General features: G+C 39.5%; 6 protein-coding genes across 6 annotated transcripts in view; 4 read left to right on the top strand and 2 right to left on the bottom strand.

The window, feature by feature from the left end:
• LOC141784278 (immunoglobulin kappa light chain-like) overlaps positions 1 to 1,203 on the bottom strand; it is a 1,354-nt gene extending 151 nt beyond the window's left edge. The window contains exons 1-3 of the mRNA XM_074662060.1: positions 1,149 to 1,203; positions 306 to 1,007; positions 67 to 215 (exon numbers count right to left, since the gene is read on the bottom strand). Coding sequence (XP_074518161.1) covers positions 67 to 215; positions 306 to 1,007; positions 1,149 to 1,203 — 906 coding nt within the window. The remainder of the gene's footprint in view (positions 1 to 66; positions 216 to 305; positions 1,008 to 1,148) is intronic.
• A 2,629-nt stretch (positions 1,204 to 3,832) lies between these two features.
• Positions 3,833 to 8,736, top strand: LOC141784471 (uncharacterized). Its single transcript, XM_074662310.1, has 4 exons — positions 3,833 to 3,836; positions 3,971 to 4,672; positions 8,365 to 8,513; positions 8,617 to 8,736. The coding sequence occupies exons 1-4, from the start codon at positions 3,833 to 3,835 to the stop codon at positions 8,734 to 8,736; spliced, it is 975 nt and encodes a 324-aa protein (XP_074518411.1).
• A 4,896-nt stretch (positions 8,737 to 13,632) lies between these two features.
• LOC141784255 (uncharacterized) lies at positions 13,633 to 15,071 on the top strand. The gene is made up of 5 exons (XM_074662029.1): positions 13,633 to 13,690; positions 13,784 to 14,485; positions 14,576 to 14,701; positions 14,791 to 14,834; positions 14,952 to 15,071. The coding sequence occupies exons 1-5, from the start codon at positions 13,636 to 13,638 to the stop codon at positions 15,069 to 15,071; spliced, it is 1,047 nt and encodes a 348-aa protein (XP_074518130.1). The 5' UTR covers positions 13,633 to 13,635.
• Positions 15,072 to 19,170: 4,099 nt separating this feature from the next.
• On the top strand, positions 19,171 to 30,749 carry LOC141784470 (uncharacterized). Its single transcript, XM_074662309.1, has 6 exons — positions 19,171 to 19,225; positions 19,353 to 20,057; positions 21,009 to 21,134; positions 26,035 to 26,379; positions 28,195 to 28,536; positions 30,610 to 30,749. The coding sequence occupies exons 1-6, from the start codon at positions 19,171 to 19,173 to the stop codon at positions 30,747 to 30,749; spliced, it is 1,713 nt and encodes a 570-aa protein (XP_074518410.1).
• A 4,058-nt stretch (positions 30,750 to 34,807) lies between these two features.
• On the bottom strand, positions 34,808 to 39,256 carry LOC141784469 (immunoglobulin alpha-2 heavy chain-like). The gene is made up of 4 exons (XM_074662308.1): positions 39,226 to 39,256; positions 38,775 to 39,137; positions 36,130 to 36,459; positions 34,808 to 34,890 (listed from the first exon to the last, which is right to left on the bottom strand). Exons 1-4 carry the CDS (start codon positions 39,254 to 39,256, stop codon positions 34,808 to 34,810), a joined length of 807 nt encoding a protein of 268 aa, XP_074518409.1.
• A 19,315-nt stretch (positions 39,257 to 58,571) lies between these two features.
• LOC141784468 (uncharacterized) lies at positions 58,572 to 59,880 on the top strand. The gene is made up of 6 exons (XM_074662307.1): positions 58,572 to 58,611; positions 58,737 to 59,069; positions 59,266 to 59,307; positions 59,408 to 59,506; positions 59,602 to 59,633; positions 59,761 to 59,880. Exons 1-6 carry the CDS (start codon positions 58,572 to 58,574, stop codon positions 59,860 to 59,862), a joined length of 648 nt encoding a protein of 215 aa, XP_074518408.1. The 3' UTR covers positions 59,863 to 59,880.
• The last annotated feature ends 11,051 nt before the right edge of the window (positions 59,881 to 70,931 follow it).

Here is a 70,931-nt window from a genome sequence, read left to right as displayed (position 1 = left end):
CGCCAGTCAAAATGAATTAACTCAGGTTATGTTGGTACCAAAGTAGAAGAGTAAATCTGATCATACCTGTTGGTTTGTTGTTGAATTACTTTCATGTTTAAAGTTATTTCTCTTGATGATCACACAGAGCCCGACAGCCAGTAGAACAACCAAGAAGGCAGTAAACGTCAAAGCCCCACTCAGGACGTACAACATGACTGATAAGTCCCCCTCATCTGGAGAGAAGAAAACAAGAAGCAGAGTTTTTACAGGAAGTGTTTAACTTCAAATATTTAAAAACAGCTCCAGTTGAAACAGTTACCTACCTTTAAAGCTGATCCTGGTCCCGTTTCCAAACAGAATGTGTCCACATGAGACAACAGCACAGTAGTAGATCCCCACATGAGAGAGATTCAGGCTCTGCATCGGTAAGATGAACTCACAGCTTTGCTGATTAGGTTTCCTCAGACACTGATCGTTCTCATCTCCATGGATGTAAATGAGTCCTGGTTGAGACTCCTCAGAGTGTTTGAACCAGTAAACACTTTGTTCTCCGTCACAGCTCCCAGTGTGGACGGTACAGCTCAGAGTCACAGAGGCTCCTGGCTGGATGGTCTCAGATCCTGACTGATGGACCAAAATCTCAAAGTCTAAACCTGAACCTCTGACACTGAGAAAAATACCCTCCAAGAATTCTAACACACCTGAGTTCCAGTACCCACAGTAGTAAGTAGCTGTGTCTGAAACACGCAAATCTGTGATCTTCAAGTGGTTCCGACCTGTGTTAGTATCCAGAGTGAAGCGTGGATTGTTCTTGAATTCACCATGAAACAGTTTACTTTCTGCATACCTGAAGTAAGAGGAGACAAGCTTTGGTTTCTCTCCCAGAGTTTGCTTGTACCAGTAGAATTTTGTGGCAACATCGCCTTCATAGAAGCATCGTAAAGTTATCTTTCCTCCAACATCAGCTGATACAAATCCACTCTCTTGGTGCACAGCAGAGGATAATTGCTGCCATGCTGCCTGAGCTAAAATGAGATAAACAATAAATGATTATTATTATTAAATCACTAGAACCATTTGATTGATCAATACAGAGTTTCAAATCGAAGTACAAGCCATGAGTCTGACTTAAAGTTTTCAGGTCACAAACTTAAATCAAAACTCACCCATAGTCTTTAAGCACAGACATGTGAGACAGAGCCGAAGCATTAAAGGTGACATCGTGCTCTATCAACCCTGTTCAACTGAAAATATCTCTGTGGTCTCTTCAGTCTTCAAAGACAAGAAGAGATCTGATTGGCTAGTTACAGACATCAAACCACCTACGCTCACTGCCTACAGAGATCCAAAGAGGTAACACCTCTCTGTCCTGGCCTTGCAACCAGCACCTCCAATAAATAAAATTCATTTATATTTTATATTGAATAATTTAACATTTCTGCTTTTAACTGTTGGCTCTGAGATTTGTTGGTTGCATGCAAAAGAATGAAATAAACTCAGAACTGGACGATGTTACAGTTGTGGTGATGTGTGTTAGATTTAGCCAATCAAACTTAGAGCTTTGTATTGAGTCACTTCAGAACAATGTTACTGTCACTGCTCACATACTTCCAGACGTCCTTTATGTTGGCGTTGCAGTTAACCAACACATCCACTGGCGGGGGGGGGGTTAAAAAGTTTATGCCAACAAACTAAAAAAAAACAAAAAAAACATGGCGACTTAAACAGAGGCAGTGTAGCAGGCAGTGGTCGGTGAGGCAGTTAAACACATTGTGAAAGTTCCACCATTGTTATTTTTTCTTTGTGTTTCACCAAAGCTTTTTATCAAGTAGTAACAGCAACACTGCCTCCACAGTACTTCTCTGTTTGTCTGTATCCGTAAGCTTCATGGAAAAATGCAGGAATATAGAAGAAATGAGCACAGAGCACAGACAGAAGGCTCTGTACCTGACGTGGAGCATAAATGGGCCTTTAAGCTCAAGGTCGAAATCACTGAGCTAATTGACCCAAGACTAAGCCACACCCACTCCTACTCACTCATACACTTAAAACACCTTGCACTCACAAAAATATGTATATCTTAAGTTATTGTACTTTGTCTTTTTGATTGTTTTTGTCATGATGTGTGCTGCTGACCTCTTGGCCAGGTCACCCTTGTGAAAGAGATCTTGATCTCAATAGGTTTTCATCTGGTTAAATAAAGGTTAAATACAAACAATGAACATTCAGCGACAGATGTTACATTAGGAGGATCAGCATTGGTCATGATGTAAACATAACAGCTCATTTACCACCATTATCAATCATGTCTTTGTTAGTTTGGAGCTACAATATTTACAACAAATCATTCAGCAGAACATTTGCCAACCTTTGTCTCGGCTGTTACAGATAAGCTAATCAAGCTAAGCTCCAGAAGCTAACGTTAGCTTAACTAGAGCTCTTTGGACAACAGCTAACAATGATGTAGGATCATCAAAGAACAAAAACTGGAACAAAACAGGCCAATAAACAACACAGCTAGGAGCTAACTTCAGCTAACATCAGAGAAGTGCAGTGGTGGTTTTAGTCTTAAAACTAACTTTACATTTCTTTCCAGCAAAGTCACAACATGCTGCCTCAAATAGGATACAGCTTTATCTAAAAAAGACACTTTTCCCTGGTGAGACTCTTATCAAGATTAAAAATCACACCTCGTCACCCAACCACTCAGGATACTTTGTATTGGAGTTGCATGTACCCCACGAACAGCATTTGACCATTTTAGAACTTAAAGTATCATAATAACCACATAAAACTGAACAGAAACTGACTTTCTGCATTGCACGTCAATAGACGTATAGGCAGGGAATGTCCGAGTGTATGGGAATGGCTTGATGTACTGTGATTGGCTCATTGTGATTGAGGGTGGGACTTTGCCATAGGTCATTTGTGCTAATGGTATTAGTGCGCAAAAGTGTCCATTAAATGATGCAATTTAGAGATTGAAGACAAAAATCAAAGGCACTCTTTTTAGAACAGATGAAACAGCCTTTGCCAGGGGGTTAAACAGATGCAAGAAAGCAAAAGTCCCAAATACAGGCCGTTACAGGCTGTAGGTAGACCACCACCAACAGACCTCAACTCTTTGCCCAGGTGGAACTTTTCTTTTGGGTCGACCTATTTTTAAAAGATATATTGCTTCCTGACAAAGGCAGGATTGCCAGACAGCTGGAGCCAAAGGTACCCGCACTTCCCATCCCAATGATGAGACTTTTCTCATCCATGTTGTCTTCACTGGGCTGTAAAAACCTCAAACCTATCAACTCCAGGCCTGATACTCTCATTATATCCCTTTGCTTTTGTAGTAAAGGGAAATCCAACCCGTAATTAACACAAGCTGTTTCATTTTGAAAGTCAGTTGAATGTATTAATGTTATTTCAGTGGCTTAACCTGCCACATCGGAAGTGAAGAAAGTTAGCTCAAGGTTTCATTGGCTAAACAGCCTAAAATATGACATCACCCAGTTCAGAGTTTATTTCATTCTTTGACATGCAGCTGACAAATTTCCGAGCCAGAAGTTTAAAGCAGAAGTGTTAAATTATTCAAGATGAAATATAAATGACTTTCATTTATCGGGGGCACTGGTTGCAAGGCCAGGACAGAGAGGTGTTGTCTCTTTGGATCTGTCACTGTACACTGTAGGCAGTGAGAGTAGGTGGTATGATGTCTGTCATCTCTAGCCAATCAGATCTCTTCTTGTCTTTGAAGACTGAACAGACCACAGAGATATTTTCAGTTGAACAGGGTTGATAGAGCACAATGTCACCTTTAATGCTTCGGCTCTGTTTCACATGTCTGTGCTTGGAGACTATGGGTGAGTTATGTTTGAAATTTGTGACCTGCAGGCTTTAAGTCATTCTCATGGCTTGTACTTTGATTTGAAACTCTGTATTGATCCCCTTAATGATTCTTGTGATATAAAATCATGTTGTATTTTTCTCATTTTAGCTCAGACAGCGGGACAGAAATCATCCTCTGAAGTGCACCAAGAGACTGGATCTGTATCAGCTGATGTTGGAGGAGAGATAACTTTACGATGTTTCCACAATGGACCCACCTTGTATGAGCTTTATTGGTACAAGCAAACTCTGGGAGAGAAACCAGTGCTTGTCTCCACTTACTACAAGTATGTAGAAAAGGACCCTTTTCATGGTGAATTCAAGAACAATCCACGCTTCACTCTGGATACAAACACAGGTCAAAATCACTTGAAGATCACAGATTTGCGTGTTTCAGACACAGCTACTTACTACTGTGTGTACTGGAACTCAGGTGTGTTAGAATTCTTGGAGGGTTTTTCTCTCAGTGTCAGAGGTTCAGGTTTAGACTTTGAGGTTTTGGTCAATCAGTCAGGATCTGAGACCATCCAGTCAGGAGCCTCTGTGACTCTGAGCTGTACCGTCCACACTGGGAGCTGTGACGGAGAACAAAGTGTTTACTGGTTCAAACACTCTGAGGAGTCTCAACCAGGACTCATTTACATCCATGGAGATGAGAACGATCAGTGTCAGAGGAAACCTAATCAGCAAAGCTGTGAGTTCATCTTACCGATGCAGAGCCTGAATCTCTCTCATGTGGGGATCTACTACTGTGCTGTTGTCTCATGTGGACACATTCTGTTTGGAAACGGGACCAGGATCAGCTTTAAAGGTAGGTAACTGTTTCAACTGGAGCTGTTTTTAAATATTTAAAGTTAAACACTTCCATTAAAAACTCTGCTTCTTGTCTCCTTCTCTCCAGACAAGGGAAACTCATCAGTCATGTTGTACATCTTGAAAGGGGCTTTGACACTTACTATAATCTTGGTTGTTCTGCTGGCTGTCACGCTGTGTGTGATCATCAAGAGAAATAACTGCAAGCATGAAAGTAATTCGACAACAATTGAACAGGTACTTCATGATATGACTAACTTTTTTAAAGTTTGTATTAACATAACCTGAGATTATTCATTTTGACTGGCCGAGGTTTGATAATGCTTATTGTTTCTTTTAGGTTGATCTGAATGAGGAAAACATCCATTATGCATCTGTCAGAGAGCACAGGCTCAACAAAGCTAGAAGACAAAAGAACGACACAATATCTGAATGTGTGTACTCAGGTATAAAACAGTAGAACTGCATGTTTCAAGTTTCTGTGTAAAAAGCCTGATCAACAATAAATGTTCATAAATCAGTCTATAAGACTCAGGTCAGACTATAGGAACTTTATCTTGTGAATGATCTCAGAGACAGCCTGTGTTTCTCTTCTTCATGTCTTTTTCCTGCTTTTTGTGACTGAGTTTAATTTGTGCTCTGTTCTAATTTAGGCTAGACCACGTTGTTTGATTTTGAATCAAAATAATAAAAATGATTGTGATGTGTGTTTGCATGTTTTAAAAAAAATAGCATGATTAAAAAATATTTTCTGTTGTAAAAGTGTTCATGCAGATTGTTGAGAAGTGTTAGAGTGCCAATCAAAAACTGTGCGTATGTAAATTTCCATTACCCTTTAGATTTTCAAATGATTGATTTGTTTACTGTTTGTCTTTTATTCTTGAAATAAAAGCAGAAATCTGTGTTTTTGTATGTGTGGTGTATTAAAAATGCTAAATAGACAATGTTTGTCCAGCTCTGTCTCTAGTCTTAGTGACTTAAAGCTCTTTCACATCATGAGTCACATTTACCCATTCACACCACATTCACACACTGATGGAGAGGCTGCTACAGAAGAGGACCATTGGTTTTTACCAATCCTTATTACACAAGTTTGGTACAACACAGAGAGGGCAGATGGGTCAATGTGTCTCAACCATTTCTCCATAATGACAACAGGACCTGGGATTGAACCCCTAACCATCCATTTGAAAGACAACCTGCTCTACCACTGAGCCATAGTTTTTATTGATACCTAGTTGTTTTACAAAGAGTTGTACAATAATGCCTGTCAATTTCCACTCTGGGTCGACTCTCTTGGAGGTTTCACTCCTCCACTGTCAGAAGGAAGTGACGTCAGGATATGAAGCAATAATTTCAAAATGAAAGTTGTCTTCAAAGTTACGTTGGGTTTACCCATCCAATTTTCCATGTTTAGTTAACCTTGGTTGACATGATTCCTAGGTAGTGTTACATTAAGAAAACAAATTGCATAAACCATGCACTATAAAAAGGGAATCTTCTATCAGTTGAAATGATGTAATTTTTTCAATCAATCCAACTCCATAATTTCAAGTTAAGGTTTCCAATGTATTTTTGTGGATCATACCAACTTGAAATTCTATGTCGCTACAACTAATAAAAAGAAGCAGTTGGACCAACTTAAACCAATTGCTTCAATTGGTAACAGCTAAATAAATTAAGTTCTTGGAAATGAAATTAAAATGTTCATCTAACACAACTTAATAGGTCAAATAAACTAAATATTTTAATTCTTTTCAAATCAACATTTTGCGTCATGTCAACTTAAAGTTTTCAGTTGTTCCAACTCAATAATCTGCAAAACCCAAAAGGAAAAACTATGGATGAGGAGGGAACGCTGTGGATATGAGACCCTGCTGCACATTACGATACTACACGGGGACAGTGTGTCTGTGCTCCATGGCATGGACCAGCTGGTTGTCTGTGCTTCACTGTGCTAACTGGCTGCCTGTGCTCCACAGCAGTGGGGGTTCCAATTAAAATACTCTCTCAGTAATGGTAATCTGAATATAACTGAAGACAAAAAATTTTGTCATTTGTAATCATAATTTTAGCCCATAAACACATCTAATTTATTTAAAACATCAAACAGACTTAAAGGTACATGGTCCATACCACAGGGCAGAGACAGCAAGTCCATGCCATGTGGAGCACAGAAAGCCTGTGCTCTTGGCAGGTTAACAATTGCAATCCCTCCTCAGACAAAAAAAAAAAGACGGAAAAGTAGAAGATAAACAAGAGAGAGATAGAGCACGAGCTAAAGGCTAAGAGACCAGCTAAACTGTTTGTGCTAATGTTGACTCCAACCCACAGTCCGCATTTATTCTGCAGTGGTCTGTTCAAACATAAGAGTCTATCAATAAAATGAAGAGTGAGGTTACGTTGGCTCTGCTTGGTAGATGACTGGCAGGAAGTAACCAGGATTTACTAACATTACACATTACAGACATGTCAGCATCAGACTGCCAGCTGTTCTAAATATAAACAGCTACTAAACTACATACAAACTGACAGTGTTAACTTGTTGTCACATTTAAAACAGTGGTGCTACGCAACTGTTGTAAATATCTCACCTCTACGCATTGTATCTGGTAAAACATTGTGTTAAAAAGGAAGATCTGAACTCCATTCATTTCCGAACCAAACACACACCTCATGTCTTCATGATAGTAGGTTCACAACTCTGGGCCAAAAGTGTGGCTGTCATACAATTCAAATAGATCCTCCTCGATTCACGACTGCTCTATTCACCATCGTGAATAGAGCGAGTCTATTCACAACCGTTTTACAGGGTGCTTGTTGTGAGGCGGGGACAGAGAGATTTGAGATCATTTTATCTCTGTTTGATATTCATGACCACACTGACACTGTGGGCAGTGAGGATATGATGGTATGGTGTTGTCATGTCTATCTGCCAATCAGATCTCTTCTTGTCTTTAAAAACTGCAGAAACCACAGTGATATTTTCAGTTGAACAGGGTTGATAGAGCATGATGTCGCCTTTAATGCTTCGGCTCTGTTTCACATGTCTGTGCTTAGAGACTATGGGTGAGTTGTGATTGAAATCTGTGACATGAAGACTTAATGGTCAGTTTTGATGACTTGTATTTACATTAAAAATTGTGTGTTGATTCAAAAGTAGTTTTTGTAACATGAGATCCTGTTGTTTGTCTCATTTTAGCTCAGGCAGCGGGACAGAAATCATCCCTTGCTGTGCACCAAAAGAGTGGATCTGTATCAGCTGGTGTTGGAGGAGAGATAACTTTAGAATGCTTCTACAAAGGGCTAACGGTGAATATCTTCCTGTGGTACAAGCTAACTCAGGGAGAGAAGCCAAAGCCTGTCACTTCTTACTACAGTATTGCAGGAAGAAAAGACTTTCATGGTGAATTTGAGAACAATCCACGCTTCACTCTGCTGACCAACAAGGGTCAGAATCACTTGAGGATCACAGATTTGGGTGTTTCAGACACAGCTACTTATTACTGTGCATACATGAATTCAAGTTTGACAGAATTCACAGAGGGTATTTCTCTCAGTGTACTGTTTGGAAACGGGACCAGGATCAGCTTTAAAGGTAGGTAACTGTTTCAGCTGGAGCTTTTTTTTAGATATTTAAAGTTAAACACTTCCTGTAAAAATCTCTGGGGTTTGACTTCTTCTCTCCAGACAAGGGAAACTTATCAGTGTTGGTGTACGTCTTGAGCGGGGCTTTGACATTTACCATCGTCTTGGTTGTTCTGCTGGCTGCCTCGCTGTGTGTGATCATCAAGAGAAATAACTACAAACATGAAAGTAATTCAACAACAAATCAACAGGTACTTCATGATATGATTCAATTTTTTCATATTTCTATTAACATTACCTGAGTTGATTTATTTTGATTGTCTGAGGTTTGATAATGCTTCTTGTTTCTATCAGGTTGATCTGAATGAGGAAACCATCCATTATGCATCTGTCAGAGAGCACAGGATCAACCAAGCTAGAAGACAAAGGAACGACTCAAAGGCTGAATGTGTGTACTCAGGTATAAAACAGTAGAAATGTATGTTTCACATTTCTTTGTAAATAGATGAGTCCATGAGACTCAGGTCAGACTGTAGGAAGTTTATCTTGTAAATGATGTCAGAGGCAGCCTTTGTTTCTCTTCTTAATGTCTTTTTCCTGCTTTTTGTGACTGACTTCAAGTTGTGATCTGTTGTTATTCAGTCTGGATTCTGTTGTTGGATTTGTGATTAAAAGATGAGGTTAAGAAGAATGTCTGCATGTTTTGAAGATATTGCATGACGAAAAAATAATGAAGGTTGTAGAAAAGTATGTGTTAAAGTGTCAGTCTGCAGACTGTATGTGTATGTAAATTCCTATTACACTTTGCATTTTTAAACATCATTTTGTCACGTTTGTCTTTAGTCTTGAAATAAAAGCAGAAGTCTGTTTCCTTATTAAGTGTGGTGTATTACAGAAACACAGGGCTCAAGACTGCGATCAAAATGGTTGCATATGCGACTTTTTCTTCAGCATGTGCGAGTAAAAACTTCATCTGGTCGCATTTGTGCGAGTGCACATGTCTTAATGCTTTATTTATCACAGACACTGTGGTTTGAATTCTCCCTCTTTCACTGGTTCAGTCAGTCTTAGGTTAGATAGAGAAACCGGGGCTGACCACAGGATGAATCAACTTTTTAACCAGTGCAAGAGTTTAACACATGACATGTCGTGTCAACACCCAAAAAAATACAAAACCAAAAAAAAAGAAAACAGCTAAGGCTCTGATAAACTCTTCAGTACAGTGCAGAGCAGTTACCTGTCTCTGTCTCTGAGGTGTCCTGCAGCGTCTTTGGATCAAACCAACTAAGAGACAGAGGGGTGGATGGTTTTTGAGTTTTCAATAGAAGTACAGAACTTGATTTGACTTAGCAAAATATTAGAGCTCACAGGAGCATACTTAAAGGTTGGGGACAATCAGGAGAAATCACAAGCCAGGAGAACAGCAGGAGAAAGGGTTTAAAAAACAGGAGACTCCCTCCATATTCAGGAGTGATGGCAGCCTGCCTGCACTCACACAGATTAACAAAGACAAAAACTAAAGACATTTTCTCTTTCATTTTACATTATTTTAGTAAGTTTTGTTAACTCATGTTAACGCATGTAAACACATGCATGTCTGTTATTATTCTTTGCTTTTATTTAAGAAGCATTTTTGTTGTGTTCCTTTAAAGTTCCATAAAAGAAATAACCTGTTTTTTTCATCTAGTGCTTTTTTTCAAACTTCATATTTACAATAAAATATTTAGCAAAATCATAGCTAGAGTTACTGCATCCCCATCGCCTCCAAATAAATAAATATATAAATAAATAGTGCGACCAACTCAGAAAGTTGGTTGCACCAGTGCTACCAGTAAAAAAAAGTTTGTGGAGAGCCCTGAAATAGTTAATGGACTGTGTTTGCACAGCACTGTCTCTATTCTGAGGAACTTACAGAAGTTTCACATCACAAGTCACATTCACACATTCAGACATTCACACCATGTTCACACATTGCTGGCTGCTACAGGAGAGGACTGTCGGTTTCAACTTATCCTTATTAGGCATGTTTGATACAGCACAGAGGGCAGGATGGGTTAACATGTCTTACCCACTTGGTTAATGAAAAGCAAGACCTGGTATTGGACCTCTAACCCTCCATTTAAGAGACAACCTGCTTCACCAAAGTAGGTCAGCCATTCCTGCCAATCACCTCTCTCCAGATGACTCGTCATCAACCCAAGACGCAGTAAAGTCCCCAGTTGGGTTTCCATCCAAACGCTGCCTACTCTGACCTGCTTTTTGTGCATTATATTTAACAACAGTCAGAGCTCTCTTTGTGACCTGAAGTTTGACCCACGTTCACACCCACACTGACGCCCAACTTCCTGTTGCTAACCCCCCTCTGTATTTATATAGATGGTCCAGTCCTGCTTTTTAAACCTGAAGTTACTGCTTTCTGCTGCCAAACAGCTTGTGGATGAAGTTGTTTGTCAGATGATCAGAAAGATATACAAGAAAGAAAAAGTTCAGCCGTTCAGAGAAGTTTCTTGTGTAAAGTTAAAAGACTGATGTATTTGACGCCCCCCCGAGGACTCTGCTGTCCCAGCAACAGCCGTCGTGTTTGATTGTTATCTGTTGCTCTGATCTTTCTGTACGATCATGGGCTTCATCACTGTTCAAAGTGTGAACTGTAGACATCACTTTGTCCCACATTTGAACAGGGCACAAAGATCAGAAGACTGAATGCTGAGGCTTCATATTTTCTTTGCATAACTCACCTGCAAAGAGGAAAAAACTGAACCAGACCAGAAAGGTGTGAGCCAACAGGAAGGCACTGCGCTGCTTGTTTTTGTGTGACACAGGTGAAGTTGTACAAACCTTTGTCTCTTTAGTTTCATGTTCAGCTGCTGCAAAGTAAAATCACACTGGCACGCAGCAATTTGCCAGTGAAGTAGAGGAGAAGTAAAGGAGCCTTTTCTGTTTTACCACCATCCAAGGCAATGTTATTCAGTCACAGGAAGTAGAATGCTGATGGTAAATGCTGAGTTTTTGGAAGTTAGAAGAAATAGGCCACAAATTGTGCAAGTGGAAAGATAGTGAATGACCACATCCCTTCACCCACCTCAGCTCTCACTCAACAACAGGAAAGCAGTACATGCACATCCAACCAGCCTCTTCCCCATGCAGGTATTGCTTCAGTACAGCCTCTCTTTAGTCCAGTATACTGTAGATTCTCAGGGAAGCAAGAGTTTAGTTATTGGTGTTAGTTTAAAGTATAACACATGCAGGCTTGGGGAGTTATGGATCACATATAATGGCGTTATGTTATTGGGACACAAAAAAATCTGACTGAAATCCGTTACAGTTCAGGAAAAAAAAGTGATCAGATTACTTGTATATTTAATAAAAACGGGGAATATTTTAGCCATATTGCATTTAAAAATCAAACCAGATGTACCACAATGCAGCAGACACATGCACAGTGAGTATACATAGCAACACTGTACGATGCAACACCAAAACAAACCAACACCAACACATATACATATATTTATGTATATATATATATATATATATATATATATATATATATATATATATATATATATATATATATATATATCTATATATATATATATATATACATATATATATGTATATATATATATATATATATATATATATATATATATATATATATATATATATATATATATATATATATATATATACATATATATATATATATATACATATATATATATATATATATATATATATATATATATATATATATATATATATATATATGTATGTATGTGTGTGTGTATATGTGTATATATATATATATATATATATATTTATATATATAGACATATGTGTGTGTGTGTGTGTGTGTGTGTGTGTGTGTGTGTGTGTGTCTGTGTCTGTGTCTGTGTCTGTGTCTGTGTCTGTGTCTGTACACCACTTGTGTTGATTTGGAATAAATGCAGGCAATGCACTGAAAGTCCGGTTCTCCATGCCTGCATGCCTGACAGAATGACTTTTATTGTGAAGGGCAAGGCACTGTCGGGCTTAAAAGCCCGCCCACCAACAAAATGAAATATAAAGTGAAATTTTCATTTTTTGTGTGAAAACATAAAAAAAGGCTGTTTCTCGTTTTGTTTTTTTTGTTTTCATTGCGCAAAACAGAAATACAACAAAATGAGCCGTTTCCTTTTTTTGGTTTGTTTGTTTTTTTAGTTTTGCACAAAATGGAAAAACAGCTTGATTTCTTGTTTCTGTTTGTATCTTTTATACCCAGGAAACAGACTGATAAAACTTACTTCGGTCCCTTATAGTTTAATTTTCTTTTTTTGTCTTTTTTTTCTTTTAATTCAGACACCTGATTTGTTACAAATGTAAAAAGAGATTGTATCATTTTATGTTTCTTGAAAATACACACACACACTCAGAATATGATACATCTTTTATACCCTCTTGTCTTTATGTGCATGTTTGGCATTGTAGTAATCCAAAAATAACTAAAAGTAATCAGATACATTACTTATGTATTGTAAACTTTAACAGGTCACTTGTAATTGTACTGGATTAGCTTTTAAAGTAACCCCTCCAACCCTGGACACATGTCCCTGAGAGCTGTCCACTGTCTTTTTTTTGGCTGTCTTAACATATCACAGGCTGCGACACAAAGATGTTTTATAACTACAAATCTCACTGTGATGCATCTTTGACCCTTGTTTCTCTTTAACTTGTACCGATCAAAGTCTTCACCTGTTGCTGCCTCCTCCTGTGAAAAAAGCTTTGTGGTTTTCTTGTGCTTCTATTGATTTATGACACTGTGACATATGACACTAAAAGATGTTGCAACATTGATGCAACTGGAAATTCTTTTAAAACACCCTGGAGACAGTAAAAAAAAAAGGTTTCATAAATGAGGGGTATTCAGAAACATAAGATGAGTGAACAGAGGATAGTGAAGAACAGCCTTTAATTTTTCACCAAGGTAAATGTTACATTCCTCACTGGACCTTAGTGTAGGAAGGGTTCATTTATTTTGGTCAGAAGAAAATACAAAGATCATTAATTTTTGGAGATGCTGGTTTTGAAGCCAGGATGAGAAGCTGTTAAATTCTACAGATGTCTCACTCTGTTTGGTTTTGAATAACAAACTGACACTGTAGGCAGGCAGGAGTGAGGATGTGTTCATGTTTCCTATCTAGGGCTGTGCGTGTGTGTGTGTGTGTGTGTGTGTGTGTGTGTGTGTGTGTGTGTGTGTGTGTGTGTGTGTGTGTGTGTGTGTGTGTGTGTGTGTGTGTGTGACTTCTGTGTGGCCAATCAAGTCTCATCTTGTCACTCAAGACTGGAAACAGCACAAAGATGTGTTCATTTTAACAAGTTAGTTGGAGCACGATGAGTCTTCTGTTATTTGCTTTGTGTCTCGCGTGTCTGTGCTCGGAGCAAACAGGTGAGTCGAGTTTATGATCACTTGTCATGATGTTTGTGATTTTTTTCAGTTCAACTTTTTGTCCTCATTGTTTCCTTGTTTGTCTTCTTTCAGCTCAGACACCTGAGAAGAAATCAATAACTTCATTTCACCAAGAGAGTGGATTTGTATCAGCTGACGTAGGAGGAGAGATAACTCTTCGATGCTTCTATGAAGGGGACATTGCAACAAAGTTCTACTGGTACAAGCAAACTCTGGGAGGGAAACCAAAGCTTGTCTCCACTTATTACAAATATGAAACACGTGAAAATTTTCATGGTGAATTTGAGAAGAATCCACGCTTCACTCTGGACACTGAAATAGGACGAAATCACTTGAAGATCACAGATTTGCGTGTTTCAGACACAGCTACTTATTTCTGTGCGTGCAGCTACTCATTTGTGTTTGAATTCTCAGAGGGCACTTCTCTCAGTGTCAGAGGTTCAGGTTTAGACTTTAAGGTTTTGGTCAATCAGTCAGGACCTGGGACCATCCATCCAGGATCCTCTGTGACTCTGAGCTGTACCGTCCACACTGGGAGCTGTGACGGAGAACAAAGTGTTTACTGGTTCAAACACTCTGAGGAGTCTCAACCAGGACTCATTTACATCCATGGAGATGAGAACCATCAGTGTCAGAGGAAACCTGATCAGCAAAGCTGTGAGTTCATCTTACCGATGCAGAGCCTGAATCTCTCTCATGTGGGGATCTACTACTGTGCTGTTGTCTCATGTGGACACATTCTGTTTGGAAACGGGACCAGGATCAGCTTTAAAGGTAGGTAACTGTTTCAGCTGGAGCTGTTTTTAAATATTTAGAGTTAAATACTTCCTGTAAAATCTCTGCCTCTTGTTTTCTTCTCTCCAGATGAGGGGGACTTATCAGTCTTAGTGTACATCTTGAGCGGGGCTTTGACGTTTACCATCGTCTTGGTTGTTCTGCTGGCTGTCACGCTGTGTGTGATCATCAAGAGAAATAACTGCAAACATGAAGGTACTTTCACTGCTGTCCTCTCTTTAAGATAAAGTGCACAAAATTAAAGCTCCAATATTGTAAGAGCATTATTTTTTTTTACTTTTTAGAGTCTCATGTAAGATTTCCAGCTTCTTCAACAACAAACCAACAGGTACTCTATGATTTGAGTTTGATTGAGTTTTGTATCAGGTTTTTTTGTTCCGTTTTATTCATTCTTCCCTAAGGTGTTATATTTTGAGTGGTGATAATGCTTTTTATTTTTTCGCAGGCTGGCCACAATGAGGAAGACATCCATTATGCAGCTCTGAGGGAGCACAGAGTCAGCAGAACTAGACGACAAGAAAACAACAACAAGGCTGATTGTGTGTATTCAAGTGTGAAAAAGTAGAAGTGAGCCTGTTTCATTTGTCTGAAAAAATAAATGAATACATAAATAAACCTGATCAGGAATGTGCCGTGTTGCTCATGTTGTTCTCTTCCACCTCTTTCCGTGATGTCACAATGAATACGTCTTTTATGTTTGATTGTTTGTCTATTTCTTTTTTCTTTTTTTTCTTTTTTTTTCTTTTTTTTTCTTTTTTTTTTTTTTTCAAAGCATAGCTGTGTTGTCCCATTTTTATGGAAGAGGATTAAGGCCACTAAAAAAAAATCACTATTTTATATATTTTTTTTAATCTTTTTTTTTTTTTTTAATTACTACTTCTGAAAAAAAAAGTTGAAACTACCAACAAAAAATGTCCTATTATTATTATTATATTATTTATTTATTTATTTATTTATTTATTTATTTATTTATTTTATTTTTTTTTTTTTTTTGAGAAAAAGTCAAATCTCAAAATTCTGACTTTTTTTTCTCAGAAAATAAAGTAATAAAACTTTTTTTTTTTTTTTTTTTTTTTTTTTTAATTCAGTGGCCGTAATCCTTTTCGGTATATTTTACTGAATTTATGTGTTTGGAAACTTTAAGGTACTTAAAACCATTAAAAAACAACAACAACAAAACAGTCACATTATCTTTGTAAAAACATGCAGGCAGAACGTGATCATGTTGCCTATATTTGTATAACACTAGCGTAATTGACTTAAAAGCCTGTTAGAGCCCAGTAACAATGTCCTAAAATGTAATAACTGACCCAAATGTCACATTTTGGGTTCTATTACAATTTTTTACATTAAATTTTGGACTAAGCACTTTTGTTGCATTTTGACCAGTTGTTAAATTTCAGGCTTCATTACATTTTTTAAATTACATTTCGGATTATTGTTACAAATCAAACTCTGTCTTAAAATTAGCTTAGCATGCAACCACAGTTTGTGTTAAAGCCATTGACAAAATTCAAATAGCACATAACACAGACCACAAAGACACACACTAATGTTTTTACATGTTATTTATTCTATAGGTAAACTGTGAAAGTCTGTTTGTTTGTTTGTCACCTGTCCTGACCTGCCATGCATTGTTTCCACCTTCAAAACCAGGAACTGTCACACAGAGCTGCAGCCAGTCACTGGATTGTGAAGAGGTGAGCCGAGTGGAAGGTACCATATATGAATGAGGGGGAGGGGTGATTTCACAGATGAAGACGTGAATGTTCTTTCAAAGTTCAATTTGACACATACACGTCTTTGTAGTGATGCCATGTGAAATGATCCGTGTCTGAGCACAGTTCCTCAACTATCTGACACATCACAGAGTCAATTTAATTTTATAATTGATCATTTTGATTTGTTTTGCGCAAATAAAAATGAAAACATTTCACAAACTGTTCATTTTTTACAAAACCTGATGAGTGTTCAGTCTGAGTCAAGTTTACTGGACATACTTGTTCTTCATTCACCTGCTCACCACACCAAGGATCCTTCAGATGAACAAGAACAATTAAAGTATTATTTGAAAAATGAGGTGTGACACTGAGGCAGCTTAACAGCAGAGTAATTATTTTATGATAAACAATAAAACAGGTCAATTATATTTAAATGTAAGTTTAATTATGTATATATACCTCTCACTTAATGTGTTTGTACTTTTATAAAAGCATAAGGTAAAAACGGGGCAACTAGAGATCTCCCTGAGAGCCACTGATACATAATTCTGACAAGAGATTCCTAGTCCATACATTCAACGTTAGACATCTAGATGTAGGTTTTATATTGTTTTTGGTACATTAGGAGCTCTGATATAAAACCCTAGTGCTACGCTAATGTACAAAGGGAAACTGCATTGATATGCTAGCAGTGAGTGTACAACAATAAAACTTTAAAAACAATTCAACTTTATCACTGAACACACAAACAAGTGTAATGGTCTCACACAAAAGAGTCATTTTTAATCTATTCTCTCTTAATCTACCAAAACAATAGAGAGCACATGGTGCTAGCTTGATGCTAATGTACATTGGAAATTGCATTAACATGCTGGCGGTTAGCATACATCGATAAAACTTTTCCAGCAAAATTTTAACTTTCATCACTGAACAAATAGATGTTAATGTTCATGTTCTTCCTCACAGGAGATTCATTGTTAATCCATTCAGCATGTTATATCTCTCCTTCACCACACAGCAGTGGTTTGGAGGAGGCTATCATCTCGTTTTGGAAAGGACATTTATGTACAATCATGTGTAATCTCCTTCAGTGCGCGAAACAATCAGGCCACAATCAAAAACATTAACATAACTTTTACATTAACCACACAGAAACAATGAAAATGAAAATTTTTGAATGACTTGACAACAAACATTTGGCTGTGACTGAAAATTCATCGCAACAACAAGCTTGTCGGGACTTGTGCGTCACTTTCAAGTGTCCTCTGGAAACACTTCTGTTGAATTGTGGTCTTTGCAGTGCATTTTCTAAATGCTGCGCATATGTTGTCAAATTGATGAAGATGTTTTCTTAGTTTGCTTGTGTTTTGTCTTTTTGCATGGGCTTTCTTAAGTTGCAGCGCTGTGAGCTTTCAGGGCCAGCGTAGATTAGTGTTGAATCTGGGACGACAGGGTGAACAGCAGGGGGGTTCGGGACACAGTCCTGAAGAGAGCCATTGTCCAAGGTGATGACACTGGAGGTGCTGTTTTCCGCCCACACAGACTGGGTTCTGTTGGTGCTCCAGGCTCAGGTGGTGAGTACTTCATGTTGGTGGGAGAGAGTGCGACAGGAGGAAAATCATTCAGGTTTTAGACGGTTGGTTTATTGGGCACTGGAATAAATATGGCTGACTTGATGCACAGAGGGGAAACAGCCTGGTTCAGTGAGGTGTTGTAGATAATCAGTGAGCACATGGGTCAGCTGATCAACACGTTCCCTGATCACGCATCCTGGAATGTTGTCAGGGCACATTGCTTTCTGCACGTTCACCTTACCCCCGGTTCTCCACATCGCAGTGCCTTCATTTCTGAGTTGGTGCTTGTCAAGCACCAGTTTTGAGAGCCAGCAACTGGTGCTTAGTCTGCGGAAAACCAAAGAACAGGTGCTAAGTCTGGCTCCAACTCCGAACCAGCCCTGGAACCAGCTTGGTGGAAAAGGGGTATGTGATTCCCATGAGGACACTTGGTTACATTTTGGCTCCCAAGAGGATGCTTAGGCACAAGTTTTAGCACCTAAACCGACACATTATGGTGCATTTTTGCTCAGAGGAGGGAAGTTTTCTGTGTTTTTGATCCCAAGAGGCTATTTAGGGACCATTTGACAACCACAAGGGCACTTTAGCGCACGTTTTGGCTTCCAGGAGGAAACCTTAGCATGTGGGCAAAGAGAGCACTTCAGCGCATGTTTTGACTCCCAAGCAGGCACATAAGCATGATTGTGATTACCATGAGGACACTTGGTTACGTTTTGGCTCCCAAGGAGACGCTTTAGCACATGTTAGCACAAGTGGCTCCTAAGCTGACGTATTAGGGTGCATTTTGGTCCAGAGGATGAAATTTTACCGTAATTTGACTCCAAGAGGGCACTTTGGTACCATTTTGTCTCCTAAGCAGACCTCAAGTGTGATTTTCAATATTTGGGCACAGAGCGGGGGTTGAAGCCCCCCTGTGCACTCCACTGGAGGCGAGATTATAAGGTAAGCATTGATAATCTTAGTCTTTCACCTCCATTTATTTTACTCAACTAGCATAGCTGGCCCCTTGCCATGCATGTGATCTTACACAGGAACTGAGTGCATAAAAAGAGAAAATTATAGTACATAATTTCAAGTATTAATTAAGATGACCACAGAAAATAAAGACTCCGGTAGTCACAAAAACAAGCTATGACTTGAAAAGTAAAGAGAAGGTGTTCAAAAATAAAAGTTAAGGGTGTTAAAAATCATCATAGTGGTGTTGAACATGCAGAGATGTGTACAATGAGACCTTAGGTTGCAGTCAACGTGTCATCTCCATAATAGGGCGTGCTGTATCACTTCACGTTGTCCAATCAAAGACAGCCCTCTGTATGAAGTGTGGACGAGCATCAAGCTACTCTTCAGTCAGCACAGCAACCTGATCACAATGACATCTCCTACGTTACTTCTCTATCTGGCAGTTTTCATCTTGGACAGCAGCGGTAGGTTGTCTTTTTATGATTCTGATTTCTCACAGAGGGAGATTACTCCAGGTGAAAGAGCTTTGAGTTGTTTTTCATGCAGAGACTAGAAAATCAGCTCTGACCTGCCTCTGCTTTGTCTCTTTAGTCTCCTCTGCTCAAGTCACTCATCCGTCCTCATCTGCTCATGGAGAGAGGAGTTTTGTTTCAGCTAAAGTTGGAGACAACATAACTGTGAGGTGTTCCTCTGAAGGAAGTATGGTGACAAAGTTCTTCTGGTACAAGCAACCTCTGGGACAGAAACCCAGACTCCTGTCTACCTTCGTTGCAGCTAATAAAAAGTTTTCTTTCCATGATGAATGGAAGAATAACCCCCGCTTCACACTGGATACTAAAAACGATGGAAACAACTTGATCATCTCAGATTTACACATTTCAGACACAGCTACGTACTTATGTGCAGGAAGCTTTTCAATTACATTTGACTTCTTTAGAGGTGTTTTACTGAGCGTGCAGAGCTCAGCTTTGGATGATACTGTTGTTGTGCATCAGTCTGGACCTGAGAGCATCCAACCAGGAGGCTCTGTGACTCTGAATTGTACCGTCCAAACTGGGACATGTGATGGAGAAGAAAGTGTTTACTGGTTCAGAACCTCTGAGGGAACTGGACCAGGACTCATTTACACCAGCAGAGAGAAGAACGATCAGTGTCAGAGAGAGCACAGCCGACCAACCTGCGTGTACAACCTGCTGTTACAGAAAGTGAATCGCTCTCATGTGGGGACATACTACTGTGCTGTAGCTTCATGTGGACGTGTGACATTTGGAAACAGGACACACCTTGGATTAGAGGGTGAGTGAAAAAAAAAAATCTAAATAATGAAAAAAGTGTCCCCAAGTGCAAAGTTACCCACACCACAAATAACAACAATTCTCTACATTAAGCTCTAAAACATCACTTTTTATGCAGATTCAGAGAAATAAATGTGAACTATATTGGTAACATATTTTATATAAATGTTGAATTATTTATCAATATGATTAATGTTATATATAAATGTTAAAAATAAATGTCCTGTTTCTAAACATTTAGTTAAATACTAAATATTTATCTAAAACTCTAAATTCTAAGGTAAGACTAAATGTTTACCTATGATTTCTATATCGTAAGCATCTAAATATTTGCTAAGATTTCTTAACTTTACACTTAATTTCTAAATCTTGAGGTATGATTTGTTACTATTTAGCTACAATTTTGAAATATTTAGCCAATTTGCAAATTCACACTCCTGCCTAACAGAAGCATCAAAATAAAAGTTGGAGGAAGAGATATAGCCAAGCAGGATTTTGACAATGGCAAGCACAGTTGGCTAAATGGACCGTTAGAAAACTGTTAGAAAGGAAACTTACAAATTGCTCTGATAGCACAGTTGAAGCTCCTGTAAATTGTGGTGCTTCTGGTGGACAGGACTGTGAATTTGCATATAGCTCAATATTTAGAAATCTTGACAAAATATTTAGAATCTGGACATTTATCTAAAACATTTAGATAATACATTTAACATTTGTGTATAATATGTGATCAATATATTATGAAATTATTTAATTTGAATCATATATATATATGTGTATATATATATATATATATATATATATATATATATATATATATATATATATATATATATATATATATATATATGAATTATTTTTAAATTGAATAAAATGTTGTCATTTGTAGTGTGTGTAACTTTACAATCAGCGCCCCATAAAAAGGTGTTTCTTGGTGTCTGTGTGTTTGCAGATGGTGGTGACTCTCTTGTCCTGGTGTATGTCTTGAGTGCATTTTTGGCGTTCACAACCATCCTAACTGTCTCCCTGGCTTACATTCTGATGGTGAGGTGGAAGCAGACCAGCCGCCAGCGCAGAGGTAACTGCTGTGCTCATCATGCACTGACTGAACAAAGCATCACTGTAACTCTTCAGATCTGAGTAATGCAGCTCTACTTTTGTTTTTCAGAGCCCCTGCCTTCAACTACAATGACTGATCAGGTACTTGTTTTTCAATACATTTTTTGTTTGTTTTAGCACGTCAAGACAAATCAGACAGAATAACTGCTTTAAACCTCAACTTCCTGTAATTGACTTAAGAATCATTTCTATCATTTTAACTTAAGAGAACATCAAAAAAAGAAGAAAATATAGTTCCCTTGTTTTCTTTTTATTTCTGTATTTCAAGCATTCATGATAAGAGTTGGACTTGATTTACTTCCTTTTATTTTCCAGTGTTACTCATATCAGAGGTTACTTTGAAATACAATTTTAAAGTCTTTTTCTCCAAATTTTACCCATGTTTTACCCTTGCACAAGTTATGTCACTTAAACTTCCACTTTAAGTTTTTTGTTTGTTTTTAATTTCCAGAGTAACAAGGAAGAAGATAACCTCCATTATGCTGCGTTACGGGTCAACAAGGCCAGGAGGTCAGGAAGACACAGCAATGATGGAGGGAATGAATGTGTTTACTCGGGTGTAAAGCAATAAATCTTAACGTTTTTTTATTGTGTCACTGTAAAACGTGAATAAAACAAAAAATGAAGTCAGTAGTTTTTATTTTCCTGGAGCAGTGTGTTAACTCAACTCTGAGACTTGGATAAGATAACTCACTTTGACCCTGCACGTCAGGAGCTGGGGTGTGGATTTGTTTGATTGTGGAACATTCTGTTAGTGTTGCATGATTTTTATGACTCAATACAACAGGAGAGATACATTACACTCACGAAAGACTGTAACATTAACCTGCCAAACAGATCCCTGATTTAATCCAAAAGCCCTTCGCTGCCATCTAGGTTTATTCAGTGCCAAACATCGAGGGCTGCAGTTCAAAAATGAGACTCTACAGTAGGACAGATGAAGCTTAGTCAGCACCAACAGGCACACGTGGGTATTCTCAGCTTGACAGTCAAGTCTAGTCAGACAAAGTTTTCATTTGATAGCTACAGAAAAGCATTAGTTGGTTTTATTTTCAGCCTGCTAGCTCAGTAAAAGTTGACTGCATGTGTCCTGAACTGCAGGACTCAACAGGAGCAGGACAGACTGAGCTGTACCAAACTTAATTAGCCTTTTGTGTCTTTTATCGGAGCTGCTTACCACTTTATTGTTGTTTTTTGCTCCTTCTGTTTGTTTCCAGATTAATTGGTTGCCTTTGTTTGAAAGACCCCTCATTTTTTCAGTAAGACGCACCATGACTTGCTGCCAGAGCAAGAGGTGAGGTTGGGGCCCCTTTAGGGAGTTCTGCACACGACTCAGTCATTGCAATCTCTCCCATTGTCACTGGTCTGTCAGTCAGCTCTCTGGGGCCCCCTCCTGACTGGAGGCCTGCCCTGCCTCTGTTTATTCAGAGTGGAAGGGAGGATGGAAAGAGCAAGAATAAGGTCTTTCTTTAGAAAAAAAATAAAAAAGTGAAATATGTCTCTTTTTTTTGCCAGTGGATGTAGTTTGTTTCTTCGAGTCAGTGGTTATTTTTGTTTTGTTCATCTTTTTCTTTTGTGTTTTTGCTGTGTGTGTACATGCGTGTGTGTCCGTGTCCAGTGTAGTTTTTACTTTCCCTTGTTACCTCGTTCTATTGTCAGTGCTGGCCTACCAAAGTACTTTATTTTGATAAAAGACATAATTTTAACAATTAAACAATCAAGCAATAAAAGCACAACATTCAGAAACAGTAACACTATGGATAAACATTACATATAAAAGACTCAATAAAAGTGACTTTACTCCACCAAACACCAAATGAACAAATGTGTCATAAGTGTCACACACTCTTATACGACAAGAAAAATCACTAAAAGACATCAAACTACACTGTAAAAAAAAAAAGTTTTTTTTTTTTTTTTTTTTTTTTTTTAATTTTCATTCATTTATTTTCTGAACCACTTATCCTGTTCAGGGTCACAGGTGGCTGGTGCCTATCCCAGCTGTCATTGGGTGAGCGGCAGGTACAGCCTGGACTGGTCGCCAGTTAATCACAGGGCTGACACTCACACACTAACACCTACAGACAATTTAGAATGCTCAATTAACCTGATGAGCATGTTTTTGAGCACGTTTTTGGACTGTGGGAGGAAGCCGGAGAGCCTGAAAAGACAACCCACGCATGCACAGAAAGAACATGCAAACTCCACACATACAGGCCTTCTTGCTGTGAGGCTGCAGCACTAACCGTTGTGCCACCATGCAGCCCTGATTTTTGTTTACAGTAAAAAAAAAAAAATGGCAGCAGTGGTTGCCTGAGAAAAACCATACAGAATATGGTAAAAATGTAAACAGTTTTACAGAAGAACCTGTCAATTTTACAGTTTAAAATTGTTGTTAATTACAAACAAATTACATTTTAAACCATTAAAATCAACAGCTATTCTTTGCTGAATTAGCATGATTTAAATATTGCACAGCCAATACCCCGGTGTTAAACTTTCACTCCTAAGCCAGATCAGAGTAAAGTGTTTCATTCTTGACTGAAATGATACAGAGAGCATGTATTTTTTCTTAAACAACTACCATAAAATGAAATGTCAAGGGTTAGTCCCAGTCATTAGAATACTTCTGAAACACAAAGTAGTCCATAAATGCTGCCCCTTCTCAATCATGGTTGCAATGTTTGTTCCGTTGTTACAATAAACCACAGGTGTCAAAGTCGTGCCATGAAGGGCCAAGAAGCTGCAGGTTTTCTTTCCAACCAAAAACTCCCCCAGCTGATTTCACTGATTAGTCCCTGTCCTCTGCTTGAAGGTAAGGTATTCAGTGAAATCAGCTGGTGGAGTTTTTGGGACGAAAACCTGCAGCCTCTCGGTCCTCTGTGGCACGACTTTGATATTCCTGCAATAATCCGTTCTTTTTTTGCCCTGTTAACCCAGAATTGTTTGCAATCAAATCTTCTATGGTTAAATAGGGGAAAAAAAGTATTGTTGGGTTACTTTAACTATTTTAGTGCATTTTAACTTTAGACATTAATTTTTTGTTGTGATGACATTTCGTAACCATGAGTGAGGAGGGAACACAGTGGATATCAGACCCTGCTGAACAAGGGGCCGCAGGCTGTAGGTGCTCAAGGGGGACTGCTTTTCTGTGCTTCACAGCACAGCACGGGCCGGCTGACTGTGTGCCGCATGGCATAGCTTTTCTGTCTTTGTGCTACGTAGCACAGGCCGGCTGTCTGTGTACCACATGGCATTGACCTGCTGTCTGTGCACTGCATTGCATGGACTGGCTGTCTGTTGCATGGCATGGACCGGATGTCTGTGCACTGCATGGCAATGACCTACTGTCTGTGTGCTGTATGGCACGCAATGTCTGTGCTCCACTAAACAGATGCCTCTGTTTGACAGCATGAGCCAATGTGCTCCAAACAAAATAACTTCTAATAGTACTGATGTAGAGTCAACCAAAAAAGCTTTACAGTTAAACACAGAACATAGAAAACTAGTCCATGTTATGAAGCACAGATACACAGTCCTTCCCATGTGCAGAGCACAGAAAGTCAGTCTGTACCATGAAGGACTAACCAACAATCTGAGCCATGCAGAGCACAGACAGCCTAGGCTGTCAAGAAACCACTCAGTGTTCAGCAGGGTCTCATATCTACTGTGTTCCCTCCTCACTCGCGGTCAAAAAATGTAATCACAACATAAATAAATGTCTAATGGTAAAATAGTTTAAGTAATCCAAAAATATTAATTTTGTGTTTTCTTTACTTTATTTTTTTAATATTTACTCTTTTTTACAGTGTACCTCTGATAGTGAGACAGAGCATCAGCACAGAGAGCTGAGCCAAAAGCTTTAGGCCTAACTTCCTGGACCTCCTAACAGAATGTTAGGACCGTTAGTCCTAACATTCTGTTAAGGAGCAGCCCATTAGCCGCATTCAGGACTACAAATAAACAACCAGTTAACTAATTACACCATGAAAGAGACACAGGTGCAGATTAAGTTGTAAATAAGAGGAACCCCCGTCTGTTTTCCCCGCTAATGGCCTATCATGCATAGGGCACACAGCTTTTAAATTTTGCGAGGCACCTTATGTTTCAATGTGGTTACAGTGAACAACTTCCTGTGTGTATATGAGTGCACTGATGCTCCCCTATATCCTTACCCATTGCTGTGCAGAGCTGCTTTGGCAGCGTTCACCTGTGGCTGAAATTTGCTGAAAGTCTTACACTGTGTGTTTATCAGTGCCAGTGTCTGTGAGTATCGTTTTTCTGATAATTTGAAATGTTGACATTAAGCCTGACATTTTCAATTGTCTGTTTTGCATATGTATTTTCATATATATATATATATATATATATATATATATATATATATATATATATATATATATATATATATATATATGCACATATCAAAATGGAGGGCCAGGCTCTCAGAGAGACAAGACAAACACTTTTCAAACAAAGCCACATTTTTTTTCCTTTTTGCTGGCTGACATACTGACTGACATACTGACTGATCTGATCTCACAGTGTCGCAAATATAGGCTGTGGTAAAGGCTTGGCTGTTAAGCAGCCTATCACGAGGCAGCAAATAAGGATGATGAATCAAACATATCTGAGAGATGTGGCCGGATGAAGCCAAGTGTTCGCTCAAGTACGTTTTCTGCTTCTTCAGTCAGAACTGCTGTGTTGGTATAGCAGATGGCAGACGGGAAGATGCTGGTCTTTGTGAATGCTTTGCTGCTCTGGACTTTAAGTGAGTAACAAAGTTACTTATAGTTACTAATGGGATTCCTCTTTTTATCTTACACTAATGTTATAATTATTCTTCCTGTATGTTTCAGGTGTGGCACTTTCTTATGAGATTTCTCAGCCTGTTGACCATCTAACAGTGAAGCTGGGAGACCCAGCCACTGTTGAATGCCACATAAAGAGTGAGGAGCCAAGGAGAGTGTGGTATAAAATGACTACAGGGATGAAACTGCAGCTTGTGGCAACATTCAATTCTGAACATAATGACTATCAGTTTGTTGATAAATTCAGTCAGCGATATTCCATTACCTTCAATAACATCGGCAGTCATCTGAGCATCAATACAACAACATGGGAGGACACAGGAACTTACTTCTGTGGAGTGAAGTTCATCAATGAGATTCAGTTTGGATCAGGAACCTTCTTGGTGCTGAAAGGTATTTATTCTCTGTAGTTAATAACTGAAGCTTTTAGACGGTAGAAAAATTTTATCTGTACCCTAAACTTTGAAACATAATGATAGAGGTATAACAGCAATATTAGATTTCAATGTTTGAAAGCAAACTAATATCTTAAAACTGTCTTGTTTGGTTATTTTTATGACCAAAGATGACTTGATTTGGTCAAAGAAGAAAATAGTTGTTAAGGTTTATATGACTGTTAACATCATAACCCAAGTTAACTCACTTATCCATAGTACCAGTGCTAGATGCATATCTAGGCTGAACTAAGTTGGTCCAACTGGTGCACTGACACTGTGGAGAGCCTCTTCCAATTCACTGATCATACCCTGTTCCACTCTCAAACAGTTCACTAATTTAGTATTTGTTTTATGCTTGTCTTGGTTTTCCCTGAAGCATATAATCTTACATGTGTATAGTACCAATGTTTAGAATTTGGGGTAGTTTAAGTTATTTTAACTTAAAATAGAAAGCCACTGCTTTGTAGCATGTCATCCCATGTGTGTGACGAGTGTCCCTATATTCCCACAGCTAGGAATCGGTACCAAGTTAGGTACTTTTAAAGGTAGGTTTTAAAGGTAGTTACAACACACACACCTGAACCCTCACCAGTATGACATCAAACATTCAATAAATACATGTCCTGTGCACTCCATACCAGTTCTCATTGTAAATTTTCACTGTAAAAAAACATTCTTTGTATATATCTTGCTCCAATTTAAATATGTAAATAGTAATATTTTTCTACTTTTCTATATTTCTTTATTTCTTCATATTTCTTCAAATTTCTAATTTTATATTCTAGTATCATATTCTATTTTTAATTGTTATCGCATTACTGCACTTTGTTTTTTTCGTGAGCTGCTGTGGCAAAAAAATTTCCCCCAAGGGGGATCAATAAAAGAATATTCTATTCTATTCTATTCTATTCTATTCTATTCTATTCTGTTCTACTGACTGAATTCTGTCTGTCGTACCAAGTATCAATTCATGTAAAATCTAAAGGTACCATGTTAAGGTACCTAAACCCATCCTTGTGACTGTGAGAGAGTAGGCGATTCTCCATGCTGGACATGAACATAGAACTGCAAGGTTATAAGTTGAAGAATAAATGTCTAAAATTGAAAAACTTTGAGATTTTATAATTAAAAATATTAGCGTTTATTACCACATAAAGACACAAAAAAGTACAAAAAATTGGTACTGTTGAGCACCAACACTGATTGCTAGGTATCAGGTAATGGTACCATGTTGTTTGAAATGTAAAAGGTACCCATCCCTACCTACAACCCTTTCCCCCCCCACATTTCTGAGATTTTTCCATATCTGCTTAGGAGGTTAGTACAGTGGCCCGTGTTGTCAAATTGATGATGATGTTTTCTTAATTTGTGTATGTTTTGTCTTTTTGCATGTGCTTGCTTAAGCTGCAGCGCTGTGAGCTCCCAGGGCCACCGTAGGTTAGGGCTCAAGTTGAAGGGAAATGTAGGAACACAAGGCCTAATTTTGAGAATGTCGTAGAAATGAGGGAACATGGGTCCGGCAACATAGGGCTATGGAAACATTGGAATGACGTCTGTATGGAAATGAAAAAAATGAAAAGAAAAAGGTAGTGTGTCTTCTTTGGGAATCCACTTGAGACTGCAGAAACCCCAGAAACCACACCAACATGCTTGCAGCCATAAGTAACCTTAATCTGATTGGGTAATTTCTCTATCAGCACACACTGTACATGGAGTAAATGTTTTTAATGAGTTTTTTTTTTTTTTTTTTTTTCAACCTACAAACATGCAGGTGCAAGCTTGATCAGTGACTCAGTCGTCCAGCACCCTGAGTCTCTGTCAGCCCAGCCAGGAGAATCTGGGACTCTCAGCTGTTCAGTTCACACTAGCTGCTGTGCTGCTGAACACACCAGTGTTGTGTGGTTGAAAAACTCTCCTCGTTCTGCTCCACAAATGATTTACTCATCCAGATGTGAGAACCAGACTCATGAAGGGACTGAGGGCAGTAACTCGACCTGTGTGTACAACCTTATCATGAGGAACCTCAGCTCTGATGACGATGGAACCTATCACTGCGTCTTGACTGCATGTGGGCAGATACTGTTCGGCAATGGCACCAGGATTAATATTCACAGTAAGATAAAACCAAAAAATACTACTCTACTACTACTAATAATAATACTTTCTAATACTACTTAAAACAATTATTTCTAGACAAGACATTAATATATGTATATTCTTGAAACTATGACTGTCAGGAATTTGAACCTATGATTCTGAACATCTAAAATACCCAAACACAAGGTTTGACCTTCATATTCAAAGGTCAAATCTATGGTGTGGATAGAGGTGAAGTCCTCTGTTAAAACTGCAGGCTTTATCAGCTTGGATCTGGGTTTTGGATGGTTATTGATCTTTGTTCCTACTTTTAGTCTAAATATGGCCAAGAGTTTCAAACAGAGAGCAAGACAAAACAGTAGACAAAAACAAGTTAACATCCTGTCACTTGATGAATTAGCAGTAAAACGCGCACAAGCTCATCCGATCACCGTTGTTTCAATTAAAATGTTTCAAAATCAATAAAATAGTCAAGCTTTAGGTGACTTTGTAGCCCAGATCATGGGGGGGGGGGGGGGGGGGGGGGGGGGGGGGGGGGGGCACTCGAAGCACTGAGTGAGTTATAAAGAAAGAAATTAAATGCTCCATTCTTCTTTTATGTAAGGACGTCAAACCTTTTTCTCCATATAAGAAAGTGATGTGCAGAGACCAAGACTAGACCAGACAAAGCATGGGACACTGAGTCCAGCACTGCAGCATGCATATCAAGAATATCACCGCCACCAAGTACAGTTAGTTTGCTTGAATGAATGAAAAACAGCATTTTATAATATACAGGAAAGCCATCTTCACTCTTAGGTTTTTATACTCTAGGTTATCATCTAGCAGATACTTGCCTAGCAGATAAACCATGGTTATACCTTGGCATCAGTTATAACTAATAATACCATGGTCTGGGTGAATACTTGATTCTGACTGGCTGTAGGGTGTACATTAAACAGTGATAATGGAAAGTCAAAAGCCTGATTGCTCTGGAGTATTGCTTTGGTTCAAATGCTAGTTGGTAGCCATGGCAACAGAAACTCAAAACATACGTTAACATTTATACGTTATCTTAACTCAGTTTATTTAAAGACTACTGTAAATGGTGGATAATATCCTGCAATAAAAAATATTTAGGAAACTATCTGGACGTTGATTACTTGAAACAAAATTTTCACATCATCCTCTGAAACACAGGCGCAGATTTCTGTTCGCGCTAGTGGGTGCTCAAAATTTATGACTGCCATTTTAATAAAGCTGCTAAAATGGGTTTTTAAGCACATTGTATTATTAAACAGCATCAAAGTGCACAGGCTAGCATGCAAACAATACAGCAGCAACCAACATAAATGCACACAGTCAAGTTCTCCAGCGAACTTTGCACACACACCAACAAGTTTTCTGTTCTTCTTCTTGTGCTATTTAGTCAATGCAACAGGCTCTAGTAGAAAGAGAGAATACAGTTTAGGCTATAAGATCTAAAAACAGGCTCCCTAGAGACTAGATAGCTGAACAATAAGCTGTACTTAAAGCCATCAAGAGCGGAGCTGTCTGCGGTTCTGAAAGTTGATGCTGTAAATCAAGACATACCAATCTGCCAGATATCAGCATCACAACAAGAGATATTAAATAGTCTACTCAGCCACTTCTTGTAAAAAAAAAATAAGATTTTGAAGGTAAAAACAACATTAGCTTATTGATATTTTATGTAATATTTACTTTTTTGCAAGTAATCATGGTGTAAGTGGGATAATGCCCTACCAGGTGTCCATTGTCAGACCCCAAACAAACATATTCAGGGAGCTTGAAAATAACAAACTATGAAGGAGGTGAGCTTCATGGCTCATTCCACAGCCAGCCAGCAGGAGGAGCTTCAATCAATGTGGCTTCACTTTCAGGAACTATCATGTTATTCAACATTTAATACAAACAGTGGACCAAACCAGTACTTATAATATATTTTTGGAAAGTATTGTATCAAACGATTTGGCTTTGAATAATGTCTGTTGTAACTAACAATCAACAACATTCATCAGCCCAAGTTTATTTGTTCATCTAATGATCTACTCTGTAACATTTCTATTAAGAGCTGTTCATCTTTTTCTAGATAACACAGAAACAACACCAGTTCAGCCCAGTCCAGCTGTCATTGCCCTGGTCCTGTCAAATATTATTCTTGGGGTTGTGACACTCGTTCTTTCATGGAAACTTTGCAAGAGGCGGAGCAAAGACAAAGCAGGTGTGTAGATGAATGACAGGATCATAACTTTGTTACATTCTGCAAAAACTCTGACTGACTGATTCATTTTACAGATCTAACGAGGGGCCTTGAAACCAGTCAGGTGAGAGTTTGTCGTTGTACTCACAGCACTTTAGATAATGTAAAATTTCTCTGCCTCTGATTGGCTAATTCTGTTGTTATGTTTCTCACAGGTTGTTGATGGTCTGATTTACGCTTCTGTGCCTGTAGCCCCTGGAAGGCACCCATCAGGACACCTCGAAAAGAGAAAGAGTCAAGATTCAGTTGTTTATTCTGATGTAAGATCATGTCGGTAGAACCAGGAAGTTGTGTTGTTTGTTTTCAGAGCCATGCTGAGGTTTATGCGTGCACAGTGTTTGCTATTGTCTTTCTTTAAAATGCTTGGTCTTCTCTGGAACAGAAATTGTCTGATTTGCAGCAAATGGGTATGGGTATGAGCAGGTATGGGTACAATAAAGTATGTTTCTGAAAATCAGCTGAAAATTTCTTCTGACCAAAGATGCTTCAGAGCAAGTCATAAAGGAACTTTTTGCATAAGCTTTCGTAATTTTGAATGTAGTTCAATTGCTTAAAACTAAGAAAGACAACAAGAAATGTTACAGAATGACCTTGCTATGGCTGCTTTGATTCAGTTGTGACCTATGGTGACCCATAATGTCATTTGCTTTACACTGAATCAGTTACTCCCCCAGAAAAGATGATCTAAAAAGTATCTTGACAGGTTTGACTCAGCACTGATGCAGATTAAAACAGTTTGAATATGAGTGGAGTGACTTTTTAACATTTGACAGTCAGATGCAGAAAAGGTAATCAGCTGATGGGGGCTGTGCATTAAGATCAGGGGCCTGAACAACATGTATTATATGGAACTGCAGGAAATCAGTCTTATCTGTCAGTCACAGAAAAAAAAAATGTTCAAAAAAACTTTTCAAGTAGCAGTTTGTTTTTCAGCTCTGGATTCAAACAAAGAGTTGTAAAGCTTTAAAAATCCCCTCGTGTCTAAAAATACTTTCCTCTGACCAGAAGTGAGTTGAGGCTGCAGCCTTCAAACTAGCAAGCTGCTTGTGTTTGACGTTTGTTTTGACTCCTGCGGTGAAGAAGGTGTGACCTACCGAGAACAGATTTGCGTTGATGGAAACTTCAGTCGTGACTTAAACACAGGAAGACTAAAGCCTGCGGCCTCTTCGCCACAGCCTGCAGCAGCTCGGGCAGAGGACTGAAGACAGCGTTTAAAAAAAAGAGCCGCTGTGTGAAGCGAACAAACACTTCTTACTTCCCTTGAGGTAAACTACACAAACACAAAAAAACACATTAGATGCAGGTCAGTGAGGCTCAGTTAGGTTGTTTACGCCCACACTGCCACAAACTTAAAGGTGTTTGAAGAGAGCTTCTGAAAACCTGTTCAGTTAACATAAAAAGGGATTCTCAGACCCTGTTGTGTGTTTGTCTGTGTGGTTTAGGCAGGATGTCCTGAGCTCTTCTCTGAATTTAACATCAATCTAGTCACATTCTCTTTGACATCAGCAACAGGAGAGTTTCAAACATGCACCAAGTTAAACATAAAGAAACCACAGTTAAAAGTGAGCAACAGTAAAGGCAACAACAACGAGAGTTTATGCAAATTAGAATCATGACAGGGTGAGCTTTACATAATGAACTGTTCTTTAAGCAGAAAACTTTCTACATCCCACTTATAAAAAAACAAAACAAAGAGAGAGTATTTGACTGGTTTTGAAATGATTTATTTGCTCAGGTAAATACAAAGTCATCACATAAGCCTCCTGGCTTGGTGTGGACATGTAGTGAAAAACACACTCCTCATTAGTTTTTCTCATGAAATTTACCTAGTGGTTCACCTCAATCAGATAACACACAGTCTGCTCAGAATCTGCTCACCTAAGTGATGTCATAAGTTGTAAAATAATGATAATAACCGTCTCCTCACCAGTACCTGCTACCTACACTGAAAAAAATGTTTTGTTGAATTTACCCAATTTTATTACTTTTAGCAGTTGCACGCAATATCTTTATCTAGATCTAGATAATTTATTTAAGCCTAATGTACATGTTATATTGAAGTTATTTCAAATTAAAAACGTTTGTTGTTGTAACTCAAATACACACAGTAGATTTTACTCAAATTTTCTAAGAGATCACAACTAAACCCATGTTCATCGAACTAAATTGTATTGTGTTGCCTTGACTGCAATAAACCTTTTGCAATAAACTGTGAGTGAGGAGGGAGTGCAGTGGATATTAGACCCTGCTGTACATTCAGATGTTAACCAGCCAAGGGCACAAGCTTTCTGTGCTTCACATTGCATGGACTTGCTGTCTGTGCCCTGTGGCATGGACCATGTACTTTTTAGAATGTTTAATATTTTATATGTTAATAAATGAGATGTGTTGATGGGCTAAAATTATGATCAGAAACGACAAAGTGGGTTTTGTTTTCAGTTATATTCAAATTACCATTACTGAGAGTATTTTAATTGGAGCTCTCACTGTCATGGAGCACAGACAGCCAGGCAGCCAGGACAAGCAGCCTATGCCATGGGGCACAGCCAAGCAGCCTATGCTGTGTAGCACAGACAGCCAGACACATAGACAGCCAGCCAGATAGCACACTGTCCCACAGACAGGCAGCTGGTCCATGCCATGGAGCACAGACACACTGTCCCTGCGTGGTAGCTTAATGTGCATTAGGGTCTCATATCCACAGTGTTCCCTCCTCACCCATGGTTTTTCCTTTTAGGTTTTGCAGATTATTGAGTTAAAACAACTTAAAACTTTGAGTTGGATCTATGCAAAATATTGATTTGAGAAGAATTAAAATATTTAATTCATTTGACCTATTAAGTTGGGTTGATAAAACTTGTTAATTTCATTTCAAAGAACTCAATTTATTTAGGTGTGACCAATTGAAGCAATTCATTTAAGTTGGTCCAACTACTTCTTTTTATTAGTTGTATCAACGCAGAATTTCAAGTTGATATGATCCACAAAAATACATTGGAAACCTCAACTTAAATATTGAGATGGATTGATTCAAAAAATTATATCACTTCAACTGATTGACAGATTTTTACAGTGCAGGTTATCCTCTGGCTCTGCTCTCTGATGAATAGGGCCTATTGCACATTACTGCCACCTCCTGCTCTGGGATTCCTACTCAAACCAATTAGGTTGAGTTAACATAAAGTGATCTAGTTGTTTTAACAATTTTGCACATCATGCTGAAACAACATGATTTAATCATGTTAAACCACTGAACATGAAATAATCTAGTAGACGCTACATGTTTTATTTATGCTGATTGAACAAACACCAAAGTTCCTTTTTTGATTGTAGAGACACTTTACAGAAGCAAGTCATTGTACTTTCTCTAATGAGTATGGACCTCTAGATAGACCTCTTGCTCCCTCCTCCCTATCTGTCCTGCTTGCTCTCGGTCTGTCTCTGTCTGAACTCTGTCTGTCTCTTCATCCTGGCAGACTACCTGTGTTGTTTATATCTGGCACGCTGTGCATGCAGACTGATACACTAAGAGGCGAGTGCCTCGTAGCCAGCTGTGGCTCTGCAGCGGAGGTAGCGCCGTTTTACGACACGATGAGAACTAGAGCCTTATTTAGCGGAGTTTTTGTGTGAAAGTAACGCGCTGAAAATTCTCTAAATAAAGCGTGAATGCAGAACGATATCAGATTTTTTCGGTCCGTTTTTTGTGTTTTTGGTCAAGTAAAATATGGCCCCATCTGAGTGCATAGGAAACTGGCAGAGGAGCAGGGAGGGCGTGCGCTCTGGGCTTCTGCTGCACAAAAACACTGCTGTAGGGGTAATTTCTGCCCTAAACCTTGTGATAGGACCCAACTTGTTCCATCCCGGAGTATCACTTTAAAGCAGACAAAAAAACTTTTAGTGTGTCTGCCTGACCCAAACAATTCTTATCTCTCTTTCAGCTCCTCCGCGTCGGCCTTGGTAGGCTGATAAAGCTCTACCCCCCTGGATGGTATGCAGACAGATGCTCCACCCCCTCCCATCCCACACCTTACTCCTGTGAACTTGTCTCTGGATCAGAACTCTTCGACGTCATCTCCTTGTCACCATCAGATGGCACAAACATTGTTGAGTCTGGGCGGGGACAAAGTCCATGGGCTTACACATACACACATGAGGTCACATGGCACACACACAACCTCAGATGATGCATATTCTCAAACACAAAGAAAAAACCCTGGTTCAGCCTGAAATTGTTTCTTACCCAGTCAACATACCTGAACTGGGGACGGAACCCAGCTGTCCCTTTTTTTTCGTGTCATGTAATTTTTTTGTCTCTTTTTCATCATCTTTGTATTTGGAGTGGATCATTACTTTGTATGGTTCATTCAGCTGTTGATCAGCTGTTAGCCGCCTGTAGCATGTCAATGCTAACTGGTGCAAGGCCTGATGTTGCCCTGCAAGGCTGTAATGATCAAAACTGACTGTTTTAAAGAAGGCTTGATTTGAAACCTTCTTAGCATTCATACTGCTGTGCTAGATGTGCATACTTTGGCTTCACTCTTGTACAGGGGACAAGAATGGAGACCAAGTGTCTATGTTGAAATAAAATCAACAGCGCAGAGAGGCTATCAGACACTTTGTGGTGCTATTGTTGTGTTTCTACTGAAAGGCTGCACAGATGCTCTAACTTCAGGGGTTGTGTGGTTGTCATTGAAGCGAGAGACCTGTGTCTGCTTTGTCAGGGTTTGATGGTGTCTTGATTTGAGACCCTGTGCTGTTTGTGTGAGTGTGTAGGTGGTTTCAGGCAGGATGTTGGTGAAAGGAATGTCTGTTAGTCAAACTGTGAGACAGTAAATTACCACAGGAACTTTTTTCTTTTTGGTGAACCAAATGTATGTTTAGACGCAGAAGATCATCACTGTCACATGTGACAGTGTTCCTTTATTTAAATACACACACAGCGTGTGGGCAGAAACCCCAATACAATATGAAGAACTGTGGTTACCACGACTTATAGACTGACAAGTGATACATTCAAGATATTCTCAGTGCCTTGACTCAGATTTTTGTAATTAACACATTTATTGAGCTCATACAACTGTTATTTCACTGACACCATTGTATGTGGCTAATTAAAGCTTTGTCAGAGTTCATTTTAAAAGAGTATCATACTAAAAGTAAGCTTGTAACTGCAACAGAGAGACTAAAGTGAGTCCTTAATGAACCAGATTACAAACTATTCAACATTCTTTCTGGTCTGTCTGAGATAAAATGAAAGACAGATAGTTACAAACAACACAAGGATCCCAGTTCTGAAGATGGAAAGCAGGACTAAGATTCTCATTTGTGCCATTTGGTCCTTGTCATCACCAGTGACAAAGACCTTGCTCCCTTTTCCAAACAGTATTTCCCCACAGGAGACCACGGCGCAGTAGTAGGTTCCAGCATCTGAGGAGTTCAGGTTCACTTTCTGGAAATGGTACACACAGCTCCGGGAGAGGGATCCTGGTGTGGAGACTTGTTGACATCCGTCTCCCATCTGTGTGTAAAGGATTCCTTTGCGAGATCCCTGTCTGAACCAGTAAACACTGGGCTTGTCATCGCAGGTCCCAGTGTGGACTTCGCAGTCCAGAGTCACAGAGCCGCCCTGCTGGACGCTCTTGGTGGCTGGACTCTCGTTTATTTCTGTCAGGTTGGTTCCTGTGTTCCATTTAAGGAAAAAAAAAAAACAGAATGAGTTTTGGGAAAATATGAAAAGTTTTTTTGTGTTCAATTTTAGGATTTAGGCTTTAGGCTTTCAGCGGGCTCAGCCCTGGGACATTTTCAAAATGAGGTCTAATGTTTCATTCTCCTTAATTTTAAGCCCTAAACTCCCACAATACTTTTTAGAAGACCTTATAGTGAATGAATTAGTGACTAATTTTATTTTGATCATCAGTAGAAATCATCACGGACCCAATCAGTATAAGAAAAATAAAATAGGCTAAAGGAGAAGGGTTTGGCTGAAACAGACAAACCAGATTTAGGAAAAAAAAATCTTAGAAATATGGGAACAAAGCCACACTCTTATTTTAGATATTAACAACAACAACAACAACAACAACAACAACAACAACAACAACAACGACAACGATAATAATAATAATAATAATAATAATAATAATAATAATAATAATAATAATAATAATAATAATAATAATAATATAATAGCAATAATAATAATAATAATAATAATAATAATAATAATAATAATAATAATAATAATTGTTATTGTTATTATTATTATTATTATTATTATTATTATTATTATTATTGTTATTATTATTATTATTATTATTATTATTATTATTATTATAAAATTATATTAATATAATTATAAAATGTATTAAAATAATTATTTATTTCATTAATAATGAATTCTATTTATATTGTGCTTTTCAAAAAAAAAGTTTTTAAGCTTTAATCAGCATTTGAATGGAGTTTTAATTGACAACATTTCCAAGCTGCAGATTCACTGAGGATGAGGTTATTGTTCATATCAAATGTGAAAGAATGTGATGCACAATTGCATCATGGATCACAGAAATTGAAGAAGCCAGAGATCCTGCTGCAAATTGTCTGCATACTGCCTCAACCCCAAGAGTTAACTGTGCATAACACTTTCTATAAGCTCTGGAGAGGATTGATGTTTTATATCTCAATGTCTGGGAACAAAGTGATGACACAGATCTGTTTACTTTAGAGGTGCAAACTCTATGCAGGTAATTAAATAAATAAATGTATAATTCCCCCAGCCAAAAAGATTAATAAAACTGTGTACATGAATAAGTTTTCCTCATTTTTACCTCTGCAACTTTGCAATTGCATATTAAATATGCAATACACTCAGGCCACATGCAGTACCGTCGACCTCCATGAGACCAAAAGAACCGGTACGTGCTGCTGCTGTAGATTTGGGTCTGAGACAAAAGAGGAAGTATTTAGATGGCTCTAAGAGCAGGCAGGGCGTGGTCATGCAACCCATTTAACAACAGAGATGCACGTATCCAAAAAAAAAAAAAAAAAAAGATTAAAAAAAGACACATTTAAAAAAGAAGCTTGCATGTCAGCTGAACAAGCTTGAAAAATTCATGACGACTGAGCTTGTGTTTCAGATTAACCCCCACCCCCACCCTAGAAAAACACAAATTTATTGTTTTACATGAATAACAGGAATGACCTATTCTAGATCCAAAACAGCAAATTTTACCTAAAGGTGACAAGTTTGCACCCGTGTTATTTATTCAGGCCTTTGGGTGGCGTGTAAACAGATTAATTCAGTCTCGCTGTATTTTCACAATCAAACAGCAAGTATAAAAAGACAATATTAAGAGTGTTAATAGATAATAAAATGATAAAATGATAATAATAAAAGTGGCGATAAAATAATGAGCAAGACATAAAAGCGATGGAAAAGCTAACAAGACAGTAAAACTGAAGTAAGATAGAAATAAAAGAGATAAAAGACAGAAGACAAGATAAAGGACAAAAAGATGGTATCACATAAAAGCGAGTCTGTAAAAGTGAGTTTTCAAAGTGAATTATCTAAGAGCTCTGATGGAGAAGGTTTAATCAAATTTGGTTTTAAGTCTCGACTTTGAAACGACCAGGAGGCCTTCGCCAGAGGATCTGAGGGCTGCCTGATAGCTCGTATGGTATCAATAGCTATGAAATATAGCTTGGAGCAAGTCCCAAGGGTCAATGGTAACACCTGTTTGCTGTTGAAACTTGAAAAAATGGCCTGATTTCAGGTGTAGGGTCTGACACCTAGTCCCTCACAGGAGGTCATGAAAGAAACAGTTTGGATGCCAATGTTCTCTTTGAGCTTTGAGTTCATGAAAAGCACAGTTTGCAATTTCAGTTTGCTTAACACACAGTTCAAACTGCCTCACAATGAGCTTTAACAGCAAACAAGATAAAGACCATCTTTAGCACCTTCGAAGAGTAAAAATCATGAAGATCAAAAAGCAAATTACCTTCAACTCTTAGGAAAGCCCCCTCTCCAAATTCCACCATGTTGGAGTGCGAGCTTCCACAGAAATACATCGCCGAGTCAGAAAATTGGACGTCTGAGATGTGTAAATGATTTGCTCCTTCACTCCTCTGCAGAGAGAAACGTGGGTTCCTTTCCATCCAGGGGGACACTTTGGAGGGTTCATCGTACTTGTAAACAGTGGACATGAGCTCAGGTTTACCTCCTGGGATTTGTCGGTACCAAGAGAAGTGCATCGCCACTAGGCTGTCATGAAAGCATTTTAAAGTCACGTTGTTTCCAGCGGTGACCGTGACAACCCCGGCGTCTTGTTTGACTGCGGCCACCCTCACTGCTGACAGGCACACTGGGTTAAAAGACACAACAATAAACACTCATGATATTGTTTGTTTGAACTGATAGACATTAGATTTATCTTATATGAAGAGACTTACAGACACCACCGAGAAGTGTAAAGAGATGCATCGTCAAAGGGTTTTAAAGAACTGATGGTCTGAAGCCAAAGAGCTGGCAGCTGTAAAACGAGGTTACATTTGATTGGTTCTAAAGAAGGTCAAACCATGTGACATTCTAACATCCTCGGACTCAGCAGAAAACCATTTCACAGTAACCAGCTCATGAAAAATCAGGGCTTTCCTCTGTCGCCCTTCAACATCACACCGTCACACCCAAGATGTGAGAATAATACAGTCGAACAGAGACCACACAGCTCCACAGCAGCTTCTTCTGAGAGCGCTGCGCAGCACCAAAAGGAAGTCAGATCTTGATTTGGTATTTATATCAGTCACTACAAAAAAATTCTAGGTTTAATTTTGTGATTTCACTCTGCAGGGTTACTGCAAAGGTACATTTTACCAAGACATTTTCAACTCTAAATGTTGAAATAAGTTTTTGCACCACCTGCACCTGGATGTACTTACTTAATTGTGTTTGGTAAAAATTCTGTTATCATGTGTAAAACAATGCAGTGATATCAGACATGTCATGAAATCGATAGTGTTGAAGCCATACTGTAGTTTTCTGTTTGTTTCATTTTTGTTTCTACTTTTTGTTTCTTTATTTTAAGGGGAAAAAAAAAACAGTGTATATGTTGTTTTATGTCTGAGCAGTAGGTGGTGCTCAACACCAGAGAATGCCTTTAAGTTAGCTCAGGTGATGAGCCAGGGGTCCGTTTCATGAAGCAGGTTTGATGAAAACTCGGAGTCCATTAACTCTAAAATAGGGGAAACTCCGGGCTTTCGGTTTCAGAAAGGGAGGTTAATCAAACCTGAGGAAGAGGGTTAACTCCGGCTTGTTTCACAAAGAGGTGTAACTAAAACTCTGTGGGCTCTAATTTTGTGGTGCAGCACAGGGGGCGCAAGCCTGGCGCACCCTGCGCAGTGTTAATTTCGTGCTGCACACCACTGTGCACTACCAATTTGACAATTTGGTAGACCGTCTGCGCAGAGATGGGTGTGACTGCGTGCCAGGGGGAGGTGTCAGCAGATTCATGTTGGCGCAGTGACAATTTCATGCCAAAAAAGGTTTGTGAAAGCTCGCCAGCTCCAACCTGGTCTATTCTGGGCGCAAAGCGGAGCGCACTCTCTGCAGCTCTAATTTGGTGACAGGCGCACAAGTGCGCACATGTCAACAAAGCCTCAGAGGCAGGTTTCCAGAGTGTCAGGCACATTTTAATGCAATAAACAATCACAGCAATCACTATTTAATATAACTGTCTGAACCAGCATATACATTTATATCTATATTAACTGTCCCGTCACATTTGATTTCAGATTAAAGCCGTTTGTCATAATGGAAAGTTAACCTGACGGCAGCTGGATGTTTGATGCACATCTTACAATGAAACAATAAACAGCCTTAACATCTGATACTGAGTATATATCTGGTTCTCTCATTTCAGTTAATTCAAAGAAAAGAGGGAGAGAAAAGACGAAGAAAAAAGAGACAAAATAAATGTATGTCACTCAGGATTTACTCGTGATTTCCCATATTTCTCTGTTTTAGTCTTTATTTTAAACATGATCTAAAAACATGGAGAACATTATTGTAAGGATGATGAGGCGGAGACACCAGGAGAGTATACAGTATATCACCAAAGGTTCTGCTATTTGGTGATGACAAACCAGGAGTGCAGGTGGATCAAAAGTATTCTAAATGGATAAGCCAGCTGTGTAACTGTCTCTTCATTTTGTACTCCTATTAATGACAAAGGAACAGATTACATCTGTCCCGGGAGCTGGCCCACACGGTGACGCGCTTCGTGTCCTCCGATGCGCCCTGCTGTCCATTCTTCTGCTGCAGGGACAGCGGCTCTGACCGTCTCTGCTACTGGGTCTTTCCAGCACAATTTCCGCGGTGATCCGCGGGATCACTCAGACCAATCAGACACTGCGCCTCGGCCGCAGGGCACTTAGAGGCAAGGAGAGGCGCTCATTTGATTGGTGAAAACAGCGCTTTGCTGTGTTAAAACCACTCATGGCTTTTCTCCTCCCTCTCTGCCATTTGCGCAGAGGGAGGCGTGGACGCGCAGCTCTGCACCTTGACTGCGCCTCTCTTGGCACTGCAGGAAACTTGCAAAGTGCGCCGGTCACGCCCTGTCCACGCGGCGAAGGCCGGCGTAGGGCAGGTGGTGCGCCTGGTCTATAAAATTAGGGCCCTCTGTGTATATGTTGTTTTATGTTTGAGCAGTAGGTGGTGCTTAACACCAGAGAATACATTTATGTGAGCTCAGGGGTCCGTTTCCCAAAGCAGGTTCAATGAAAACTCAGGGTGTATTAACTCTAAAATAGGGGAAACTCTGGGTTTTCGGTTTCAGAAAGGGAGGTTCATCAAACCTGAGAAAGAGGGGAAACTCAAGCCTGTTTCACAAAGCAGTGTAACTAAAACTCTGTGTCTGTTACTCTGGCAACTGAGTCTCTGGATCTAACCTGGTCAGGAGCAGGTTTTTATTACTGAACTTTGAGTTTTTCTCTGTCTCCGCCCTCTTTCAGAGCCACACGCCATTACATTTCCTCATTCATTCAGTCAGCAGTGAGTTTTGATGTAGATTTGATTGGCCGTCTGTCATTAAAAAAAAATCAGAGTCAGTAGTTCATTAGGCACAGTACGTGCTACTGACCTTTTTCACTGACATCCTTTTGTGAACAATCCTGTAGATGATGGTGCAGCATTACTGCGAAGAGAATAAAAAATGTGTCAGGAGTTAATCATCAGACCGCACTAACCTCGCATTTCCAGACAGTTGAGAGCAGCACAGTTTCACGCCTCAATCATTTACATACACAACTTAATCCATCCTTACATTTGAAACATTATCGCTCGCAGACATGAAAAGCAGCATTATATTGGGGATAAAACCACTGCACAAACAGCCACCTAATATTTACTCTACAATATAAGGCATGTTAAGAATGAGGTACGCCCAAGAGATTATGCTGAGATTTTATCTGCTTGAACAATGTTATTATATTTCTTTCTTAGCTGCTGCCAAGTGTGCTTCAGCCCCATAGGATTGCATCTAAATTAAATAAATTAAACTAGTTACCATGCACATATTATTAAGTTTAATTTATTTAATTCAAACAGATCGTCCACGTTGTGTTATTGAGATTGCAATGTGTTAGTATATATGTAGTCCACATTCATACGAACACATCAACCCAAGCAGCAATGTTCTCCATACTGTCTCTCTCTCTTGCAGCTGCAGCTGTGTTGCTCTTTCCTCTAAAAACATGCCCAAAATCTTCAAATGAGCGCATTAAAATTTCTAGTTGATTTGGGGTAAAAAAAAAAATTGCGTCCTTTCTCCTCTCTGTTGCCATGGTGCATCAATGAATCTGGGCTCCATTGATGATGGCTTTTTATGGTTGGGCTGCACACACTTAACTCCAGGTGAAACTACTCCAAGTTGATCAAACTAACTCAAATCAGCAGTTCTGAAACTCTGAAATCTCAAAGTTTTCTATCTTTAAGTAGATCAACTCACAGCTCAGACTTAGACTCAGAGTTTATAAAAACTGCTTTGGGAAATGGACCCCCAGTGTGTGTAGAAGGAGGCAAAAAGCAGTGTGTGTGGCAGCGCGTGCTCAGTTTTCTTTGAGTTTAATTAAAACGTTTGATGGTGGATTTACAGGGACTTCAACACCAGTTCAAGAGGAGAAGTGTGTGAACAGAAATAAAGGGATCACTGGACTCAGAGAGATATTATTGAACTATGGGTTTATATTGTTCCACCAGAGCACGCATCAACTGAGCAAGTTCTTCCTACACATTAAATCAAATGTGCTTGTGTTTTTGGAAGACTTTACAAATAGCATACCCTGATATGTTTTTTTGTTTGTTTGTTTTATTTTTTATTTTTTTGTGAGTTCATCAAAAACCCATGCATGGTAACTTGCTTTCAAAGAAGTATGGGTAGCACTTTAGATTACAGCCCACGTCTTACAGTGTAGTTTCCTCAACTGTAGGGGTAACTCTCACACATGTACCTTGACATTTTGCGGTACCTATCGGGTAGTTATGCTCTCGTCTTACAGTGTAAGTCCTGGAGTCTTACAGTGTAGTTTCCCGTCTCTTACAGTGTAGTTTCCTCAACTGTAGGGGTAACTCTCACACATGTACCATGACATTTTGCGGTACCTATCGGGTAGTTACGCTCTCGTCTTACAGTGTAAGTCCTGGAGTCTTACAGTGTAGTTTCCCGTCTCTTACAGTGTAGTTTCCTCAACTGTAGGGGTAACTCTCACACATGTACCATGACATTTTGCGGTATCTATCTGGTAGTTACGCTTGCGTCTTACAGTGTAAGTCCTGGAGTCTTACAGTGTAGTTTCCCGTGTCTTACCATGAACTTATCAAAACTGTGTAATTTTCCTGGACATATGCTTTTGCTGTTAATGTGCCACTTCCTCTTAACAATCAGTATGGTGAATAAAGTAGACCAATGATGAACCTAAACACTGTAATGTATTGATGAGTATGTGTTTCACACAATACTGATAAGACCTGCAGATGTAAAAGAATAATTATTATTTTTTTTAAAAACACAGAGACCCCACATAGTAATTCACCTTTTAAGTAACCTGGCCATTAAGTTAACACTTGCCTCTGCTTACTGTCTAACTGTCCAGTACTTCCACTGCCACAACCCACTACTTTACCTGTAACTACTGGTCAACAACTGGAACCGGGCTGGATTTTAAAGTGCACACATGTTGGCTTTACTTACTGTGTAACTACCCACTACTTTACCTGTAACTACTGGTCAACAACTGGAACCGGGCTGGATTATAAAGTGCACACTTGTTGGCTTTACTTACAGTGTAACTACCCACTACTTTACTGTAACTACTGGTCAACAACTGGAACCGGGCTGGATTATAAAGTGCACACTTGTTCGCTGTACTTAATGTTTAACTACCCTCTACTAGTGTGCACTTTATAATCTAGTCCAGTTCCAGGTGTTGACCAGTAGTTACAGGTAAAGTGCTGGGTTGTTGCAGTGGAACTGTTGAAGCTACTGACATCTGTGTTTCGATGATGAATAATGCTTGGACACTTTATCCACACAGATACTCCGGTCAGAGAGTAAAGGCAGATACACAGTTCACAGTTCAGTCTTTTATGTATCCTTTTAGAAACAGCATTACAGCAACAGCCGCATGCATGGAGATTGAATGAATGAAGAAGATGAATAATGTGTGTGACATCAACGTCCAACAGCCACTTATCAGTAGTGCATCTCAACAGGGCTGGCAGTGTATGGTATCTGAAACAATAAATAACAGAAGGTGAATCAAAGACAGTGTCTACCAGACGTAAATGATGCGCCCACTAGCTATTTAGCATTAGCAGTGCAACGTAAGGGAAATAAGAGCCAAAATTCCTGCCACATAAACAAACATAAACTAAATGTTCATTCCTCACTCAACACTCCTTAAAGATAACTTGTAAGCTATTAAAGTACTTACTTCCTCAAGAATGCATCACTGATAACTTATAAGATGCTTTGAAGATGCTTTTAAACAATCACGGAATCTCCGTTCGGGCTATACAACTTTTAGGACCCCAGGCTGCCCGCATAAAGGCATGAACGCAAATACGCAAAATCCTAAGGACCCCGGTCTGCCCTCTAAGTTGCCTGAATAAAATTATATACAAAACGCTTACAGCACATCAACGAAGAACAGAGGCAATTTATAACAGAAAATACTGGATAGTTAGCCAGTAAGCAAAGACAAGTGTGATCTTAATGGATCAGTAACTTAAAAGGAGAATTACAATGTGGGGTCTCTGTGTGTATAAAAAAATAAAGATATTTTATACGTCTGCATATCATTATTATGAGAAACCCATACTCATCAATACATTACAGCTTTTAACTTTATCATTGGTCTACATAATCTTTATCCATGCTGATTCTTAAGAGGAAGTGATACATCAAGGTTTGCATAGTTAGAGCATATGTCCAGGAAAATTACACTGTTTTGATAAGTTCATGGTAAGACACGGGAAACTACACAGTGAGACTCCAGGACTTACACTGTAAGACGCGAGCATAACTACCCGATAGGTACCGCAAAATGTCATGGTACATGTGTGAGAGTTACCCCTACAGTTGAGGAAACTACACTGTAAGAGACGGGAAACTACACTGTAAGACGCGGGCTGTAATCTTAAGTGCTACCGAAGTATGTGTAGTAGATTGCAATGTGCATTTTTAGTCATAACTTATATCAAATGCTGCAAAAATCTTAATGATACCACTGGCTTTTGAAGAGCTGATATCAGTTGACCAGGACATAAAATTACATCCATAAGCACAGGGCAAAATCTGCTGTTCAGGGCTTTCATATGACCTTGTTTGTGGTTCTGGAACAGGTTCTGTTTCGGACTATTGGAAGTTTGGTGCTTTCTTCCAAATCAGTCCAAGCTCACACCAGTTACAGCAGAAAAAATATTGGAGCTTGTTACCTTGTTACTTCCTGCTCATTTTATAAAGACAGAATATGACACGCCCACTGATGATGAAGTCACAATTTGCAAACTGTAACCAACTTTTTTTGTTTCCGACTGTGAACCTTCAAAATAAAGTTCAGGAACCAGAACCTGCACAGAGCAATGCTCACATTTCAAAGTCCAAGAAGAGACGGTCTACCACTTGAGGGCTTGGCCCTGTGTGTTAAACATCTTGCCATACCTTTGTGCTAGTTTGCTGGTGGTTTCCAGCAGGATGATCTCATTTCAATCTAGTCTGAGACTGCAAACATCACACACACCCACTCACTTTAAGTGTGATGTGTTGCTAAAGCTGAGCTCCAAGATGTAGTTAAATCTCACTCACAACTGCACAGAGTGCCAGTAGTTACTGCTGAGCAAACAGGTGTTGATGTGATGATGAATAAGGTTTAGAGAAGAGCATGAGACTTGGTAGAGCTGGATATTTTGACAAAGACCTGCAGCGCCCCCTAAAGGTGAAAGAATATAACATGTGATGAGCATCAGTGAGTCACCCTACCCCTCTGTTGCAGGTTTACTTTGAAGCACAATGACTCAGCTGATCTATAGGGATAGAGATCTCAGAGGATGTGCTGATTGTTGAAGAGCTGAGAGAGTGATGGTCTTCACAGTTTGAGAGGCTCTTTGGAATCTGATGAAAGACTGAAGGTGATGTAGTGAAAGTGTTTGTTACTCATCTGAAACAGCACAGGGTTTAACACTGACACAACAGTGACTGGTGCCACTCAGGGCTGCATGCTCGGGCCACTGAAGGTCTCATTGTTAACTTGAGCTGTTAACTCAGCCTCTAGCTTCAGGCAATAACCACTGACCTGTGTATTAAAGAAGTATTCAAATGCAAGTCTGTAAGAGATTGTAGCTTAAATGAAGTTTCAGAAAGAGTTTCAGAGACTAGCTTGAGTCAAGCAAACAAAAGTTGAGCCGTAAAATTTGTAAAGCAACAACAAACCTACGAGTGGGACAAAAAAAGGCCACAACAACAACCTCAGGCCTTTAGTCTTTCATGATTTTATACACCTGAAAGCAAAAGCTCACTTTGCTTTTTCCATCTCAGTATAAAAGAACTGTTTGACAGAGGAGGAGGAAGTATCCGAGAGGCCACAATGACATTCAGCTATCAAATAAAAAAAACAGTGAGGTCTGTGGACAAAGAGGTGAGATCAACAGCCACTGTTTGACAGGAAGAGACAGCCAACAGAGGTCTGAGCACCACGAAGTGTGAAAAACAAGAAGCAAAAGTCAATGCAGAAAGCCAAGATGGAGAAGTGAAAACTAAATTAATAAATCATGTGAAGTAGTTCTATTTTTTTATTCCAGCAATAGTGCAGAAAACTGATATGATTCAACAATAACACAGAAGGACTTCAGTAAAATTAAAAAGGGATTAAAGACGATACACTGTTTCTGATGAGCAAGAGTATGTTGAAAATAAATAACTAAACACATAAATATGCACATATGCATTCAACATGGCCTTCTCTGCTGACAGTTCACACAGTTCACATGGTATGGTTAGCAGCAGCAGTGTGTGTGAGACTCACTGTGGCTTTGAATTTTGTTGGAGCTTTAAGAGCAGATCATAAACACAGAAGCTGATATTGTTTCAGTGCCAAAAGTGGTTTTAAACTGAATATCTGTGTGCAGTGCCATAACAGCAAACATGGGGTTCATTTTTGGGGGGAAATGGCTTGAAGGATAGAAATTAAAGCATTAATGGCTCCACTGAAAAACAGAACTTGTAACAAAAAAATAAACATGAACTTGTTAATTTTTTTGGACCGAGAACTAAGTTGTTTGTTTGTTTGTTTGTTTGTTTGTTTGTTTGTTTGTTTGTTTGTTTGTTTTCAAAAATGAGCTATGAACATGAAGTAGTTCATTTTAAAAGGTGTAAAGTGGACTTTGAGCTAGGTCACTTCATGTGTGAGCTAGCACAACACTGGAAAGTTGCATCCAGCAGCACAGAGCAGATCAAGTAGGACAGGAAGTCACTAAACAACTCAAAGTCTGTTTGATTTTCATGCACCACTCAAGTGGCAGCTTGTTGCAGCAGATCACTCTTTGTTTTCCTCTTTTCTCTTTTTTTTTCTCTTTTAAGTTGTCCTTGTATTTAAAGCTTGACATTTCTTATTATGGCCTGATTTGTCAGCAATTGACACCAAAGTGGTTACATTTGCATGGTGTTTTTACTTTTTTGTTCCTGCTTGTGTCCAGAGATCATTCATGTAACCATGGTCGCATTGTTTACACATGAGATTTCAGCTGTAAGCATACCATAGCATAATAATGCTAAACAGTGATAGGTCCAATGTTCCCTTCGAGCTGAGGAGAAGGAGGTGTGGATAGCATGCTGGTACTGCGGTGTGAACTAAGACGAGACAACATCCAGCACCAGAGGGAAAACTAGAAGGCAGAGTAGTATCATGCTAGTCACAAACATGGCTAATGGAGGTAACAACAGACACAAACTTGTTGGAAGGGTTTGACCTGTTGTGAGCAGAGATAATACAGTAGAGGAGAGCACAAAAAGAAAACTGAAGAAGAAGACTAGCTCAGTGGTCTAAGGTAGTAGCCAACTTTATATATATATATATATATATATATATATATATATATATATATATATATATATATATATATACACACTTTGAAAATGCATCTTAGTCAGGAGCAACAAACAGCAGTTAAAGTGACTGCTGCATTCGTATGTGTTGCACAAACGCAATTGCAGACAACACTTAACATTGCAGCTGTAATGGAGCCTTTTTCACAGCATGATACTATAAAAGGATTAACAGTTGGGTCAAGAAAACAAACAGGAGGTGGAAAAAAGGGTGTGTGAAAATTGTGTGATAGAGCATCTTTGGCCCTCCCCCTGTCATTTTCACTGTGGTAAATCTAGTGTGACTCAAAGAGATAACCACAGGAAGAATAGCCTGTAGCTCTCTACACAAAGCCACACGAGCAGTCTCTTCCTCTTTTTGATGTCTTTAAGTTCATGTAGTCAGAGCCACACCAGTCTACCATAGTAACTGACAGAAGCTTTAACCCCTACTTCACATTTTTCAATGTCTTCAGCAGCTTTGTTCATCCAGAGGAAGAAGTTGGCCTTATCTTTTAGCCCCTACAAAGTGGCACACAACACAGCTTTAGCGGCTAGTTGCTAACAAGCAAAGAAAGTCCTTGTAGAGTGCTTCTGGGGTCAGATTGGTATGTCTGGCACCCCAACGGACAGGTCCCAAAAAGTTGGATGGTTCGTCTCTGTAATTTGTGGACCTGCCCTGGGATTAGTCAATGGAAACACCACAAAACGTGTATCCTACAAGACGAACCAAACTTAACCACTTGGTGGAAATGGGGCCTTGAATTAATACAGCTCAGAGACATTCAGCCCCTTAACCCCGAAAATCTCCTAGTCGTGGAACAGTTATTGAGGACATTTCCCTGGTTTTCCCTGCAGCTAACCTTCTTCAGGAACTGCTCCCTCCTCATGTTTAGACATGTCTCCTCAGCCATCTCAGCTATCCAGATACTTCCTGGTTCACCTGTGCCTCTTATATCCCTGATACCAGTTGTGTTTTGATGGCTCCAACATATTCTCCAGTCGTAACCTCCAGTGGGTAGAGCTTCACATTTCCTCTCCCACCTTGCCACTGTACTGTAGGTTCTACAAGGAGGGCAGATGTTCCAGCCAAGGACCCCAAAACAAAGTACAGCTGGAGGGTGATGCTGCTGATATTTCCTGGAAAATGGAGCTTTCTACTCATGTCCACCTTAACTTTCCACATTCCACCAACCCTGGCACCAGAAGCTTAGGTACCAGTGTCTTGTAGTGATGAAAGGCTCTACACTCCTGAGAAAGGGAGACATTGGGACATTGTCGGGCTCTCTCTATTTGCCTAAAACCTTTCCTCCCAAGACTTCAGCCAGATTCCTGAGCACTTGATTGTGTGGTCTGTGCATCAGTTGCAGTGGGTCAGCCATTTGATAGAAATGCCTCCTGGACGCCCCCCTCTGGAGATGTTTTGGGCGTATCCACCTGAAAGGAAGCCTCGTGGTGGACCAAGAGCCTGCTGGGGAAACTGTACACTGTTGCCCCAGTGGCTGAATGGATGATGCTTTTAGTGGATTATAAAGTACTCGGAAGCAATACTTGAGTAAAAGTAACAATATCTCACTTGAAATCTACCCCCTTAAAAGTGAAAGTCACCCTCTAAAAAAAAAATCACTTGAGTATAAGTCTTAAAGTAGCTCAAACTAAAAGTACTTTAGTATCAAAAGTAAAAGAACAAAGAAATAAAACATCTAGAAACAGTTGTTTCTCTTTAAATTAATCTTAATAAAGCTCGTAAGCTTTATTAATCATCATCATCAATCATCATCATCAATAGCCGGTATTTTGCGATATGCAGATTAAAGGTCCACTTCCTTCCACCTTCTCTGGTGCTCTGTTTAAAAGTTTCCGTCACATTGGAGCTTCAGTTATACCCTCTACTATGAACCTGACCACACTAACAGCTTTACTTCTCTGCAGCCTCAGTAAGTGTTGAACTATTTCAGTCTCTGATAGGATTATAAATGTATGCAATGATTATAACTTATTCACTCATTTATTTCTTGATTATTTTACCAGATGTGGTTCTGACCGTCCCCTGACCGTTCATTTCAGGCTGGGTCTCTGTCTCAGGTTCTGAGTCTCAGACTGTGGAGGTTGAGTCTGGTGAAGATGTCACTCTGATGTGCTCCAACACCACCAAATTTGATGGTGTCTCATTCTGGATCAGATTTGTCAAGGAGACAAGCATCCAATGTATCTCCATTAAGCCCAGGTCGTTCTACGAAGCACGATTTTGTGATGGATCCAAAAATACTACATTTTCCATGTGGTCCAACATTTCAACCATCTTCCTCAAAATCCAGAGAGTGGACCTGTACGATGCTGGACTGTATATCTGTGGGTTTTATGTAGGAGAACATCTAACTTATACAGCGATAAATTTAAAGATTAAAGGTAGGATTATTTCATGATCATTTTTTCACTCAGTTTGATTCCATTTGTTCAATCATACGTTTGTTAAACAATTGTCTGCAAACATTGTAGGCAGCAATGAAGCACAAAATGACACAGACAGAAAGAATAAAAGTAAGACCTGATGAAAGTTTTCTGCAATTTCTCAGATCTATAAAAGCCAACTGATTTTTAAACTTGAATCAAGAAGTCTCAGTGATAAAATTCAAGTCTGCTTGTTTTATTATTTATTGTTTATGTAGAAGGGTGTGCTGCAACAACAGTGGCCAGTATGATCCTGGGTGCTGTGACTTTTTCGCTCATGATGGTCATCACTGGTCTGTTAGTTAAAAACAGGAAACTCCAGAGAGGTACTTTTTATATTTATTAAAAATGTTGTTTACCTTAAGACAAAAGAAGAAATTTGATGAAATCCCTTTTTTTCTCTCTCTCTGCTGATAAAGGGCTGAACCCCGAACCAAGTGAGGTAAAAAAAAAAAAAAAAAAAAAAAAATCTACACACACTATTTCATCGTTTGATCAGGCAAAACAAAAATGAATGTTTTTACAAATTTAGAAATTACTCAATACTGGAAAGTTTGACAAATTTCAAACTGTCAACAATCTGTTTTTGTAAAGAAATGTATCTGCAAATATCAAAACTTGTGTTTTTATCTGCTGAAAATTTCAAAAATTATTTAAGCTAATTATGGACACTAAGCCATGTCAAGTTACCACATCACAACTGTTAACCCTGTCTTCACAGGATGAAGCCTTCGCTGACCTGAACTACGCAGCAGTAACATTTCGACCTAAAGCAAGAGGAAGAGAGCCGGAGCCAAATGTAGTTTACGCTGCGACCAGATAGAAAGAGGAAACTGGAAATGAAGTAGCCATCCTACAGTTTTATTATTCTGTAGGAATTTGCATGGCTTATTTTGTATGGCTTTTGTTAAAAATAAAAATCTGATAGATGTTACTGTCTTGCTTCATGTCTCTGCTTCATTTCAACTACAAAACGAAACACTTGTGTGGTTAACATATAGGTTGGGGTTTATGGGTATTATATTTTAAGATAGACTGACAGCTTGCAGCAGTCAGGGTGGAAAAAGTACTCCCCTTCTCTTTGACAGGAAGAAGCAGCACAGTGTGGTCTGAGTGAAACTGAGAGACAACACTTGACTCCAGGTAGATCAAAGATCTGGCAACACTTAGTAGTAAGTACACTTTTTAGTATTAGTTATTAGTTGATACTAAACCCATTATCCGCAAAACATTTTTCATACATTAATTTTCATTTGTTTTACTCTGTATTCTTTGGATTTTTTTTCCTCTTGACTGAAACCTGGCTGAAACCAGGAGAAAACAGTGCCTTCTCAGAGCTCCTCCTACCAAACTGTTCTCTTCAGCACCCCATGAGTGTTGGGGCGAGGTGGAGCCTTGCTGCTGAATTCAAAGATAGTTTTAAATTCCAGCTTCTCCCCACAGATAGATACTTGTCTTATGAACTGCAGTTGTTTGTGGTGGAGTTTGGAAGTCCTCTGTGTTGTTGCTGCTCTGTGGACTCTGTCAGACGAGACAAATCTCATGGTTTTTATTAACACCTGCCTTAGGTTTGGTGTTGTCCCAGCTGCCTTTAAACATGCTGTGGTCAGGCCCCTTCTTAAAAAGCCTTACCTTGACCCCTCAGTTTAATCTATAATTTTAGGCCGGTTTCTCATCTGGCTTTTCTTTCCAAGGTTTTAGAAAAAATCGTTGTCATGCAATTACAGTTCTTTTTGGAAAGTAACTCTATCCTTGAGAAGTTTCAATCTGGGTTTAGGTCTCGTCACAGCACTGATTCTGCACTGTTAAAGGTTCACAATAATATTGCATTGGCTGTTGATTCCACGTCCCCTGTAGTCTTGGTGCTACTTGACCTTACAGCAGCATTTGACAGTGGACGATTCAGTCCTCCTGTCAGGCCTCAATAGCTACATTGGTATCCAGGGCACTGTACTGCAGTCGTTCACATCATATCAAATTGTCTGGTAGAACCTTTTCTGTTATGGTTGTCGACAATTCCTTCTTGAGTGCTTCTCTCTCCTGTGGGGTCCCACAAAGCTCCATTTCGGGCCCTATTCTTTTTTCATTGTTTTGCTGCCACTCGGGTCCATTATAGCCAGGCACAATCTCTCTTTTTATTGTTACACAGATTATGTACAAATATACCTGCTAGTGAAGCCACATAGTGAGAATGTCAAAATTTCATTATTGGATTGTATTGCTAAAGCAGTGGTTGGCCCAAAATTTTCTTCATTCAAATGAGGCCAAAACTGAATGTATTGTCTTTGGGGACACTGTGATAGATGGTTTTGGCACGTTGTCTGCAAAGCTCAGTCCAACTGTCAAAAATCTGGGGGTGATTTCCAGTTACATGAAATTCAATGAGCAAATCAATAATCTTTTTAAGACTATTTTTTTCCAATTATGTCTCCTGGCCAAAGTAAAACGTTTTTAAGCCATCATAACCTCGAGAAAGCCACCCATGCTCTTATTAGTTCAAGACTGGACCACTGCAATACACTTTATGTTGCCGTCTCTCAATCTGCACTCAGTTGCCTCCAACTTGTGCAAAATGCTGCTTCCCAGTTTTTAACTAACACTGAGAGGTGATAGCACATCGCCCCCCATCTTAACTCTCTCCATTGGTTGCCAATTCATTTTAGCATTGATTTCAAACTTCTAATGTTTGTTTTTGAAGCTCTGAATGGTTTGGCCCCTTCTTATTTATCAGAGATTTTAACTGTTCATCTACATGGAAGAGCACTGAGATTATCAAATCAACTTCTAATGGAAGCGTCCAGGTCAAGAGGCAAACATTGGGGTGACCGAGATTTTGAGTTGCGGCACCCAGGCTCTAGAACAAGCTCCCTCCAGAAATCCATCTCATCTCTGACCAGGGCCATCTTAAATCTAAACTGAAAACATATTTCTTTAGGATGGCTTTTTTTATGGTAAAAAATGCAGCTGTGGTTGCAAGAAAAATACCATAAAACATATAGTAAAAATGTAAACAGCTTTACAAAGGAACCTGTCAATTTTACAGTTTAAAACCATTGTTATTTACAACAAAATATGTTTTGAACCATTAAAGTCAACAGCTATTCTTTGCTGTATTAAGATGACCTAAATACTGCACAGCAAATACCCCGGTGTTAAACTTCCAGTTTTAGGCCACTTCAGAATAAAGTGTTTAATTCTTGATTGAAATGAGACTGAAATGATACCAATATATTTATTCATTCATTCATTATTCTTAAAAAGTTCTATATGATGAAATGTCAAGACCCCATCATTAAAATACTTTGTTACAATAAACCGTTCTTTGATCTGCATTGTTAACTAAGAATTGTTTGCAATCAAATCTTCTATGTGAGGTTAAATAAGAATCCTTAATCTACAGTGTTTTAACCATTATTTTGGGTTACACAGTGCACCCTTGTCTGTGCTAACCCTTACTGGCCCAGATTCTCCTAGACCTGGCACCGGTAACACTTGCAGCAGTCAAAGTGGAAAGAGTACTCCTCTCCTCTTTGACAGGAAGAAGCAGCACAGTGTGGTCGGGGTGAAACTGAGAGACATCTGACACCAGGTAAATCGAAGATTTGGCTACCAATGCAAAGAAAAGTGTAAATATTGTAAATTGTTCATTTATTAGTTAATATTTTACCCATCATCTGTAAAACATTGTTCATACATTAATATTCAGCTGTATATCATGTACAAACACTGTTATAAGTGTTTCATTACTGGTTATTAAAACCCTTCATAAAGATGGATTCACCAATATCAAATGATCTATTGTAGTCATTATAAACCTGGTGTGGTTTTAGCATGTAGTAAGTGTTAGTGAACACCTTATTGTAAAGCAAATCACGATTTATTAAGGTAGTCACAAAAGAGGCATAAGCTGCGTCATAGCCTGGCCCAAAGGCCATGACAAAAACAGCAGGAACACTGATAGTACTGCTAACTAAAGTAAACCCAATCTAATAAATTTCTGCCATTTGTTAGTTCAGCCACTGGTGTGAATGTGGATGTGTGTGATTGTTACGAATTGTGAAGGGATTGGATTGTTTTGTGGCTGACCGGACCAATCAGAACTGACAGCTGGCAGAAGCTTCAATGAGCTGTCAGGAGCTTCTGTCAGGGGCAAATGGATTAACCTCTTGATGCCTGTTGTCACAAATTTGCGACATACCATGTCAGGTCTTGACGCAGCTGACATGACCTTTATATCTCATTATTACCTATTGATTCATATTCTACACAAATCAAAGATGGTATCAGATCCACTATGTCACAATATATTGGTCAGGGATGAACTTCTGCGTTGTAAAACGTGGTACTATTATTGTATTAAACGCCTCTGTTTACCTTCATCTGTTTTTTGTGACTTCTTTTTACCCCTTTTGAGAGCTGTTTGGATGTAAAATGAAAATGAGGAGTGTTTCTTGCACTCCAAAGCTGTGAACTAATGCCATGTGCGATTATCTGTTCTTGTTAGCATTTCAGTTAGATTCCCATCTTGTATTGTTCTGACATACCCCAAAATCTTCACCATAAGTCTGTTTCTCTGTCTTTGTTACAATGTTGAAAAGAGAAGTGTTGTATTTCTATTTGTCTGCCTCACTGGATGAGGGACGTGACTGGTTTGACAGGAAGAGGCAGCACAGTGTGGTCTGAGGTGAGAAATTAATAGAAGCAGACTGTTGTTTATTTTAAAACAGTCAGTTTCACTATGTCAAATCCCTAAGAAGATGAAGCAGCTTGCTTGTCTGAAATTCAAAGTTAGTTTGTGTTAAGTTGTAGATAACGATGATTTAAAAGTCCCATATTCTGCTCCTTCTCTGCAGTTTAATATGGATCATTGATGTCTTCATGAAATGGTAGTAACATGTTTAGTCCAAAAAAAAAACAAAAATCAAGCACAGCCTGTTTCCAGGCTCTCATAGCCCCTCTGTTCAGAACGCTCTGATTTAGTGGGCGTGGCCTTCATATGTAAATGAGCCACCGCTGATACCGCCCCGCTCTTCCACGTCACTCAGAGCAGTGCCACGAGCTCCAAGTGCACAATGTTTAGAAAATAGCGAAGCTTGTTTATCGTAACATTACAGACTAAAACAACAGGCTAACTGCAGCTAAAGGTAGCACCCTGAAGCTAACACAGAGACAGGGGGTGCACTGAGGAAAAGCTCTTACATCTGCTCCAAATACTCACATTTCCAGGTCTGAGGTTTGTTGATGGATGGTTGGTAATGCGCCTGGATTCAGGACCAGTCTATTCGCTAGCCCTCTGTTGGACTGTCCAAAGTTGGAAAAGCAGTCAGCCGTGAAGTGACTAGCACACACATGCACAGTTTTACTGTAGCATGTAGCTGGCACATTTCCTTGATAGATGAACTCTAGCCATTTAGTCTTGTCTTCTTCTGAGATGGGAAGCTTGTGCATGGAACTAAACCCGACAAAAATATAAACTCAACACTTTTGTTTTTGCTCCCATTTTTCATGAGATGGACTTAAAGATCTAAAAATCATTCCAGATACACAATATTACCATTTCTCTCAAACATTGTCCACAAATCTGTCTAAATGTGTGATGCTGAGCACTTCTGCTTTGCTGAGATAATCCATCCCACCTCACAGGTGTGCCACATCAAGATGCTCATCAGAAACCATGATTAGTGCACAGGTGTGCCTTAGACTGTCCACAATAAAAGGCCACCCTGAAACGTGCTTTTTTTTTTTTTTTTTTTGCTTTATTGGGGGTCTGGGGACTCAGAACCAGTCAGTATCTGGTGTGACCACCATTTGCCTCATGCAGTGCAACACATCTTCTTGGCATAGAGTTTATCAGATTGTCAATTGTGGCCTGTGAAATGTTGGTCCACTCCTCTCCAATGGCTGTGTGAAGTTGCTGGATATTAGTGGGAACTGGTACACGCTGTCGTATGCGCAGGTCAAGCACATCCCAAACATGTTCATTGGGTGACATGTCCGGTGAGTATGCTGGCCATGCAAGAACTGGGACATTTTCAGTTTCCAAGAATTGTGTACAGATCCTTGCAACATGGGGTCGTGCACTATCTTGCTGAAACACGAGGTGATGTTCATGGATGTATGGCACAACAATGGGCCTCAGGATCTCATCACGTTTCTCTGTGCATTCAAAACGCCATCAATAAAATGCACCTGTGTTCCTCCTCCATAACAGATGCCTGCCCATACCATAACCCCACCACCACCATGGGCCACTCAATCCACAACATAGATATCAGCAAAGTGCTCACCCACACGACGCCACACACGCTGTCTGCCATCTGCCCTGAACAATGTCAAGCAAGATTTATCCATGAAGAGAATGCCTCTCCAACGTGCCAGACGCCATCGAATGTGAGCATTTGCCCACTCAAGTCTGTTACGGCGATGATCTGGAGTCAGGTTAAGACCCCGATGAGGACGACTAACATGCAGTTGAGTTTCCCTGAGACAGTTTCTGACAGTTTGTGCAGAAATCCTTTGGTTATGCATACCAATTGTTTCAGCAGCTGTCTGAGTGGCTGGTCTCAGACAATCTTGGAGGTGAACCTGCTGGATGTGGAGGTCCTGGGCTGGTGTGGTTACACGTGGTCTGCGGTTGTGAGGCCAGTTGGATGCACTGCCATATTCTCTGAAACGCCTTTGGAGACCGCTTATGGTGGAGAAATGAACATTTAATCCACGAGTAACAAAACTGGTTGACATTCCTGCTGTCAGCATGCCAATTGCAGGCTCCCTCAATGCTTGCAACATCTGTGGCATTTTGCTGTGAGACAAAACTGCACATTTCAGAGTGGCCTTTTATTGTGGGCAGTATAAGGTACACCCGTGCATTAATCATGATGTCTGATGAGCATCTTGATGTGGCACACCTGTGAGGTGGGATGGATTATCTCAGCAAAGCAGAAGTGCTCACTATCACACATTTAGACAGATTTGTGAACAACATTTGAAAGAAATGCTAATACTGTTTATCTCATGAAAAATGGGAGCAAAAACAAAAGTGTTGCGTTTATATTGCGTTGAGTGTATGTGGCTGTTTACAGCCAAAAACAGAGCAGTGATGGCTCTTCAGCTTTGGCATTCTCTTCCTCGCTGCTGGAGAGGAGAGTGGGCAGGAAGGGGGTTCATGGGTATCTTTTGCACAATATGGGACCTTGAAATTTCCAATTAGACCCTCATGTCCCTCTTGTTAGCATATGTTAGCTATGTCTAAAATAGCTCTTCTGCTGTCCCAGACCCCAGACCTCCTCCATACTAGGTCGAGCTGACTGTGTCATGAACCTTCCTCAGGATGCATGTGTGTATTTATACCAGCAGTTCAACCACTTCACTCAGACTGGTTTTCAAAACCACACACTGACACAGTGGGGAAATGACTTCAGATAAAAAACAAACCCTCTGTTCAACAAACTTTACTCCGCTCCAGCAGAACAAAGAGCCATTAATAGCCTGTTATCCTGGATGGTTTTTTGGTTTTTGCTTGGTATAACAGTTAACCAGCTCTGTCTATGTGATGAGCCATGAACATCAGGCCAGTTCACAGGAAAAACATCTGCCATGTCATGTTGACAAAAAAGAGAAAAGGAGAGAATAGGCCCGCCTCTTCACACATTCCTTCCTATGTGCTCTGTCAAAAATTACAGACACACCAGATTTTCACTCATTCACACAACGATGAGCCTCACCGTGATAACAGCTGTCCTCTGCAGCCTCAGTAAGTGTTGATTTATTGAATCATTGATATGATTTGATTTGACTTTTTAATGTGACTTATTCACCTGTTTACTGTGATTTTTTTACAACAATGTAACATGTGGGTCTGTCCTCTTTTTGTTTCAGCCTGGGTCTCTGTCTCAGGTTTTCAGACTGTGGAGATTCAGCCTGGTGAAAATGTCACACTGGTGTGCTCTGACATGACCAAAAAAGCTGGTGTCAAATTCTGGTTCAGACTTCTCAATGGCACAAACATCCACTGTATCTCCTCCATGCCGAGCTCCACCAGCGACGCAAAATTTTGTCCAGGAATCGATCAAGATAGATTTAAAATGACGTCTGATGCCTCAAACACTACTCTCACAGTCCTGTCAGTGAAACTGGATGATGCTGGACTATATTTCTGTGCATTTTATGAAGGAAGTCCAACTTTCAGTGTGAAGCACCTAAAAGTCAAAGGTAAAAATTATTTTTTTTCCTTACAGTCTTTTCCTTCCTATTTTCTTACTAAAATGCTTTCTTTTGGTCACTTAGCAAAATAATTTCAAGTTTTCAAATCTTGAAAGAACATCTCCTAAGTAACAAAAAGTGTCCACAGATTTGTCTGCTTAAATCAGGAAACATAAAATCATGTTTTTATCTACATCTTTCTCAGGCAGCAATGAGGCAAATAACGTCAATGACAGCGATCGTCAAAGTAAGATCTTTCTAAAGACCTGTTTAGAGACATGATGTCTGAATATCATTAAAATCTAAGAAGAGGTGTCTAATAGAAAAATGATGTTCTTTTTTTGTAGAGAATTCTTTAATATCCAGTATGATCCTGGGTGCTGTGTCTTTTTTACTGATGTTGGTCGTCATTTGGCTGGTTGTTAAAAACAGGAAACTTCAAAAAGGTACTTTTTAAATTTCGTGTTTTTTTGTTGCTATTGAAATTTATAACTGAAAACCTAAGATCATTTAATAAAGACACTATCTGACTGAATTTCAGCTGATAAAGAGCAGACTTTAGGACAGAGCCAGGTAAAAGGTTCTACATTTATTTCTTAACTGTTTCTTAATCAATTTATCTGAATTAACTTAAATATCAATATCAGTATCAAAATCACCTGAAGTGACCTTGTCTCTGCTGTTAACTCTGTCTTCACAGCATGAAGCCTCTGCTGACCTGAACTACGCAGCGGTAATATTTCGACCTAAAACAAGAAGAAGAGACCCAGAGCCAAATGTAGTTTACGCTGCCACCAGATAGAAAGAGGAGGAAACTGGGATTGCTACTCGGTATAAGAGGAAACTAATCTTGTTTTTCAGGCAGTGACAGATTTATACTGTAAATCTTTGATCCTCACACTTATTTTCTTTGAGCTGGAGTTAGTTTAGCAACGTTAAAATATATAGAGTGGTTTACAAAAGGGAGACCATGTTTTATTCACTTCTTCCTCTGCACAGCAGAAACCCTGAGGGCCTTTCCAAACTAACAGACCTTTACCCATAAAGCCCTGCAGCATTTTTAGATGTCAACTACATCAAACAGACACATATTTGAAGCCCCTGTTGTGTACATCTGAAGCAGCAAACTTGACCCAGCTCTCTTTCGACACTTAGGCCTGAACCACACATATATGGATATTTTTTTGATCGGATATCTTTTCCCTCGTTTAAAAAGAAATCTCGGTCCACACCACAGAAATATCTCTGTCCATACGAAGAGGCCAAACTGAAAACGATTGCCTCTGAAGCCTGCAAAGCCATGCCTGGCCGATAAGTGGCAGGTTAGCAAAATGTGACAACCATAGAAGAAGAATGTGATGAGCATGCACAGTCAAACACAGTGACTTGTTGCTGGGCGCTTGACGTCATCATGTCAACACCAGCTCCGTTTAACACCGCTACACGGATCCACTCAACCGGATATTTTTTTATTTCTTCACTTTTTTATCCGTTTTTAAAAATCTCCGTTTACGTGGGTGAAATCTCCGTGTTCGTGTGGTTGAGAGGCCCAATCGGACAGAAAAATGCACGTTTAGGAATATATCCATATACATGTGGTTCAGGCCTTAACCTGGGACAATAACTGGCTTGAAGTCACATGACCACGCGCTTGGCAGGAAGAGGCAGCACAGTGTGGTCAGAGGTGCTAGACACCATTAGACCTGTGAACATCACCTCAAAAAAAACTAATAACAGCTGATGGTTTTGTACATTTTGATCACATTTAAAAAAAGCCATCAAAACACACATCAGTGAAATACACGCTCAGCAGGTGATAAGAGAACTAACAGCTGTTAACAGCAGTGATGCCTGTTACTCTGTCATTCTGGGTATAAAACAGTCAACCAGCTCTGTCTGTGATGATCCATGAGCACTGGTCAACCCAAACTAAACATCAAGTACTGTCTCATAATATTTCAATCTGTGAGCTCACAACACAACACTGATCAGTTAACAGGCTGGATAACAACAGACTGAGGATCTGCAGAGGAAAGACAGGAGACAGACCGACAAACAATTGGTGCTTTATGAGGGCGGCGACACTATTAAAATGTTTATTTCTTCCTTTTGATAGTTTTCCTTGCATGTACTGCCCAGTCTTGTCTCATTTGACCTGAACTCTAGACAGCTATATGATTGTGTCTCTTCTTTTTTTTATTTGACAGCAGGATGTGGTTTTTAGAAACAAGTGTGAAAGAGAGAACCAGCCCACCCCTTCACACATCAAGTTCCTTTTTTTGAGCTCTTGTTAAGATTAAAAATACAGACACATCAGATCTCCAGCCACTCACACAAACTGAACCTCACCATGATAACAGCTTTTCTACTTTGCAGTATCAGTAAGTGCTGTTTATCTAAAGCTCTCAGTCTGTGGAGGTTCAGTCCAGTGAAGATGTCACTGTGATGTGCTCCAACATGACCAGATTTGACAGTCTCACTTTCTAGTTCAGACTTCTCAAGAAAACAAACATCCATTGTATCTCTGTTATGACGAGTTCAACCAGCTAACACAAATTCAGTCAGGGCCACTTTGTCCAAATATTCAACTTACAGTTTCATTTGGCAGTGTGGTTCTGTTCTGGGACTCCCTCTTCCACACGCGTGGAAATCCTGAGGCAGGAAGAGCACACCTTCCTTCCCCTCACAACCCTTACGAAAGAAAAATATATTGCAGCATATTGGAAAATATCATGTCATATATTAGGTCATATATTCCCATATATGAGATTCAGCATTTATATTTTCCAATATATTGCAATATATGGAAAGCGGCAATCATTTGTATATTTTGCAATATATTGCAATATTTTCCATGAATATATGATATATTGTATATGTGCCCTCAATATTATTCCATGTATATTATAATGTATCAATAATATATTACAATACATTTCAAAAAATATATTGGTACTTTTTTTTTTTTTTTCGTAAGGGAAGCCATAGTGAACAGCATAAGCAGGGAGCACAGCAGCAAAAATAAAACCCCAGACAAAGCAGAGCAATCAACATGAATACATTCACAGGAGGAGGTGGGGTGGAGGTGGGTTGCAAAATGCCATCAGAGGAAGCAGGAAGGAGGTTGGGCTAGAGTTGTTTAAATAGCCCGCTCTGACTGCAATTTTCTAATAGGAGGAGAACACGGGAGTCAGCCGAGCAAACAGCTGTTCTGCACGTGTGACAGTTAAGCTGTTAGAGCTTGACATCGTGGCCTGCCTAAACTAATGCTACGCTTGGTTTTTGTGATGGATTCAGCTACTGATGATGGATGATTTTCCATGTGATCCAACATCACAACTATGTTTCTCAAAATCCAGGTCGTGGAACTGTTAGACTCTGAACTAAATTTTATTGTACTTTTCTCTTTAAACTCACTTAAAATGCAGTAAAAATATACATATTTTTCTTTCTTTAAAATAGAATATCAAAAAGATTGTTAGGGACACTGTTCCAGTTCATCATCTTCTTCTTCTTCTTCCTCCTCTTATCCGGGGTCGGGTGGCGGGGCAGCAGCCTAAGCAGGGAAGCCCAGACTTCCCTCTCCCTAGCTGCTTCGTCCAGCTCTTTCCGGGGGACCCCGAGAGGTTCCCAGGTCAGCCGAGAGACATTGGGTGCGTCTCAATGCGTTAACTTCGTGCTTCCTCCGTCCTATCTCCTCAATGACATCGGAAGTACTTTCCCAGTCTCCATTTTGAGGACTGTCCCAAAGCGATAATTGCGCTCAGAGGAGAGAGGAGAGAGGATGGAGGAGACTGATCGTAGGAGCTATGATCGAGGAGACAAGAGAGCCAGCTTTGCAGAAGTCTTTTCACTGAATGACACACCCTCATATGGAATATCACTTTCTGATTGGACGCTGCAGCGGCTCAGACTTCACATGAAACTTCACAAAAACACAATGGAGTTTAATGAGAGAAAAGACGAGCTGAGGACAGGCACCGAGGATCGTTCAGAAACTGATCATAAATCTGGTAATAAAGTGTTTGCTGTGAGTTTGAAGCACAAAACACTGAACACAACCATCATCAAATCAATATAACAGAGGATTAATATAGAAAACTCACTGATAAATAATATCTTCCTGAGACACAATAAGGTGGGTTATATTAATAAGCTTCACAGAGTTCACCATCAGATGGGCTCTAGATAAAGGCTAAATAATTCATAAATAATCTCACAATTACGCATTTTACTGGAAAAGTGATCCATATATGCTTCTAAACAGCACACAGAATAAACAGAGAGCAGGTTTTCTTTATGGTAATGTGTGTGTTAAACAGGTTAAAGAAACAGCCAAATCTCTGTTACTGTTTCTTTTTGATCAGGGTTATTACAGTGCACATGCCCAGACGCACAAACAGCTGTTACTGCAGACCCTTAACTGAACGAAAGAATCCTCACTTCTTATGCCACAGCTGCTGTATTTCTCCTGGTGGCTCACAGTCTTCACTAAAACAAAGCTTGATTGTTCTTTGTAACAAAGGGCCACATGGAAATCACTAAGAAGATGAATTGCTGGATGTCTTCCATCGTCGCTCTTTGTTTACTGTATCACGTTTTTCTTCTTCATTGGATTTATTAGCAGGGTGAACTGTGTCGCGATGCTATGGTGTCAGGCTATAATGTTACTGATGTGGCTGTCAGCATCCAGCTTACATGTTGCCTACCACGAGTGGGCATGGTTGACTGTGGAAACACAAACAGGACCAAGCTTAACCGAGCCAACCTGTACCAAACAGTACTGGTCCATATCGGACTGCTTGGTGGAAACAGGGCTACAGATGGCTGCCCCAGATATAGACAGTAATTATTTGTGAAACTGATTTGGCAGAAACGAGTTCAGTGAGGAAAGACCTGGGTGTAAGAGGGAAAGAGGGGATGAGGATAACATGACACAGGTGCAATAAATTAGGGAGGGGCCAGATGATCAGTAGTGACGGAGGCAGCTTGACAGGAACTGAAAACTGGAACTGAGACAGGGGTAAACAAAAAAAAACAAAAAAAACCCAGAAAATTCAGCAATGATTTTCTCATCTTGACTGATACTGACACAATCCAGTTCATTTAGAAAATAAGTAAATAAAGACTTTTCAATGTAGAATAAAAGTATCAAGTCCATCCCCAGGAGCCTAACCCACAGAGAGGAGCAGGACGAGCAGCTGAGCTTGGATCCATGAAACAAAGCAGCCATCAGGAGGACTCTCTGTGCTGGATGTTAGAGCTGCACAGTATTGGAAAATCTATTGTGCACTTTTTTTTAACCCTGCAAAATGTTTTGGTTTTGAGGAACACAGGATTTTATTTTTTACCAGGTGGCTTGAATGGAACTTTTTAATATGCTGCACTGCTGCCACCTTGTGGACAATTAACCTGCACTGATCTTACCTTGTTTTTGAGGATGGAAAGTGTATAGCATCTACGTTTTTGTCTTTTTTTCCCTTTTTGTTTGTTTTGGCAATAAATAAACATTTGAACCTTTGAGCTTCTCATCTTCAAATAGAATATAACAGCATCATAATTACATTAAGTAACTAACAATGAGGGGCACACAAGTCAATCAACCTTTTATTCAACGACGGAAATATTTTACAGCAAATTCTCAAAAATGATTTAAAAAAAAAAAAATAGCTGCCATACATCTAAATCTTGAATGGTCAATGACCCCTTGTTTTGTAAATATTAGAAAATAAGATAACAAGCTTCAACAACCCAATATTTAAATAATATTTAAATAAATAAATCAGCCCAGGTTCCCTCTCTTTTGAATCTAGTGGAAAGCTGTAAATATGATTTAAAACAACAAAGCATAAAGAATATCAGCACATACAAAACCACACTCATCTACCAGTAATAAAAATTAAACCAGCTCCTAGTGATCAACATCAAACCCTGGCCTCCTCCCACTTCCTCATTTCTTTCAACCCTCAGCCAGGTCAGCTGCAAACATAGTGCAGAGAGCTCATGTAGAGAGGAGGAACAGCTGATCCTGGAGAGTCTGTGAGAGTCTGAGTCTGTGAAAAAGGAAATATGCCCAGGATGCTGGAAGCAGATCTTTGCTTCTACAAGCTGGACTCAGAGGTTAACAGCAAGAAGAAGAAACCACTTCACACATTGGTTTTACAGCTCAGACTCTCTCCTTCTTTCTCCTCTGAACTCTCTCCCTCCTTGTTGAAGACTTTGCCGTCAGCCTGCTCTCTCCACTTCAGAGTGACTCCACTCAGTCCGCTTTTCTTCAGCTGCTCCTGGAGCTGGAAACACAGAGTCAGACAAAGTCCAAAGATTTACTGAACCCTGCATGGCTTGTTGGAAGCTAGAGTTAGTTTGTCCTGCATTCTGTAGACAAACAGGACAGAAACAGTCAAACCAACACATGAAGGAAGGAAATCTGTCCAGACCATGAAAGGTTTTTGGAGTCTTACCTTTCTCACGAGGCCTGCTTTCACTGCAGGGTCGTTCAGATCCAAAGAGGGGTCGTTTGGCTTCATCCTCAGCTTTATCACCTGCCTGTATATCTTTTTTTCTAGTTTACAGAAATAAAACAACACATGACATCCATCATCATCATCTATTATCAGTACTGCTCATCCTGTTTGGGCTCATGGGAAGATCCCAAAGTCAGAAACTCTCAGAATCACTTGACTTCATGAATGTTTGAAGAACAGTTTGGTAATTCCCCTGTGATGCTTCAATCTCTCTTTTTCTCTGAAGGACTGTTAGTCACTAACCTGGGCCGTAGCACACAAACGGGAATCTGTCTTCACAGGACTTCAGCCTCCATCTTCCTGAATTCTGCAGCTCTGCAGCTCCACAAACCACACTCATGGAGCCCAATGGGTGTAGACCCTGTTTCCAAAACTGGAATGTGTATCCACTCCCATCGGACCAGAAAAGCTCAGGATCTCTGTACAAACCAATCCATGGCCAGGCTCCACTTGGTACCAAGCTCTGGATCTTCTGGTTCTCTGTGTGGTTCTTCACATTGGCCAGGTCTACGTAGTTCTCCCTGCAGTACCTCTGAGCACTGGACCAACTCATGGTGTCACTGACATAAACAAAGTCTGGATCCTGTTGAGTTCCTGCAGTCAGAGTTAGAGAAACCAGGAGATGTTCAGTCCACTCTAAACTTTTGAGAAACTTGATTGATGACAGTAATATCTCATGACAGAGACGTGTCTCAGCCTCCCTTAAATCTGATTGGCTAACTCTGGACACTTTGTTTGGCTGTTTGATCAGAGGGAGAACTTGTGTTAAAATCAACCATCAGGACTGCAGAGGCCAGTCCCCACTATGAGCCAGACCAGTTAAGGAAGCTGGACCCCCTCCTTCTTTATTCTTCTCTTACCATTGTAACAGATGGACGGCTGCGTATTTCTACATCTATGATCCCACCATCTTCCTTGATCGTCGGCAAACACACAGAGCTCATTCCCCGAAGCAAAGTTTGGTTCATTGTTTGCTGAATTCCAGTTTCTATAGTCAGACCCGGTTCCTGTGTAGCCGTCTGACCATTTCCAGTGGATGTTACCGTACAGGCCCATCCAGACATCGCCACTGAGACGATCAGACGGCACTGAGGACTTCAGTTGGTCTGTTTCTTTAGTGTTTTCCACAGTGGCCAGGTCGGTGTATTTCTGTCTGCAGTAGGTCTGAGCTTCACTCCAGGTCATGGGATCATCCACATAATGGTACTGACAAGAGAGGCAGGAGGAGACACTCCAACCTGTGAGGAGGACACAGATACTTCCGACATATTAACATTTTCAGTACCTTTAAAAACAAATCGTTTACAAAGTGCTTTGACACATAAGAATATGGCGGAGAATCCGAGAATAGAATATCAGACTGAGGGAGGCTGGAAGTGAATGAGATATCAAACAAGTAACTAAATAAAAGTTCAAGAATAAGGGGCGTGGGTTGGTGGGGTGATAACATAATATAAGGTTAGAATGAGAAGAAGAAAAGGGTTCTTAAAATGAGATAAAATTAGAAAACATTTAACAAAACATAAAACAACCAAATATATATATATATATATATATATATATATGGTTGTTTAATGTTTACTGTATTTATTTATGTAAAGTAGACATTTAAAAAAAATAATTTAACTACAAACAATGCTATATGTGTGTAATAGTAAAACACTTCAAAGACTAAGACAACAAATTAAATTAAGATCAAATTAGGTAAGTAGAACAGAAAATACAATTAAAAGGGTAATATCACATAAAAGACAGTCTGTAAAGGTGAGTTTGAAGAAGAGATTTAAAAGATGTTACTGACTCTGACTTTTATTGTCAACTTGGTTAATATTTGGCACCCTCTTTTCTTTTTCACAGCCTGTTGGTTCCTTTTTAAAAAGCTTTGGCATGCACAGGTATTGTAGGACAATACACTTTAATTATCAAGGATAAAATAAAATACACTTTGATTACGGCCAGATGCAGATCCTTTAGGTTATAAAATTAGATATTCAATCAAACATTCATTATTAAATAAGACAATTCCCCCATTACAAATACAGTTTTGTTCAAATTCCTCTTTGAGAATACACCAAATGTATTGGTCCATTAATTTTTGCACCAATAAACTGGCACTAGTTAATGTGAGCAGACTGAGCTATCACTGGTTTCACAATAAAAAAATCTAGAAAATTAAGTTTTCTGACCTGACAAACACAACAGACACAGGAAGATCCTCTCCATCCTGGTGCTGCTCCAAGGACTGTGCAGGACCACAAACAAACACTGGGGTTATAAAGATACCACGGAGCAAAAACATGGAAATTTACCTGCTCTTTATTTTCCGTGTCTCCTTAACGCCATCCTCAGTCTCCTTAAATCTTGTGAAACGTGTTTCCAACTTCCTTTTGAATTTGAATTGTATTCAAATGAAATTTATTGTGTGTTGACATCTCATGCAGGAGCACAATCTTACTGAGTCATCATGAGTCGTATTTTTCTCTATGTTGGCCCTCGTATCATAAAGGTCCACGAATCTGTGTTGTGATGACCAGAGAGCATCTCACATCCCTCACATCTTTTTCCTTTATGCCTGTCAACTTAACTAGGAAAGGGGACCTTTCAAACGCATCTTAAGTCACCCATAGAAAATCCAATGGGGGATGCTTGCAACAGCAAGGAACTGGCAATTACTGGTTGACCTTGGGGAGTGAGTTGAGATTCACAGACATCATTACAGCAGCAGCACTTACAGCCAGATAAGGTCTTGATGCTAGTGGAGCTAAGTGTCCCCTAAGAAGATCTGATGGAGGAAGCTCAGAAATGGAAGAAGGCCAAGTTTGCTGACCTGGTGGCTGAAGGAATGGGTGCAAGGCCCCCTGCGAGTCCACTGAAGTGGGTTGTGGGAGCTTGGGAAGCCGGTGTCTACATCAGGTTCTGGGACTCCTATGGATCTGCAGACAAGGAGCCATGAAGAGGATCATGGAGGCTTAGGAATGGGTACCTTTCACATTTGAAATGATACAGTACGGAACCTGACAATCAGTATCGGTACTCAACAGTACCGATTTTCAGTACTTTTTTTGTGTTTATATGGTAAATATTATCGCATTGAATAATACATATATACATGTTTTTAATTTTACATATTTATTCTTCAAGATATAACTCTGTAATGCTGTGTTCAGGTCCAGCATGGAAAATCACCTACTCTCCCACTCCCTCACAGTCACAAGGATGCATTTAGGTACCCAAACATGGTACCTTTTGATTTTACATGAATTGATACCCAGTACTTTTGACAGAATACGGTTGGTACTTCTAAAAGTACCTAATTGGGTACCCATCCCTATGGAGGTTGCTGAAAGGGCTTCATGTTGGCTCTGGTTGAGCATGGAATAGTGTGCTACCTATAGGGATGGTACCAAATTAGGTACTTTTATAGGTACTGACCAAATCCTGTCTGAAGTACCTAGTACCCATTCACATAAAATCAAAAGAACCCATGTTTAGGTACCTAAACACATCCTTGTGACTGTGAGGGAGTGTAAAAGTAGGCAATTTTCCATGCTGGACATGAACACAGCATTGCAAGTTTATATATTGAAGAATAAATATGTTAAATTTAAAAACTGCTGAGGTTTCACCATTAAAAGCATAATTAATAATACTAATAATGACAAGCAACAATAACGATTGCCAGGTACCAGTCATCTGTACCATAGAGGTTCAAACATGAATGGTATCTATCCCGATCTACCTGGACACAAGTTGAGGCCTGATCTCCCCTGGCTGGGTCACCTGGATAAGGGTGTCTAATGTAAGATCCGAAACACCACATGTACACTCAAAGTCTTTCAGTTCAACTTCCCTTTAAGGTTATCTGAGGTTGCACGAACATTTCCTGACTTCATCCTGGCAGCAGATTGAACTCTGTCTCACTGTTAACACACCATTAACTTTGATTGCCTTGCACAACTCCAACTGAAGCACCAAGAGAAAACAAAACATCTGATTATCACGTGCCTTATAATGCTTTCAGACTCAATAGAGGGTGCAATTCATGCAGGGTGCAGCAGACATTTGTTATTGAAATGAATAGTTAGAGACTGAGTGCTGCCTCAGAAACAACACACAGTCACCTCTAACTCGTGTCTATATCCAGGGCCATATTTTTAAAGAGGGAAGCCAGTTTGGTTGCACAAGTTCGAAACTTGAGTTTTAAAAGTACATCAGATGGTTTGATCGTGGTCCTGCCATAAGAACAATCTAGATATGATACTTTTGCACATGTGCACCTGAGCCTCAGAGAGAGTCTATGAAATACCGTCAAGAGAAAGATGAGACCCTAGACCCAGTAAGATTAACCAGCTGAAGGCTGCTATCAGACCAGCCTGAGCTTCATCACACCTGAGCAGTGCCACAGGCTGATCTGCTCCATGACACACCCCACTGATGCAGGAGTTCAGGCTAAAGGAGTATTGGTGAATATAAATGAACATTCATTCAGCACATGTCCTTCAGGGAGCATACACAGCAGGGTGGAGAGGACTCTACAAACACATTAATCTGTGAAAGATGGTGGATAAAGCTTTTACATTAAAGAGCTTTTTCTTGGTAAACTTAGGAGCCACTGCAGAGGAGTAAACTGCTTTGTTTGGAGGAGAAAATGGATTTACTCTCAGTGCACTAACTGATGAGCTTGATGCCATTTAGAGGAAGGAAAAAAAGCTTTTGTTTGGGATGTGGTCTGCTCTCTTCCAGTAAAAGGCAGTAAGATATTTAGTCAGAATCTTCCAGAGAGTCTGAGGGACAAGGATCCTTAGTGACTGGAGACGTTCCACCTGGAGTCAGGATGTTTTCAGGGTTCCTCTTTCTGCTCCTCCTCACAGGTAAACTGCTCTCTTCTCTTTGATGCATGCTGCTGTGGAGCTCTGCACTTTGATTCAGACTATTCACAAACATTAATGCAGAGTTGGTTTTAGTAAAGTAAACTGTTGATGGTGTGTCAGTGAGCTTTGAGCTTTGCAAACAGGAAAACCATTGACTATTAAAAGGAGGGGATGAATATGTAAAGATTTAATACTACAACCAGAATTTGAGCAAAGATCAATTTAAGGGTGTTACCCTGGGCTGAACATTGAGCACTATGTGAATGAGGAAGATCTGTCCAGGCTGACAGAAGGGCTGTAGAATATGATCTCAGTCAACTCCTTTGTGGGACAACAGTAAAACCTGCTCCTAATCTTTGTAAAATGCATGGTGACAGTTTGCAGCAGATGGATCTGTGAGCTTCAAGGTATTGAATGCACAAATGTAGAAATAATGACAACATAAAAACCCGTCAACTCTTTTGTGTCAGGTGAAA

This window comes from Halichoeres trimaculatus, unplaced genomic scaffold, assembly GCF_033239565.1.
Source record: "Halichoeres trimaculatus isolate MK-OKI-2021-1 unplaced genomic scaffold, fHalTri1.1 fHalTri1_scaffold_22, whole genome shotgun sequence".
Classification (NCBI taxonomy): domain Eukaryota; kingdom Metazoa; phylum Chordata; class Actinopteri; order Labriformes; family Labridae; genus Halichoeres; species Halichoeres trimaculatus.
This window is presented reverse-complemented; position numbering and strand designations above follow the sequence as displayed.

Excerpts from the sequence above, each read along its gene's own strand:
- LOC141784471 (XM_074662310.1), top strand. Across the intron at positions 4,673-8,364 it reads GACCAGGATCAGCTTTAAAG|ACAAGGGAAACTTATCAGTG; the intron begins GTAGGTAACTGT and ends TCTTCTCTCCAG. Across the intron at positions 8,514-8,616 it reads ATTCAACAACAAATCAACAG|GTTGATCTGAATGAGGAAAC; the intron begins GTACTTCATGAT and ends TGTTTCTATCAG.
- LOC141784255 (XM_074662029.1), top strand. The coding sequence starts at position 13,636 with ATGAGTCTTCTGTTATTTGCTTTGTGTCTCGCGTGTCTGTGCTCGGAG. Across the intron at positions 14,486-14,575 it reads GACCAGGATCAGCTTTAAAG|ATGAGGGGGACTTATCAGTC; the intron begins GTAGGTAACTGT and ends TCTTCTCTCCAG. Across the intron at positions 14,835-14,951 it reads CTTCAACAACAAACCAACAG|GCTGGCCACAATGAGGAAGA; the intron begins GTACTCTATGAT and ends ATTTTTTCGCAG.
- LOC141784470 (XM_074662309.1), top strand. The coding sequence starts at position 19,171 with ATGACATCTCCTACGTTACTTCTCTATCTGGCAGTTTTCATCTTGGAC. Across the intron at positions 19,226-19,352 it reads TTTCATCTTGGACAGCAGCG|TCTCCTCTGCTCAAGTCACT; the intron begins GTAGGTTGTCTT and ends TTGTCTCTTTAG. Across the intron at positions 28,537-30,609 it reads CACCAGGATTAATATTCACA|ATAACACAGAAACAACACCA; the intron begins GTAAGATAAAAC and ends ATCTTTTTCTAG.
- LOC141784469 (XM_074662308.1), bottom strand. The coding sequence starts at position 39,256 with ATGCATCTCTTTACACTTCTCGGTGGTGTCT. Across the intron at positions 39,138-39,225 it reads TACACTTCTCGGTGGTGTCT|TGTGCCTGTCAGCAGTGAGG; the intron begins GTAAGTCTCTTC and ends CTTTTAACCCAG. Across the intron at positions 36,460-38,774 it reads GGCTTTCCTAAGAGTTGAAG|GAACCAACCTGACAGAAATA; the intron begins GTAATTTGCTTT and ends AATGGAACACAG.
- LOC141784468 (XM_074662307.1), top strand. The coding sequence starts at position 58,572 with ATGAGCCTCACCGTGATAACAGCTGTCCTCTGCAGCCTCA. Across the intron at positions 59,308-59,407 it reads CAATGACAGCGATCGTCAAA|AGAATTCTTTAATATCCAGT; the intron begins GTAAGATCTTTC and ends CTTTTTTTGTAG. Across the intron at positions 59,507-59,601 it reads AAACAGGAAACTTCAAAAAG|CTGATAAAGAGCAGACTTTA; the intron begins GTACTTTTTAAA and ends ACTGAATTTCAG.